Source organism: Wolffia australiana, chromosome 12, assembly GCF_029677425.1.
Source record: "Wolffia australiana isolate 7733 chromosome 12, ASM2967742v1".
Taxonomy (NCBI): domain Eukaryota; kingdom Viridiplantae; phylum Streptophyta; class Magnoliopsida; order Alismatales; family Araceae; genus Wolffia; species Wolffia australiana.
In genome coordinates, this window is record NC_135846.1 from 3,386,271 (window position 1) to 3,458,359 (window position 72,089).

Genomic DNA, 72,089 nt, shown 5'->3' on the forward strand with positions numbered 1-72,089 from the left:
ACCCTTTTAGGAAAGAGCTAATGGAAATATATGTGGCTGGCAAGCCAATCACACATTTTACAGCTGGTTAAATGTTCATTAATACAACATGTTCATTATAGTACATGTGTGATGCTTATAATGAAGTCCATGAATATATGATCGAACTTAGTGAATTATGATGAGATCGTAATATGTAGATCACTAGTCTTTCAGCCTGTGCTCTAAATATTCATATTTGAAGGATACACGAGAAGGACATTAAAGTATACGTATAGAATATCACTATCTAGCCTCACTCATATGATGAGTATGGCCGTTCCCGTAGCCATTAGTGTGGAGACACTAAGGATAGATAGTGGGTGCTCTTTGGTTGAAGGAGTTCAATGAATTGATCCGCATGAATCCCTGAATGATATTACATCGAACTGTTAATCACCTTGATTCACATCATGGTTATGTAAGTGGTCCTTAGACCTGAGACACCAAAGACGTCTTGTGAACGGGCGGTTGTACTTGGCTATGGCCAACAAGTCTCTAATCATGGGATTCTAAACAGTCTTAGTTTGGGAACATCAAGAAGTTCACGAAAATGATTCAGTGGTCAACATGGGATCATCCACCCTCGGTATAAGAGGTGACAACTCATGGAAGACGATGCGATGAAGTCCTTGGCCAAGGCACTGAAATATCGTAGAAGAGTTCTTTGATGATTCTCAAATGCATCAGTACTAACTCGGATGACCGGTTAGGGTTTGACAGTAGACCACACCCTAAGTTATCCAAGGAGCATCAACTAGATGAGGGACTATACATACACAGTAACGGATGACGAACAGGTTCCATGAGTGAGTAGATACACACTCCTTTGTATCTTCTAGAGCATGAGGTAGCTCCACCTCGCCTTTGCTCAGTTTTCTTCTACTTGTCAGCTTCTGCAAGTCATTCCAGATATGAGAAGCATATCCAGTATCCAATACCCAAGATGATGAATCTCTACAAGACAAGTATCTATCACATAGATACGTGAAACATCGCCATGCTTCTTTTAAGCTATCTCATTGAGGTACTTCTTGTAGTTCCTCTTCCAGTGGCCCTTTATTCCACAATGGAAGCCCATCCTTTCTCGTCATTGTCCTTCTTTGTCAGTGGTGCTTTCACTTGCTTCTTCCCTTTGTCTTGCCTTGAAGCAGACATTGCCTTTCTCTTATTGTTGGTCCTACCAACAAAGAGAACTTGGGGCTTGTCCTTTTGAAGGTTGCCCTCAGCAGTGGTAAGTATGTTAAGCAGCTCCGGAAGAGTCGTCAGAATTTTGTTCATGTAAAAGTTAACAATGAACTCGGAAAATGAATCAGGTAAGGATTGAAGAATAAGGTCCATGCTCATCTCAACAGGGAGTTGAACTCCTAGCATTGCCAACCTTTCTATCCACTCAATCATTTTTAGTACATGAGTTTATACTGAAGATGATTTGGTCATGCAAGCCCTGAATAGGCTCTTTGATATGTCATATCTCTGAGTCCTACTCTATTAGGCGAATAACTCCATCAAATGGAGTAGCATTGGCCTTGGCTCCATATCTTGATGCTGCTTCTACAACTCATTGCACATAGAAGCTAGCACATAGCATTGGATCGTAGTGGAGTCATCTTCCAACTTCTGATATTCCACAATCTCCCCTTAAGTTGCATCAGATGCAAGCTCTCCTGGGCCATCACTCTCAAGGACATAGGCTATGTGGTCAGACTTAAGTAGGATATTTAAGTGCTTGAGCCAATCAGTAAAGTTTGGTCCAGTCAAATGGTTGGCATCCATAATGCCATGTATCGGGTTGCTCGACGACATCTTTGCCTGCACGGGATATATCTAGTGAATTACTAGTTCAAGCAGATTCTATATTCATGGAATATAAATACCTCCCACTAAAATTCATCATTCCATACAACCATCAAGTGTACGGAAGCAGAGAAACCAACTATCTCCTAGTGGGGATCGGAATTTCAATATGTGTAATACAACCTAGAGTATACCCTCACCAATCATAATACACATTATTGAACATCCACCTCATGGAACTTGCAACCCTTTGCAATATGCAATCATTTTTTGGTCCCCAACGCTCATGCGGCCTAGAGTATACCCCCACCAACAGCTGAGTTTGGTCTGAGCAATACCATCGTTACTTGTCAAAAGTAGATTTGCATGTGGCCTGGAGTAATCCTGGAGTATACCCCCACCAAACTGCATAGTTCCTCTATCTCGACCACGTGTCACCCACTAGCTCTTAGTTCCTCATCCCAAAGAAGCAGGCCTGGAGTTTACTCCAACCTAGCTTAGAAGGGACTTAGATCCTAAGGCTATAACAACAGAGGACCACGCTTAAGTTTGTCACTTTCGCGTTGCGGCCGAGATTTTAAAGAGAGGGATTTTATATGGTCTCTTCGACGACATATGCACATGTAATATCTCATATTAACATATGCCTTAACTCGTGTGTGGTGTATGAATTTGTATTTGTGAGTGTAAGTTGACTATCTCATATTGTCAACTCCACATTCCAATCTCGTTGGTCTACTAACTTAAGGGAATCTACATTTAGTCCACCTATGTTTGATTTTCCACATTAATACATTCATCATACAACATATTCATATCACAAATGAAATCACATAATAAATGCTATGTAACTCAATTATTTAAATAGTTTCAAAATTACTAGTAAAGAAACATGACTTTCATGCTTAAAATTCAAGACATAATTATTTAAACATTTTAGATAATTTATGGAATTTTATTGATGCCTATAATAATTTAACTCTTGAATTATATTTTTCATTAACCAAAAATTACTCCATTCAAAAAACAAAAAATTATATTTTTCATGATTTTATCAACCTCAAATAATTTTAATTTTTATTTACTTTAGTAAAATTAAGAAATATTTCTTGAAATGTATTAAAGTTTTTTGCAATTTATTTTTATTTTTAATAACTTATTTCTTAATTATTTAAATAAATAAATAAATTACTTGGAAGATATTTAAAATTATAATATCAAAGAACATGGGGTGGCGCAGTTGTTGCGCCACAGTGTTCTCTCTTGGAGGTGTGGGAGTCGGGTTTGATTCCTTGCTCCTGCAAATAAAAAAGTTTAAACCTTTTTGGCGGATCGAATCCGAGATGATCTGATCAGATCGTGTCGGATTGGATGGGATCGGGTCCGATATGGTCGACCCGCCAATCCGGCTCCGACCCGGGTTCGACCGGTCCACCTGATCCATCACCGGCTTTGAAATACCATCGAAACTTGATCAGGTTTGACCTGGTCAAGGGCTACGTGGCAGCCCGCCCGTGCCCGCGCTCACATGGGCGATTGTAGGGCGCCACTGGCGGTTGCCACCGCCTGTCGCCGATCGCGCGCGGTGGTCGTAGGCGGCTGGACGTATGGGGCCGCGGGCAGCTACAACACCTGTTGGGTCCCTTGGGCTCCCATTGGGCTGGTGCGCGGCCCCTTGGGCTGCCGTGGGGCCCTTAGGTGACCGCGAGTGCCCCTTGGGCACCCATGGTCAGCCGCGGGTGCCCTTGGACACCCGCAAGCGGCTCTTGGGTGCCCGTGGGCAGCCGCAGGCACCCGGCGCCAATGCTGGCTGCCGCTAAATGATGAAAAACATCAATAATGATGATAAAATGATCATTTAACATCTTTTTGGATGGTTTTTCCATCCTAATTGAACCAAAACACTCATTAGCCTGGCTGTGATACCACTTTTGGGTTTGGTACCTTGGTTCGACCATGGAAAACACATTCCATTGATGCGGAAGCGTGTCGATAGATTCACAATCGATCTTTAAAACAAAACATTGAAAGTATCTTTTGGGGAACTCGTTCCACCCTTGACTTTGCTGCTCTGAGATAGTTCTAAAGCCATTGACACGTCCGGCCTCTAGAAGTATCCACGCGAGTTTCCGGTGCTTGGATCTCCATGTCTTCTTTTTCAACTCTTCTTCCAAATCTTGAAGATCTCCTCATCATGAAGACGCTCTTCCTTGGACGAGTGGAGAAAGGGAGGAGCCCTCAAATAAGGCTTGCACGGGTGCTTAAAATGATACCCCTTTCCCCCTTTATATGTACTTAAAGTTTTCCTCAAAAACCCTACAAAGTAAAGTATATCCATCAATGCCCTTGTGACCTTGTGCGTGTGACCCTCTAGGCCCATGTATCGTTCTAGTTAATAACTTCAATGGCCCAATAAAATTTATTGACAACCTTATTAATTAACTATATCAACACATAGACTAATTAAATAAGGATTGATCTAACCCAATCGCTAGGTTAAGTTTCCAGCCCGTGGGGTGCCAAGCTACACCTCGTGCTCTAGAGGATACCGAGCAGTCTTGAACTCTCTCATGGAACCTTTATTGTCATCGGTTACTATATATGTATAATCTATCATCTGCGCGAGACTCTCGAACGACTTAGGGTATGGTTTATCATCAAAGCCTAATCCGTCATTCGATTAGTACTAATGCGTAACGGGGATCATTGGAAAATGCCTTCTCTAATATCCTCACTACCCTGGCCATGGATTTTTCTGTATGGTCTTCCTTGAGTCAATCTCCTCTAATACCGAAGGTGGATGATCCCGTTTTGACCGCTTAATCATTTGCGTAAGCTTCTTACTACATCCGATATATAACTTATAACTTATTCATAGTCAAAACGTAGTCGTCCACTCACGAGATGTCCTTAGTGTCTCAGGTCAGTGGATCACTTATACTACCATGACTTGAATCAACCTGATTGACATTTAGGTATAATACCATTCATGGATTCATACGGATCAATTCAGTGAACTCTTTCGCCAAAGAGCACCCGCTATTTGTCCTTACTGCCGCCACACTAATAGCTACAGGATCAGCTATACTTATTATATAAGTAGGATCAGCAAGTGCTATTCTATCTGAATAACTCGATGTCCCTCTCGACTACCTTTCAAATTAGAATATTTAGAATACATGTTTAAAGACTAGTGATCACTGTATTTTGATCTCATCATAATTCACCAAGTCATTGCATGTATTCATGGACTTCATTATAATCATCACACGGAATAATAATGAACTCAAATATTTTATTCAATGAACTTAAATAAACATGGTAGTGTGATTGGCTTCACGACCACATAATATCCATCACCACTTACGTAACCATGATACAAACCAATGTAGTTAAACTTAGGTATAATACCACAAAATATTGAGCGAGGGATTCATAATGGTATACTCAGTGAGGTCCTTTCCCAAAGAACATCTACTATCTATCCTAAGTGACTCCACACTATGGCTAAGGGATTATCATACTCATCATATAAATAATACTAGATAGTGTTGTTGTTTCAGTGAGCTTATTCTGAGAAATACTTAAGAGTTATTATAATGTTTATTAAATATTAATATCGATGTTATTATAATATTGTCTTCGATTATTTGGTGATTTTATATATTCATCTACTTTAATTAAATATGGCACATGCATTCTATAAATTTATATCCTGCCTATGAATATTGGATGAGATGTAGAATTTGCATTTTAATTGCAGAATGTATATATTCTCAAACAAACATTCTTATGAATCCTGTATTGGTAAAAGCCAAATGTAGGATATAGTACGCAATTTGGTTAGGTAGCTGATGGCAAGGTTTTTGGAGAAAATATAAAGAAGCCAGATTATGCAAGCATGTCTTATAGTACTTTTAAGATACTAAATATGATCCAAAGCTTAAAAGTACTGTATGTGATTTTCTACAGGATGGTGAAATAACTAAGAGGGGGGCGAATCAGTTTATTTTGCCTTATTTATGTATTCCTTATTTTATTCTCTTAATTGCTCACGTCATTCGAACACCAGATTTTTTATCCTAGATCGGGACCCAAAGCCTCACACGAATCCCAAGAGGAGATGCTCCTTCCAGACTTATATCTCTTTTGGTTCACCCCTAGGAGCAGGTACGATATGGCTTGGTGATCAGATTACACTTTAATATTAATTGATGATCTAATCCACTCATGCTCTAGGTTAGCAACCTCACTTTGTCACCATTCTTTGGCACACCTCTGCTTGTCCTGTCTCCCACGGATCAACTCCTAGAGCTCAGCTCATCGCTCTCGGCTCCCTTTGAGCCATCTTGCCAATCTGAAGTCCTTGAGCTACGTCTCTGATCCATGAATGCTCCAAAAAGTCTGCCAGCATAGATCCAGCGTGATCCTGGATAGTTAAGAAGATTCACAACATGGATTGACTACTCTGTCAACCTCTTAGACTCCTCCTTAGTCTAGCACCAACTCACTAATAGTCCAACCCTTATCATACACGTAAGTACAACTCACCTAGAGTAAAAAAAGTATCAAATATGTATGTTTCTTACTTATGTCTACCCTCAACATGTCAGAAAATATTGATGATTATCAAACTAGAAGATGAACTTCAAATGGCACTAAATGAAAAAAAATTAAAAAATCTAATAAATTATCCGCATTTAACCAATGAGCTGACTTTGACTTTCTGGCTTATCGGTGAATTTTCTCTGACTGCTGTTCGAAATAGAACCTGAAATGTTCATTCTAAAAATAACACATTCATATGTAATAATCTTTCTCACAATCTATTTGATTTCTTTTACTTCATTGAGTTCTATCTTTTTCACACTAACTTCAATTTTGAGCCAATTGAATCTACGTAAGGAGAGTTATATTTTATAACTTAAAATTTCATAATATGCAAAAGATCAATCAATTTAACTAAAATAACAGTGCAGTCAAAAGCAACATAAAAAACTTTGCTAGTAATTTGGATGTTTATACATGTTTTTAATCCTCATTAACCGACTTGAGAATCAGAAAGTTGACGTCTGAAAATCAAATTATAGGAGTTAAAATTGATTATTAGAATTTGAAAATGAGGAGTAGAGATAAAGTCGAATCAACCTGTTCAAATAATTGATTTTAAGATCAGTTTTATAAATATCAGAAATTTAATCATAACTTGTTTTAAAGTCATGGAGCACTAGAGGCGGGAGCGGGCGACCTCTCGCCTAACTGTTGTACCCTATACAAACTGCCACAACGATATCTAATGATTGTGCGACGACCACTTATACTTCGTGCGTCACCACCTCTGCGGGACACGAGCATGCTATGGGACTCACGACCTTCTTCGAGAGCTGCACCGGTATCACCTTTGTATATTTTCCTTTTACCATCACGGCATGGGCGAGTGGGGTTCAAGTGCAATTGGGACATTTGCGATGGTTCCACACCTATAAATGCTTATAAATACTTCACTTAATATATAAAACCTCTTTGGGTGGTGTCCACAACACATTTGGATCGATCTATGGGCACAACACTTGGGCTTTGCCAATGAAAGAATAAGCTCATAAAATGGAGAATCAGGATTTTAACAGGATAATTAGAGAGTCAAAATCAAAAGTGAAGTTTAGAGTCAAAATCAAAATTAAGAATTAAAACAATAAATAAAAAATAGAGAAATTCGTCCCATTGAAAACGAAAGAAAATGAAATCAAGATTCAAAACATTTGAATCAACCTATTTCAAGAACAGGTTGTAAGATCTTGATTACATGCTCAAGAAGAAAAAGAAAAGCAATGTGAAGTGATGAATCACACACACAATAGTTGGAGGGAACAAATGTTCAGTCGTTTAAATAGCGGGTTCTCGGTCATATAGAAAATGAGAGATTTTTCACAATTTACCTTGAATGAGATGTAGAGGGAAAGAAGTGTTCTTGAAGATCTCAGAGAGCACCGATAATTCAAAATCCCCTCTTGAGATATTGTTTTTTTGATGGGTTGATAGAAGGTGTCCTTCAGCAAACAGTAAGAGAGCATCATTCGGCAACCATTTATTGAGAGTCTGAATCACCATTAGGAGAACAAGAGTGCATTGAAGCAAGAAGTCCTTGAAAGAGAGAATCAGTAGGGTATTACATTGAGTCAAATGAGAGATACCATATATTAGGAGAGAGGAGGATTTTTCTAAAAGAGAGAGGGGGAGAAAAAAATATTAATCTACGAATTTTAACTTTAATAAAAATGATCTGCTAATCATGATATTTCTTGAAAATGATCAGCTAAAAAAAGTAAAACATAATTAAAATGGATGAAAAAGTTTACCTAAAGAAAGCTTATCTGCTATGATTTTTCATCCATTTTAATTATGGGACGCGCAGGCCGGGCACCAACGCTTATGCCAAGTGCCACGCGCGGGCACCAACGCTACGCGCCAGCGCCGAGTGCTGCGCATGGGTGCGAGACGCGCAGACTGGGCGGCGTGCCGCGGTTGCAGCGCGCGGAGTTGTGCGGGGTGCCGCGCAGCGGTCGCGCTGTCAGTGTACGCATTGTGTGTGTGGGGCATGGGCCTGGGAGACATCTCGCCAGGAGACTAAGGCATGTGGCGCACTGAGAGCGCCGGGATGGCATAGCGGGCGCGTAGCGCTCCTACGGGTAGTCTTGGGCGTGCAGCGCCTAGCTTGGGGGTGTTGAATGTGGCGGAGTCGCACAGACTGTGCGCTAGAGTGTTGACACGGGTGCCGGTGGCGTGCGTGATCATCAAGGCAGGGTGGCATGTGTGATCGCCAAGCCCGCGGGCGCGTGGCGCCCGGCCTGACGCATTTGTGTAGCGGCAGAGCGGAGCGGCGACCCTGAGGCCGTGTGGCGACATTACCTCGGTGCAAAGCACCTCGTCTTGTTCGTTGTATCACCCCTCATCCCCCATGTAATTATCCCTAATGATGATGTACTCGTTATGATATAATTGCAATGACCCTATTCCCTGACGGTGCTGAGCACCACCATCTCCTCTAACCCCTTCTATGCGATCTTAAGCAATCTGCAAAGCTTCCGCTACAAGAGATCAAGGCTGCTCAGTGTTTTGCCCTACACATTGAGGCCGTCACACGTCAGATTCGAGCAAGAAACCTAGCTCGGGATTTGACCGTGTGACAACTGGTATCAGAGCTAAGTTGGATCGCCTCCCCTTGTACTTCTGACCCTGGTTGAGGAGATGGAGTCGTTTTGCGCACAATTACGCGAAGAGACCCTGGCTGAATAATCGCCTGCTGCACAAGAACGTGATGGGTTTGAAGACCGACGTAGATAAGAACTACGACGAGCTAAAGTCAGATATAAAAGACTTGCGGGTGGAGACTTGCCGGAGGTAGGAGGTCCTCGAAGACACCATCTTGGACCTGACCGGGATGGTCCTAACACTAAAGCTCAAGATGGAAAGGCTGGAAGAAGGCACCAGCTGTCATCCCAGCAATGATGACGGGGAGAAGCAGTCACTCCATGAACTGCGGTTCGATGGTTCTTGTAGGGAAGATGCAATGGCGGATTTCCTATACGACAACGACCGGTATTTTGGTAAAAGACAACTCTCAGATGAAAGAAAAGTACTATAGGATAGCTACTTCCTCACAGATGAGGCGAAGTCGTGGTGGCGATAGAGGGAAGAGTGTGGAAATTGGCCACCTTTGAGATATGAAGAGTTTGTGCGGGAGATAAAGGAAAGCTTCATGGCATAGAACACGGCGTGGATTGCGAGGGGAGAACTTGAAAACCTCAAGATGACGGTCAATCCGAGCGAATATGTGGGTCAATTTGTGTCCATAATCCGGAGGATCACCGACATGTCTGAGGCGGACAAGCTCTACCGCTTCACCAAGGGCCTTCCCCACTAGCTCCAGACAGAGCAGGAGAGGAGACAGTGTAGAGACCTAAACTCGGCCTACAAGGTCGTGGAAGGAACGGAGCTCTGCCCCTCTAGACCCACCAAAACAGAGGACAGTCCGGTGAAAGGGAACAAGACGCGCCAAGAGTGCGTTGAGGCAACAGCAGCACCAAGCAGTCAAGGCCTAAAGAGGAAGTTTAAGCCAGGCCACGGCAAGAGCCGTGACAAGGGCAAGAGTCCGAGACTGTGGAAACAGAGTCCAGGCGATGGGGGCAACAAGCTAACTTGTTTCGCTTGCGGAGGACCCCATTTCATGAGGGATTGCCAAGAGGGACGGCAGCGGCCACCAACGTTAATGCGATGGTCGTGCCGCCGGCCCAACCGGATGTTCCCGGGGGAAGCAGTACGGTGACCCTGAACCCCTTGCGATGCTTAGCGACACTACAGGGGGGTGCCCCAGCCAGTATGAGGGTCTAAACCTTTTGCATGTCTCGGTACTGATCAACCGCAGCCATGGTCGACACGGGAGCGACGCACAACGTCCTTGTCGAGGAAGAGGCCAAGAAGCTCGACTTGAAGCTGTCCCCAAGTGCGGGGAAGATCAACGCCGTCAACTCTGAGGCTCGGGACATCGTTAGTATCGCCAAGGGGTTGCTGCTGCAGGTGGGAACGTGGGAGGGCCGGACCAACTTCATGGTGTCCCCATGGATGAGTTCACGGTCGTCATGGATCTCGACCTTCTAATGGGTTCACGCGCGGTTGTGTTCCCCCAATATCGCGGCGTGTTGTTCCCGGAGGGATCTCACCCATGTTTCGTGAGGGACCAAGGGGCCTAGAAGCCGCGGAACGCCGCTCTCCTATCCGCCATGCAAATCGAGGACAGATTGAGGAAGGGGGAAGAGACCTTCCTCGTCACCATACGAGGGCCAACACCCTGGAAAAAGGGTGAAAGGCAGGGGTGTGCACCAGCCCATTTGGCGGCACTTAGTTGGGGTGACGACGATGACAACAACCCCGGTGCAGCCGCGGGTGGACTACTAGGGCCAATTGCGGACGTACTGCGGGAGTTTGCCAGGTTGATGCCTACGCAACTCCCCGCGAAGCTACCGCCTAGGTGGGCTGTGTACCATGTGATCAAATTTCTCCCCAGAACACGTCTCCCTACGCGGGCACCCTACAAGATGCCCCCTACTTATCTGGAGGAGCTAAGGAAACAACTCCAAGAATTGTTGGAGAGCAAGCTCATCCTGCCGTCCAAGGCTCCCTTCGGCACTCCAGTTCTCTTCCAGAAGAAGGTCGGGTCGCTCCGACTTTGCGTGGACTACCAAGCGTTGAACAAGGTAACAGTGAAAAATAAATATCCTGTACCGAATGCTAAAGAGCTGTTTGACAGGCTCGGCGAGGCTCGCTACTTCTCACAAATGGACTTGAAGAGCGGGTACCACCAAGTGCAGATCAAGGAGGGAGATCAACCAAAGACGACGTGCATGACTCGCTACAGATCCTTCGAATTTTGCGTGATGCCTTTTGGGCTCACGAACGCTCCTGTTACATTTTGTTGCTTGATGAACAATATTTTTTGGGATTATATCGACAATTTTGTTTTTTTGTACTTGGATGATATTCTCGTATACAGCTAGAGCTTGGATGACCATGTGAGGCACCTGAGGAAGGTGATGGCCAAGTTGAAGGAGCACGAGCTCTACCTCAACCCGAAAAAGTGTGAGTTTGCCTTGCAGGAGATTGAGTTCCTCGGACACCTTGTCGGGAAGGGAAGTGTGCGCATGGATCCATCAAAGGTGAAGGCCATCAGGAATTGGATGGAGCCGAAGGGAGTGCTACAGCTGAGATCTTTCCTCGGGTCAGCTAATTACTACTGGAAGCTCATCAAGGGCTTCTCCCGACTAGCTACCCCTCTAACGGACTTGTTGAAGAAAGAGGTGAAGTGGTAGTGGATAGACCGGTGTCAAAGAGCATTTGACAAGTTGAAGAGTGCAGTCTCTAGTGAGCCGATGCTCCGATTGCCCAAGTACAACAAGCCGTACGAGATACACTATGATGCTTCTAATTTCGCACTTGGAGGTGTCTTGATGCAGGATGGACACCCCGTGGCTTATGAGAGCCGCAAGCTTAACGACGCGGAAATAAGGTACTCGGTGCATGAGAAGGAGATGACAGCGGTGTTCCATTGCCTGAGAGTTTGGCGCCACTATCTCCTTGGAGGAAAATTCGTGGTCTACACTGACAACGTGGCCACCAGTTGCTTCGAGTCCCAGAAGAAGTTGACCCCGAAGCAAGCGAGATGGCATGACTTCTTGGCGGAGTTCAACTTCGACTTGAAGTACAAGCCGGGGCGTGCCAATCAAGTGACCGATGCCCTATGCTGCAAAGAGCCAGAAGTGTTTGTGGCCTTACTTTCAGCAGTCCAAGGAAGCATTCTCGATGAAATCAAGTTGGCGCTGAAAGATGGTCCAGAAGCTGTTCGCCTGATGAAGCGCATTGATGCAGGCGAGACAAGGAGATTCTGGATGGAGGACGACATCATATACGCTAATGGGAATAGGCCGTATGTGCCGCGTGTGGGTGGGTTGCGCAGGAAGCTCCTTTACGAAGCACACAACACTCCCCACGCCGGACACCCAGAGCAGGCCCAGACGCTTGCACTCCTGTCTAGCAGCTGTCACTGGCTGGGAATGGAACGAGATGTAGAAGCCTATGTTCGTTCATGCCTGGTGTGTCAACAAGACAAGACGGAGAAGGCCAAGGCAATTGGAACGCTGGAACCTCTCCCTAGGGCGAGTAGACCGTGGGAGTCTGTTTCGATGGATTTCATCACTTGCCTTCCGCGCGTGGGTGGGCACGACGCCATCTTGGTTGTCATGGATCATTTCTCCAAATATGCAACATTCATCCCCATCACGTCGGAAGTGCATGCTGATGGTGTGGCTCATCTATTCATCTCCTATGTGGCAAAGTACTGGGGTCTTCCACTGGCCATTATTAGCGACATGGATACAAGATTCACTGGTCGTTTCTGGGAGTTGTTGTTCAAGTACATGGGATCCAAGCTCAAATTTTCTATGAGCTTACATCCCCAGACAGATGGTCAGACGGAACGTGTCAATTCCATGCTCGAAGATTAACTCCAGCATTATGTTTCAGTCAATTAGAAGAATTAGGTGGAGCTGCTGGATGAAGCACAATTCGCACACAACATCAACTGGAGCTCGGCTACAGGTCACTCGCCGTTTGAGAATGGACATTGACTCCTCCGGAAGCTATGAAGAGGAAAGGGAATGGACATTTCCGTGAGGCCTTTCGAATTGCGCACGACTATCATGCTCGCATTGAGGAAGCCCGTGAGGCATTAGAGCGTGCTGCTCAGAGAATGAAGAAGTACGCCGACCAACACTGATGGGACATAGAGTTCCAAGTTGGCGACAAGGTTTTGTTGAAGACCAATACACAGATGTTGAAGATGAAGCAATCAAAGTAGCGTCACAAGGGTCTATTACCCCCCTATGATGGACCTTTTGAAGTAGTGGCGAAAATCGGACAGGTTGCCTACCGACTCAACATTCCTCGTCGGCTGGCAGTCCATCCAGTCTTCCATGTGTCGGTTCTGAAGAAATATATACCAGATCATGAAGACGTGGCAAGGAAGCAGCCCCAACGTGCACCACCAAATGTGCGGGCGCACTTCGACCAAGAAGCAAAAGCTGTCCTAGCGAAGCAGGAAATTGACCGGGGAGGACGTCACGGTTGCTACCACAAGATTGGGTACCTAATCAAGTGGAAGAACAGACCAGAGGAATCAGTCACCTAGGAGCGCGACTCAGATTTATGACAGTTCAAGGACCTACTGCGAGCATATGAAGCGGAGCAGCGGGCGTCGACAAGGTTGTCGACAAGTTCAGGCGGCGGGGGCATGTTAGGCCCCTAACTAGGCGGCCTAGAGGCCTGCATGCTTATTAGGAGGGCGTGTCCGTGTAATTCAGCTCATGACAGGAGAGCAATAGGAAAGATGGAAGTGAGAGAGAGATGTGACGTGGTCGAGTCTAAATTGAGTTTTGGACCGGCCGATCAATAGACTTCTGGTGTTGTTGTTCTCAGGCAAGGTGATCGATGGACTAAGTTTAAGAGAATAGACTCAATACCATGTCTAAGGTCGTATACTATTTTGAGGATTAGTTCATCTAACAACACAAAAACACTTTGGGGGAATTTGAGAAAATGATTTTAAAACAAGCATACAATTTTTACCATTCATATTTGTAAAGAACTTCACTAATTTGCAGAACCTGATATGCAGAATTTTTGCCGTGGAGATAAGTGCGATGTGCAGTGTGATTTTTCCAACGGCACACTGCAAAAATCCCCAGAAACAGGAATGCATACCTCACAGAAGGGGCTTAATGGTACCACTCTGGTCCCCAGAAATCGGGTCGGGTTCTGCTCCTATCCTGCTCTAGCCATTTGACCAGTCAATGATAAAGTCAATGAACACAATTAAAAATACATTGGGCCAGACATTCTAAAATGTATTATGCTTTATGAGTTAACCTATCAAGTCTGTCTCGGGAAAAAAAAAAATCATATTAGATTTGCTAATAAGATTAAGAAACAAAATAAGAGAAGAATAAAAGAAAAAATACATCAATTCATTGAAATATGGTATTCTACTAGCTAACATTTGAAACGCACAATGGAACCTTTTTTTTGGATGATGATGCCTCTAATCCCATTTATCTAATCTCCTTTTTTGAAAGCAAGTAGAAATATTTATGATCTACAGTATTTAGTAAGTTGGATCTCAAGGATGAATGATCGATGAACCCTTTCAAACTAAATTTACGAGAAACCTGCCATCCGTATCATAACTGACAGAGTTTTCTCAAAAAAAGGGACAAATAACAATGTCTAGGTATAAAAGACATGGGGCTAAAGAGAGAACGAATAAAGGACCTTAATGTACAATACTGCACGATCTTCAAGCTTATGAATATAGATCTTACATGTGCTTATGAGATTAAATTGTATTTTATTTAACAAGGTATAACAAGGTAAGATAAATTCAATGATAAAGACTTATATAGTTGATATTCGATCAATCGATACTTCAACTAAATCGATATTATATAAGTGAATAAAAAAAAATAGAAACATGCAAAAACATTTGGCATCATGGTGAGGGACAGCTGCCATTCTGCTGGCTTAGTGAGGAAGTTTCATGTAATTCTTCTATTTTTTTCGTCATTTGTTTTCTATTACTATTGAATTTTTATTTAGTTTTTTACTACTACATTTCTTAGCTCAACCCTTTTCACCCCTTTTTTTATTATTGCTCTCTTCCAATTAAAGTGCTCATTTTTTTGCTTAGTTGCTTTCATGTATCCTCCTGTTTTATGCCTTTTTCTTTGATGTTTTATTATTCGTTTCCCTTGTGTTCTTCTCCCCTTCTACTTTATCCTCACTTTTTATTTTTTTGTTCCACTTCATTATTAATGTTTTTCTATTTTCATTTGCAAATCTGCATTTTTTCTTCCTTTGTTGGGCTATTTTTTTTCCCTGTTTATTAATTGTTCATTTAATATGTTCCCTATTCTCTCCCTATTCACTAATTCTTCTCTCCCCTTTTTAGTCCATTGTCTTCCTATTTCACCTTTAATGGTGCTCTAATTATTTCAACCTTAATCGGTTTAATTTTATTTCTACTTCCGCTTTTATTCCTGTTTTTATTATTATTTTCCAATTATTTGGTTGCTTCCCTCCCTGATTTCATCTAAAATCCACATTTTTAATACCTCTGTTAGAACTTTTCTTTTATTTTTCTCCCATTTTATCCTTAGCTTTTGATTTTTAAATTCATATCTTCCCCTTCTACCCCTATTGTGATCTTTTTTCTCTCACTACTTTATTGTTGTTTTGTTTTTATTTTCAAGTTGAATTCAACATTCCTTTTACTTTCTTTATTCCGTTTTTCTTAGTTGTTCTTGTCCTTTTCTTTCTTCTTTTGATTTCCTATTTTCCCCCTTTTCTTCCTATCTATGTTTTATCTTTATCTCTTTCTATTTTTTATGTGCAATTATATGTGTTAAGTTTTAAAAATTTATTTAATGTAATACTTACTTTAGTTTGAAAATTGGTCCCTTACGGTAAAACTTTGTGTGGTATGCAGAGCCAATTTCTGGCTCATGTGCACATTACATTGCATGAGGGGTTTATTATAATCAACATATCAAAACATTGGTGAAAAACTTACATCGCATTGCAAATACATGTCTATACAATATACGCTCTCAGATTGATACCCATATAGCAAACAAGTTCATAAAATTATCCAGTTTGAAAGAAGAATTCTTTACCCATTATTATTTTTTACAATTAAATAAACAGAAGGCAATGGATAAATTATTTATGGATAAATTTTGATTTGATGTATTTAATGAATATGTTTGAACTAGTTGGTCTAGCTAATAACCATTTACTCTTGTTCTTAAAAAAGAAGATTAAATAAACTGGATTACAGGCTTCATAACCCGAAATACGGTTTCATTTTGTGTCTCAAATGTTCACTTGTAGAATACCCTATTTCAATGAGTTGGTGTAATTTTCCTGCCGTGTATATTGTCACAACGATTAATGTTTTCAAAAAATTAATTTAATTCTTTCATTCATTTAGCATGTTAGTCAGTAATTGAGCGTACAAGAGAATACTTTAATTTTAAAAATATAATTCAATAAATATCCTGTTGTAAAAATAAAGATATCATAAGTGATGATCTTTTGTTAATCATAAATTAAAAAAAATAAGCTAGATGATGATAATTACAAATCATATTTTAATTTGATGAAAACGAACCGTATTTCCAATTACAAAATAAATGATCCCGAAAAACATGAGAAGATAAGGAAAGTCAACTAGTGGACAAGCTTTAACTGTTGACAACTTTTGCCCCTATGAAGAAGCATCATTAAGTAGTCCATTATTAAGTAAGAAGATACGAAGAATTTAAGATAATGTGTGTTGAGGTTCAATAATAACAGTATTTTTCTAGAATGGATTGGGTGGGAAGAGGTTCGATCTTTTACAGATGTCAACTCCAGGCTTAAATATCAGATTTGCGATCGTTTAGTGCAACACGAACTCTGAATAAAGTCTTAACGTTTTGTAAATTAAAACAAAAAAGGTTCAGTCGGAGTAGAGTATTGGTATCAAAACATGATCAGCAACCCAATGAGTTAATCATTCGTATTTACTTGGATGATTGCTTCCCATTATTTTATTCTCACTGCTAACTCTTTAGTTTCAGTAGTAAGGAGAGAAAGAGAGGGGGAGAGAGAGAGAGAGAGAGAGAGAGAGAAGTTTAAGGGGGAGAGAGCGAGGGACGCCAGAGAGATTCCAGAGAGTAACAAAGGCAGGGAGAGAGAAGAGCGACAGAGAGAGGAGCCAAGGAAAGACTGTCAAGGATATAGAGTCAGGGATCGAGAAAAAGGGATTGCGACAGCGAAAGATGGATAGAGAAGGGCGAGATCGAAAGAGGGTAAAAAAGAGAGAAGGGTGAGATAGGAGGGGGGTAGGGAGAGAAGATATAGAGAGACCGAGGGAGGAAGAGGGGACAGAGAGAGGGAAAGAAAGCAAGATATGGAGAAAGTCTGTAAAAAAAATAACAATTTAAAATTTTAAAATATACCTCTATGATGGTTCGGTGACTACACGGACATACATTATTGTTGACGTTGATTAAGAAAATTAATATTGACCTCGATGATAACAAAAAAAATTGAACCTATGGTTGGTCAATATGGCGTTCATGGGGAGGTCGACGATGACAAAATATTTTAACCCATAAATTGTGGGCGTTATGTGGTCATCCACAAAGCATCAACTATTTGTCTACCTTACCATCAACGTTCAGGTTTGCCGAATCCACGCTATCACCTATTTATTATTCATTTCAACCGTTTGGTTATTTATCGTTAAATTCAGAGTTTTATCCTCTGCACCCTGATATTTACTTGGTGGATTTCTAAAAAGATAGCAAAGCACCAAAAAGATGGGTCTAACTCTCTGAAAGTCATCCAAACATTTTCATAATTGACTCCCTACGAAGTAAGAATACCTTAGCCCCCTGTAATGGCTCATGTAGTAACATGACATTAAACTGCTATTGACACTGATGCTCTTCCTCATAGGTCTCACTGAAAATTCATCTCCGATGATTTGTTTTGGATTATTGGTGCACACCCTTTACAAGGGTATTTTTACATCAGAGATGAAATGAAAGTTTATTATTTCAGTTCACTCTTTTAAATTTTTTATCAATTAAACAAATCAATGATAAAATAATCGTTGTCCACAATGGATAATAAAAAACATTATTTTAAGAACAAGTTATTTGATTTTTTAAAATAACAGATAATATCATAGATAAGGCATCGCATAGTTATATTCCTTGGTAAAAGAATTTCAGGGAAAGGAAACTAGGTAAAATTTCTGAGAATACAAGGACTACGCATCTACATAATTTGTCTAAAACGAGGTAGAAAGAAACCATGCTAACTGCTACACATCTTATTGAAAATATCATTGATTAGCGATAATCACAAGTCTTCGATTCATAAAATGAGTTTTTTCTTCTTTAAATTTATAGTTACACGAAACCAATGAGAATTGGATGTACAAGTTTTCAACATAATCCTAATCTGGGACTGAGTAAGTTTGAAAAAAAAAAGGTATTAAATAAATTTATTTGGTTATTGTTTCATAAACAATGTTGAAATGTTTATCCAAAGATGTAAAATTTTATCAAAACTCCACGTACCTTTTTGGAAACCAAAATAAGTTCATAGAATGGTAGAATGACTAAGAGCTGAGAAGCTCACAATGAATGTTGAAATATCTGGTGTTTATCATAATCCCATATGCAAATTATTCTGTCGAAAGTCTGTACCAGCTTCAATTAGGAAAAAATATATCTTTTAAGAGTTCATATTAGTAAATCTTATATGGACAAAAAATGTTGAAAAATAGTAATATGAAAAAGAGGCCCTAACCCTTCCTATGTCATTAAAACGTGTAGGTACAAAAAACGTAGTATTCTTTTAAAGGTTATTATATGTATAATATGCATAATTGGTACATCAAGTTTTAATTGCCAATTTTATGCTTTAGAGAATAAGTTGTATCTTTCCAACTTTTGAGAACAAAACTGTCTTACAAACCTGGGGGAAGCAATAAAAGGTCCAAAGTGGGGACAACACTAGACGACGAACTAGATGCATCATTGAGAAATAGACCATGGGAACTAATTACTTTAACTAAATATAAGGAAAATATAGACTGCAACTTCGTATTTAGTACTGGATTTAATAAAAACAGAGGTATTGAAAGACGTAAATCTAGAAAACTAGATAAAGGATACACAGAGGTTTTCAGTATACACTATCCTGGGACCTTTGCACCCATAGCAAAGCTGACTGCTACTTACATCATTATCTCTCAAAAATTGATGTGAAATAATGCCTTCTTAAATGGTGATATGTAGGATGAATGGGTACGGTGATCACACTTGATAGTCAAGTGAGTAGGTTTCAAATTGGCAATAGACAAGAAATCATTGGAAATAATAAAAATTAATTAATTTATAAAATGCACGAAAACAATGAAATAATATAAATATAAATAGACTATCCATAATTCTACACTATTTTATAAACACTTTAGAATGATCGAATTTATCATCATGTTAGTTTATGGAGAACAGACAGCTTTGACAGATGATGAAAAGGGAAAGAGATAACATTTAGGCAATCGAGTGTTTTAGAAGTTAATACTAGGTACCTTGGTCCCTCGGAATTATTTATGGCTATAGAAGTCTCAAATATTTTATTACATGAGAACTGTAAAACCGGTTATCAAGATTGCCAACCGATCGATACACCAAGAGATTCCAATCACTGTTTAAGGATGTAAAACGATATTGAGCTATATGAACAACTCACATTGAAGTTTTCTTTTTGTCTGATCCTAAACCGATTCTATTTTATAATGTAAGTACTGTCAAGTCAGCTTTGCATGGACCTAATATTACTCTTACGAAAGCATCTTCGCGCATTACATGATACCTACAAGGTGCAATAGGATATGGGTTTGTGTTGGACATAAATGATATTTTGAATTTACTTATCTTTTTTATGGCGAGGATGCCAACACATCACCGTCGAACGCATCGCCTCAGTCAACTAGAGTCAACACGTCTGCTATGGACCCAACGGCGAAGTCAACCGAAGTCAACCCACAACGGTCAACCAAAGTCAACACCAAAGTCAACACGCCGCAGCCGTCGACAAGCACGTCCCTATGCGTGTCATGATACGACGCCAGAGGCAGATCCACAACTGCCCTTTGGCGTGATACGGCACACGTCTTTCCTTTCTCATCTCTAATTTCTCGTCATTCTCTCTTTCCTCCAAGGCCTATATATAGGCCATTGTTTTCAAGAAACATTAGGGAGTCATAATTTCAAGAATTGAGTTTTGTTTAACTCTTCTTGGAGGACTGCCTAGCCTCCCCTATGCCTCTAAGCCCTAACCGTCACCGCAGCCGCCGTCGCCGCTGCCTCCTCTTTCTTTTCTCTCTCTTTCTTCACGCCCAGATCGCCCAACAGGGCAGTCCCTGGTTGCCCCCAGACAGCCCAGCCAAGGCCGCCCAACAGGGCAGCCCCGCCAAGGCCGCCCAGGGATGCCCCCAAACCGCCACAGGCAGCCCTGCCAAGGCCGCCCAAGGACGTCCCCAGGTCGCCCCCAGGCAGCCCCGCGAAGGCCGCTCAAGGACGCCCCCAGGCCGCCCCAACAGGGCAGCCCTTGGCCGCCCCTGGCAGCCCCGCCAGGGCCGCCCAAGAGCGCCAAGGGCCGCCCTCAGGCAGCCCCACCAAGGCCGCCTAGCAGGGCAGCCCCAGGCCGCCCCAAGCAGCCCCGCTAAGGCCGCCCAAGGATGCCCCTAGGCCGCCCCAACAGGGCAGCCCTTGGCCGCCCTTGGTAGCCCCGCCAGGGCCGCTCTAGAACGCCCAGGGCCACCCTCAGGCTGCCCCGCCAAGGCCGCCCAACAGGGCAGCCCCAGGCCGCCCCAGGGCCCCCCAGGCAGCCCCGCCAAGGCCGCCCACGGGCGCCCCCAAGACGCCCTAGGCAGCCCCGCCAAGGCGCCCCCGAAGGACGCCCCTAGGCCGCCCCTATAGGGGAGCCCTAGGCCGCTGCTCAGAGCGCCCCAGGCCGCCGGTCGTCATCGACGCCGTCCCACGCTTCGAGCCGCGCGCTACGTACGCTCTGGGTGCGCTGCGCCCCCTTCGCGCACTCCATGCGCGCGTCGGCGCTCCGCACACTCAGCGCCCTCCGTACGCTCCGCGCACCCTATGCGAGCTTCGCGCGCGCGGGTAGTCACCTACACTTGACTCTGCGACAACGACATCTACTCACCACCAGGGCCGTTCAACGCCGGGAACGCCCAGAATCTTCCTCGTCCAATGGACCACTCAACGCCCAGATTCGTCCAGCCTTGTCACGATCTGAATTCCCCGCAACCTCTTCACTCACTACGGTGCCGAGGTACGCCTGAACTCTTTGGTGTCGAAAGTGTTCTCTGTCCAGTATTTTCTTGAGAAGTTTCCACCGCCGTCAGAATTAGATTTGGTTTGGGTTTCCCACTTTCTCTCTCTCTTTCGAGTGTTTCTTCGTGACGCGAATTCGGATATTGATTTCGGTGCTTGGGCATTGTCGCGGTGGGTGAAGACAGTACTCCCGCCCTCGACGAGGGTCGGTGCTGCACCACCAGTTTTTCATCAGTTTTAAAGTCCGAATCCGACCGCGTGTATTTCTGTGGCTGTTTTATCCCTCCCTACAAGCCCGTCTATTACCCTTTACCCGTCATCATCCATCCGTCCATCCCCTCAGTCACCTTTCCTTAGACGTCCTACGTCACTTTTATGATTCAGATTTTGCAAGTTCAATAGTAGATATCAGATTAGCCACAGAAATGTGACCTATTAGGAGATAATCTAGTTACGTGGAAAATGAAGAAACAAAAACAGTGTCTTAAAAAAAAATATACAGTGAACTAAGAGATCAGGGGGCACCGGTAAGTGAAGTTAGATTGTATAAATAAAAGCTATTGAGAAATAATAAATCATTAAGCATGGTTCACAATACAGTTTTACATGAAAGGAAAAATATTTTAAAAATTAATCGAAATATTAAAGTCTGGATTCATGTATATCAATCAGGAAACAATTTTGCTGACATATTCACCGACTGATTGTTAACAGTTCAATATTTAAAGCTTCTTCACAAGCTCAGGACGAAGGGAATCGACACTTCGCTAGAGAGGGGATGTTGAGAAGGTAGACCCGATTGTGAGGTAGATTCTTATAAATAGATCAGGAAACTACTGACATCATTACGAAGGGATTGTTAACACTTTATTTTTTAAAGCTTCTCCCAAATCCCAGGATGGAGGGAATCCACACTTCGGTCGAGCGAGATGCAGAGATGGTGGGCTGGATGATGAACTGGACATGCTTTAAAGCACTTGTTCATTGATGTTTTGAATTAGTAACAGTTCGGCTGTCCTCTGATTTCGGGAATATAAAAACCGTATAAGTAACTTATCTGGGCTTACTTGGGACCCGCTGAATTAAAACCTGTTCATACTCCTTCCTTCAACGGGGATGAGCACTTACAGCACGCCGTCACTTTATCGTTCTCTTCCATCGCCTCTTGAGACTCATCTCAGAAGAGAACAATTGTATCTTATGTGTTGTGAAGGTAAGTTTTCTTCAATCTCAGTTTTTAAAGTTGAAGGAAAATGTGATGACAGGTACACCCTTCTCGTACTTTGTCAATCATCATCTTCATTTATTTTTCATAATACACATGCGCCATAAGTAGAGAACAACTTAGACGAAGTCCAGAAAATCATAGGCAGGGCAACAACAGCAGGAGGGGCAGCAGCAAATCATCATAGTGGCTCTTGTTCCTCACCAGCTGAAGCTCATCGACTCGTAGTGAAGATTGTGTCCAAGGGTAGAGGAGCAGATTATAGCTACTTGCCGGCGCATCTCTTTGGGGCCACTCACCAGTACGCCCACGGTCGCCGCCTTCTTTTCCAGCAAAATCTCTGCATCACCCAATTCAGGAAAGTTTATGAGAAAAACATCCAACTAATAAGCTAAACAAAGCCCAGTGAATGGTCAATAAGAGCTAACTTACTTTTGAGGTCAGGCCTCTCGCCATAACTCACAACAGTCGACTGAGCCAATGACTCTTGCGGCACGCTCTCCAGCTCATGCTCGCCGAGATTGGGCGACGGTGCTACAGCGATTTGCACCTTTCTTGTGTCGCTCGTGTAGCGCTGTTTGGTCAAAAGAAACGCGATAGTCGACGTCACGGCGATTGCACCACAGATAATGAGAAGGCTGAGAAGGGCCTTCGCGGAGGTCGATCCATTTTGATAGTTGCTGTTCATGAGCCCGTAGAGTCCGATGAAAGCACCGAAGGAGAAGACGATGATGGCTCCTAAAGTGGCCCATCCGTGGCGGCCCAACACAGGCACCAATGGCTCCTCAGAGGGGTGGGGCTTGAACCAGAGTGCGCGGATGCTTTGACTGTTATTGACCGGGGTCTTCTCCCTGGTGACGAAGGCGTCCACACGAAGGTTAAGGCGGGAGAGATCGGAAACGGCGCCTGAGATGGGGAGAAGGAGATCGAGCATCGACAGGTCTGCCGAGGTCTTGAAGGAGCAGATGAGGTGGATCTTCGGCGGTGTGAAATCCGGTGTTGATGAGCTTAGAAAGATGTACTCTCGGATGATAGAGATGAAGGGGACGATGCCGCTACCGCCGCTGATCAGCACAAGTGAATCATAGCTGATAAAAAATAAATCTGACGGTCAAGCTTTCCGTCTAATCAAAGCAGTATTTGTTATTTTCATTTAAGTATGCGATATTTGATTATTCTTCTGGTTTCGATATAATGTTCTAGGGTTTGGCTTATCTGACTTGGTGTATCCTTCTACCGTATAATCGTATAAAAATACAAATTATCGAATGTCTGGTGGGAGTTGTAAGACTTAGAGTACTCATTTTGCTATGAATGTCCTTGGAATTTTAAGACGGGTTAAACTAGTTGCATCTACTACATGGCCATAAAATAAATAAGTCAAATATCAATGCATTTATGATGAAACATCCAGAATTTTGATGAATATGAAAGGCAGCTATTAAACTCCGATTATCTGTGAGAAATCGAATCTTCATGCAGTGATAAAAGTAAACGGGGAACCTCGTTTGATGCGTAATGAGAGCTCTTGGTGTTTTTTTTACCTACCTTAGGTAAAATAATATCTTTAAAGTTGGTTAAAATATTTAGAGTAACGTAAGCTAAATATCATATTAGATGCTGAACCCCGCCGTCAAACCTGGAGAAGCTGTTTGAGACGGGACCGTAAGGGCCTTCTAGGGCGACCTCTAGCCGATCCAGCGACCCAGAGTCGAGAATATGGTGGAGCTTCTGAGTCCACGAACCTTCCTTCTTTATGACGACGCTCAGCGTATCCGGCTCCAGACTGCTGTTGGATGCTACGGTGAAGGGGTGCCATTGAAGCTTAGAGACGGAGGGAACGTTGACGAAAACCATGCTCAGAGGGTTGTACTGCAGACCTATCAGAAGAAACATTAGTCTTGCAAGAAATCAGTATAAAGCGTACTTGCGCATCGACGGGGAAGATGAAGTGAAGATATGAGTCTCTCTAATAAGCTGGAGAGGAGTAAGAAACTTTTTCCTCTGTTGATGACTAGCAAAGTGCAAAATAATAAAGAGTGAAATTCGAAGAAGACTTACTGGGGCTCTTCGCGAAGTTGAGCTCAACAGTGTCTCCGAGAAGAAGTCGTGCAGAGACCAGACGGACCCGGCTTCGAGATTGGAGGAATCTCAGGAAGCGGTCGATCATGAAGAGGAACAGTCCGGGGAGGATAAGGAAGAAGTATCCTATTCCCACGTGAAGAAGATAAAAGAAAAGGAAGAGCGTGTATAGATGATGCGTGTAGAAGAAGAGCTCGAACATCTTTCTTCGGACTCTCTGTAGAGTGGTCGCCCAAAGTACCAACCCAAACACCAAAGCCAACTCCCCGGCGACATTGGCTATGCCAGTCCTCGCCCATGCTAGCATCTGCACTTATAGATTTATGGAACATGGTAAGAGGGAGCTCAAAAGCGAATGCAAACGAGGAGAAGAAGAAGAACCCGACAAGAAAAAAATGTAGTAACAAGAATAAGAAGAAATAAGGTAAGAAAAAGAAGAACGAGCCAATAAGAATTCAGGTATTTAGAAGACAAAAGAGGAAAAGATCCAATGAAAGAATAGTAACAAGAAGAAGAACCCAAGAAGTTGTAGTAATGGAAAGCGATTTAGAAGCTTTTGTATACCTCAGAAATGTTGTCAGTGTATGCCCAGTATACGATGTAAAGTAAGCTGTGTATAGTGAAGGAGAGCATGCAGATGTGGCCCAGCCAAATGTGGTACTTGATGCTGCTTTCCGAGGTAAGTCCTGTGAGCGGCAGGATAGACGAGAATCTCGTAACGGGGATGAAGAGGAAGGCCACGACCAATTGCCCGACAAAGGCGAAACGGAACGCCGTCGCCTCCAGCTTGGCCTCCCACCTGCCAGAACAAGCAACAAAGGTTTAGTTAGACGGTCTTGAAACTCACTAATGCTACGCATTTACGTGATTAAAAGCTTCCGGAGAGGCACAAATGGAAGAAACAGAAAATGGAGAATAGACCCCCTGTCCAATAGGGACGGAGAGTAGCGCCTTCCGCACTTCGCTCAATTAGTTTAGGAGAAGTGACAGACGTAAAGGACAGTTAAACTAAGGAACTCTTGACAGGGTTTCAAGGATGGAGAGCGAGAGAATAAAATCTGGGCAAGAGAGTTACTCACCTTCTCTCCCCACTTTTTGCCAATGATTTGGGTGTTATCAGCGAGATACTGGTGGACATGTAGACAGAGAAGTGCCAGACGAGGAGAGCAATGAACATAGTGAAATAGGCCAACTCCGTCCAAGAGATGGTTCCAAGTGGGCCAGTCGTAAGCGCCGGTCTCTTCCAGAAGTTACCGCCCTTGACCCTTTTCCTGATTCTCGAGAATAGTGTTGAAATATTTACTCGAACCATTGAAAAAATACAGAAGTTTGTTCAATTTCTCCGACGTACCTCTGGTTCTGGCTGCTGCTCCTCTGCAGAATCGCGTAGATGCATCCGAGGATGGAGATGACGAAGACGGAGACGGTGAACAGAATGATGTTTGCCCCTGAGAAAATGCGAAACGAGGAAGGTTCCGAGGTGAGAAGTGCCAGGCCAATTTCAAACCGTGAGGTTGACAGAGAGAGAGAGAGAGAGAGAGAGAGAGGAGAGAGAGAGGAAGCAGACAGATAGGGAGAGAAAGAGAGAATGCTGTTTGATAGGCAGAGATCGAAGACATGTCGACAATGAGAGAAGGGGAGTGAAAAGAGAGAGATAATAAAGAAAAGGAGAACGAGATGGAGACGAGTAAGACGGTGAAAGAAAAAATAGAAAAAAAAATAGGGCAAAAGAGAAAGAAAGAAAAGAATGATATGGGAGAATAAGGAGGAAAGAAGAATGAGATAGACGGAGATAAAGGACCCATGAGTGGAAATAAATGGGGAAAGAATGGGAGAAGGAATGAAAGAGAATGACAGAGGAATCCAACGACCTTGAGTTTGGTAGAAGGTGGAATTGGTGTCGGCACGGAGCTTGGGCCGCCATTCTTCTCTATATCGTTTTGTAGGCACAATCATCCACACGGCAACGAGACCCAGGAATATGGCAGCCGAAAGCATACGCACCAACCCCGCAGCGCTCAGCCATGAACCCATCTTCTTTCTTTCTCCTCTTCACCTGAGAATGCAGCCTGCTATCTACTTGCATGGCTTTTATAGCCAACCCTAATTGAATTATACAGAAAGAAAGAGAAAGAAAGAGAAAGAAAGCAGCATGAGGCCATGCCCCTTGACTCAATGGTTGTACTTGTTGCATCTGACGGTCACTATATGAAGCCGCCCAATATGCTTCTGGCAGCGACATGAAACAATATAATAGGCATTGACTTTCTTTGTATTGAGTGCTTTGTCCTCTACGGGCATGCGAGACGTTATTTTGTACTCGTATAATAGCGAAAGGAGGGCCGACAGATGAACCATGCGCCCTACACGTTCCGTACTCGTGGTGGCTTGAGTGAAGTGCGTGGCTCTTTGAGAAAAAACACGAGGTATTGAGGAGTTCAACTGAGAATCTCGGCCACGTCCTCACCAATGTCCACCACTTGGACTTTAAACAACACTAGAGTTGTAATTAATTGAAACGTACCATAGATTCGTTTAAACGGACTGATGGCCAAGATTTAATGTACGATCAACTATAGAACACGATGAAAGATAGATGGCTAGAATTCAATTGCAGATAGCCAACATATGCATGGACAGGATCACATCTAAATATAAAACAATGGAAGGATACGTTCGAATCCTTTCAATTACAACTTACATTATCTATTATGAACACTAACGTACACGAAACGTAATCACTTGGTGGAAATACAACAATCCCAACTTCGACTCGTCTCTTTTTCTCTTTCTTCCTGTCTGTCTTTCTCCTCCCCTCCTATCTCTCTGTTTATCTCCAATAGTGTCTTCACTGTTTAGTCTTCTTCTTGAATTCTGCTGGATCTTTTGAAGGAAAACGGCAATAGGACTAGTATCCAAATCCAATTGAACTAAACATTATATTATGTGGTAAGGAGGGTAAAAGTTGAACAAAATAGGAAAGTAGAAATAAAGAGAGGCCATAGAAATGCTCCAGTTAAGGTAGAAAAATTATGCTACATCCGTATGTAAAAATAGCAGCAGAATACAGTTCTTTTATCTCTAGACGTAGATCGCGTTTTCTCAACTTTTTTCCGTTAAGACGGTTGAATCTTATTTTTTAGTTCCTATTAAGTGTGTGTTGATTATTGATCCATATTCCTCTTATCTGAGTCTTGTCGCCTCCGTACGTCACTTAATATGTTTCATGACATAAGATAAATCCTACTGCTCCTTGCTACATAACAACTGTTGTGTGTGTCATATTAAGAGAGGGTATCTTTTTAGTTCTGGCTGATTAGTTGCGACCTGATGGATGGCCCAGGTCTAGCTAAGAAACTGTTGTAAGCCTATGTGTCACACGGTCAAATCCCAAACTAAGTCTCTTGCTTGAATTTGGCGTGTGCCGGCCTCAATGTTCAGGGCAAAACACTGAGCAGCCTTGATCTCTTGCAATGGAAGCTTTGCAAAATGCATAAGATTGCATAGAAGGGATTAGAGGAGATGGTGGGGACGCAGCCCCGTCAGGGAATAGGGTCATTTCATTAATATCATGAAACAATACATCATCGTTGCGATCATTACATGGGGGAAGATGAGGGGTGATAAAAGGAATGAGACAAGGTGCTTTGCGCCGAGGTAGTGTCGATACATCGCCTCAAGTCCGCCGCTTCGCGCACGCTCACCCGCTCTGCCGCTACACAAGTGCACCGGACTAGGCGCCGCGCGCCCGCAGGCGTGGCGATCACACACGCCACCCCTGCCTTGACGATCAGACACGCCACCAGCACCCATGTCTACACCCTCGCGCGCAGTCTGCGCGACGCCGTCGCATCTGAAGCCCCCGAGCTGGGCGCTGCGCACCCTGCACTAACCGCAGGAGCGCTACGCGCCCTTTGTGCCATCTCGGCACTCTCAGTGCGCCACATGCCTTAGTCTCTTGGCGGGATATCTCCCGGCCCCACACCCCACACACACAATGTGCGCCCTGCCCGCGTGGGCGCTGCGGCGCCCCGTAGAACTCCGTGTGTTGCATCTGCAGCATGCCGCCCATCTTGTGCATCCCGCACCCGCGCGCAGCACTTCCTGCTCCCGCGCCGCGCTTGGCGCCTGCGCGTAGCATTGGTGCCTGTGCGTGGCGCTTGGCGTTGGCGCTTGGCGTTGGCGCTTGGCGTTGACGTGTGGCGCTTGATGCGCGCGCACACACCGATCAGCCCACGCGCCCAGCACACGCGGCCGTACCTGATGCGTCCCGCCTTGGGCGTGGACGGGCACGTGCACCGTCTGCAGTGCATCACCACGTACAGGGGCAATGGCCTGAAAGATCAGGTATTTGGGCATCACTACCCATAATGACTTAGTCCTTTAATGTCGTGAGCCAAAAACACGCACACGCCCTCCCAATAAGCACGTAGGCCTCTGGGCAGGGAATGCTGCCTAGTTAGGGGCCTAACACTATGTCCTACTTCTCTATTTAGGGCCAGTCAGACTACTGGAATTCTACACTAGTAAAGAGCACAGATTGACAGTCAATATTACATCACTAAGTAAATAAATCATAACTATACAATACCAAGATTAAGGGCATATCTGACAGTCAATATTACATCACTGAGTACATAAATCATAACTGTACAATTATTTTATATGAATTTTATGTAAGCAACACATAGTAAACCTGTTGATTTAAATTGTATATGGAGCACTGTAGAAGCTAGAAAGGCTGTGGCGTAAATCAAAAGCTTCCCGAAGCATAAGTAACAGCATTGTTTCTTTATATTTAATATGAAATTTTAAATGACTGTGCCCTAAAAAGCCATGTAGAAACCATGATTGATTTTGACCTATTAAATTTTTCAGAATCCAATGAAGAAAGGATGATGATATTTTTTCATGATAAAATTAGATTTCATGTATTAATCACAATTCCATGCAAGATTTTTAACATCATAATGATCCTTGTTTTCTTGGGCCTCACAATACCTTGAAACACCCATGTAATATCATAACTAAAATAAATAAATCCGTATTCCAACCATGTTATTTCTATGTACATTAATAATTCTTCTAAACAATAATTAATAAATAAGCTTGTATGGACTGATCCCTTCAATAACATCTCAAAATAAAATACAAATTATAGCTTTTAACCAAATCAAGCAATCTATTTTTTTTCCAAATGCCAAAATTATCATAAAGCACCACAATCAATAGTTTTAGTATAATCAACTAAACGTGCATATTGTAGTATTTTGTTCATTTATAAATATTAACTTTAAGCCGTTTCATTTTTCGGCTATCACTAATATTATCTGATGTTACTATTCTGTAGGTTCCCTAGTTCTACTCAATAATTTTGAGCACCATGTAGTTACAACAGTTCAATTATCTTATATTGTCTTAAGATGAGCTACCAATACATCATCTCTCAAAAAAATGTTACATTTTTACTAAAACATCTTCAAAAAATATATTCTATTGCATATTCAACCATCTGACTACTCTAGTTACAGAATGACAGGTCCTACGTCCAAAAAAATATGTTTTCCATTGAAAGATTTAAAGAAAATCACTTATCCTACGCATCTGTGTGTTTCAGGAATATTTTCTAAGGAAACTTTACTACCATTGTCGGACAATCTAATTATGACATGGTTTCAACAAGGCATGCACACATTTTTAAAATATTTTAGCAGAATATGGAATGCATGGTGTTCCTACCATTAAAGGAATTTTATGTTAATCGTAGAAAAGTTTGTAAAAAATATTAAAAATGATCCAGGTATTTATTAATGACTTGGGAAAAATCATTATCATATGTACTTATGTGTTTCTGTAACAATATGGAACAAGTGGACTACATGGTGTTTCTACAATAACATCTTGCTTAAAAAAATCTTAAGTACGTTCATTGTCTGCAATTCATTTATTTTCAGATTCTTTAGAGTATTAGGAGTTGGAAACAAATAAAGGCAAACATTTGTTCTTCAGCATCTCTCCAAAATCCATATATTGCATCTCAATTTAATGCTTATATAGGTAGGAGGATATTTAATAATTTTTTCATCTTGACAAATAAATTTATCTCATTTGGGTGGGAGTTTTCTAATTTTTGCATGTTCTCAGAATAGAGATTATGTTTTGTTTATCTATTTGTGCATAGATTGATTTATTTTTCCATCTCGTTGTTTTTCCCACGCATCTAAAAAGTACACTGTATTTAGTATTTGGTGATTTATAGCATTTTAAATTATGATGCTACAATGGTGCGTCTTGCAAAAGATTCAGGAAGCCAACTTGTGGATAATGGTTATTAATTAACCATACCCATTTTTTTTACAATTCAAATCGATCATACTAGAGACAGGATGAAAAGTTAAAAAAACAAAAATAGTAAAAAAGCTTAAAATATTGTGAAATAAAATTTCTGCTAGATAACTTCCCTCTATGCTGGATGTAAGAAAAAGGCAAACATAGACCAAATTTTAAGTATAGTAATATGAAATCATGGATTTAATGATTGATTTGAAAATTCGTTTTAGTTATAGCCACAAGTATGAAACTTCACAGCCCATTAAATTTTCATAGCAATCAGGGTCATAGGCCTCGTCAGCTTTGCACCCCGCGGATTTGAATCTAAACCATCTGTTTGTTTAAGTGGGCCCTTCAAAAGTAAAATCTTTATGGACACATTGTGATTAATTATATCTGACAAAACTTATTGGACCACTAAACTGGTTTATTAAACTGATACACCTTCATGGAAATTGGAGGCTCTACTCCCAGTTTTGGGATTTTTATGAGTATTTCCAGGCAAAGGGACCTTAATGAAAACATTTAAATAACTTTTATGAATAGTTCGTAGAGAGTATAAATAGGGTGAAAATATATTTTTAATACAGATTTGAGTTATTTTTAGTGTCCTCCGGTTGCGTTTCTGGTAAGACTAGAAACTCCACTTTAATTTTATGGTGGCAGACTACAAAGGAGAGAAGAGTGGATCCAATGATATGAAAATCATGTGGCAGAAGACCTCTGGATTTGATCTGGTTAAAGGCAATGTGATTATCTATGGTTCATTTTAAGATCCACCTTTGGTTTGAAGTCTATTGATGTCCTAGATAATCTTGAGGCTTATCTTTAGCATACATAGAATATTAAGGCGTGCCACTCACGCTTATCTTTTTTATATGCTCTTTACACATATATTATAGTAAAGGAATATTCACAGTATTTGTGAATGTTTTACATCAAGTAGTGAATTTTGTGATATTTCTTGTACAGGCTAGATATTATTTAGTTTAAGTGCGGAGAATGATGATCTAAGAAAGGAAGAACCATAGTGTGACACTCTCAAACAAGTTCCATTACCTGTTAATCTTTTCTAGTCAAGTGGCATCCAATATAAAGTTCCAGTATATGGATAAGAAAATCTCCAAAGGAGTGCTTAAATTAGCAAACTATGCCTTATGATTTTGGGTGAATTTTTCTAACTATGATTTTGGTTCTTTATTTTCTAAACTTGTAAATTTTCATCAAAGCACTATCTACAGCTGTGAACTATGAGACTTTGTAACCATATGGCTGACATCATTAATCAAACTATGTATCACTCCCTCATCTTATGTTGTACCTTGCTCTTCCCTTTCATTGATCAGATTCTCTATCCAGATTTGGTTCAAGTATTTTCAGTTTTGTATGTTAATAAAACGTGGGTTGTATTGTGCTAAACACAATTGTGCCAACCCACAATGCTTGATCAAAGAAATAAACTGTGCTTTTTGGTCACTGAAGTTGTCATGCTTTAATTTTCCCATAAATTATGTAATTACTTTATAACTTTTAAGATTATACTTAGGATAACTATTGTAATATTCAAATAGCTAATGTTGAGATATCTTATTTATAGAGGCTGGAGCAAAAATGATGCGATAAAGTAATATTAGTTTAGTCCATTAGTGTGGTCTTTGCACTTTGTGAAAACCCGGCTATGACAAGTATTACGGTCTGGTTGAATGCTGATTAAAAAACTTATTTAATACTAACAGTTACTCATTATGGGAAATTCCAAAAAACTGAAAACCATGCTTGTGACATATTGACCACACGTTACATACTCTCTGAGTAAAGAATAATCTTCCAGAAAATTTTTCACAACTCTTTTTTTAGTTTTCAAAAATGGTGACTCACATATCACTACTTTCACTCTACCTATTATTCACATCATCACAAAAGATAGGTAATTTTTCTACTTATATAACCATTTAAATGATTGACCAGTTATATTCTTTGAATATTTCAGATGACATATACTCTATGATATCATTTGTGCGGAAATTCGATGACTCCATCTTCTGGATCTACTTATGTACAAGATTGTTATGCCGATCATTTTATTGCATCATCATATCAAAGAGAACCCTATGAGCGAGAAGTTAGAACACATTAAAAGTATTTTTCAGAATAAGTACAATATGCAATTGAGACTTTTTGAAGTATACTCCAGCTTTTTTGAAAATAAGTTAAAATTTTAACAGATGCATGTAACTAAGAGAGGGTTAATAAGTTTTACCATTATTAGTTATATGTATTCACTTCTAATAAGGTTTTCATTTATCACTCACCCCTTAATCTCATAGTGGACATGTTTTATCCCTGTTTGGGGCACCTATATCTCCTCAAAACTGACAGAGGAATCCTAATTTGTATACCCGATAATAGGTTGGAAGTGTGCCTTGATACAGAACATAGAGAATGCTACACGGCTAATCCCTTCACCTCACGATTGTTCCATATCCCTACCCACTATGGTCTTTATCTATTCTCCTCAGCCTAAGTCCAATAGGGTGACCTCCTTACTAAGATTCCATATTGGCCCATACTTCACAACTCAGGTACAATCTCTTGTTCTCAGTTGACTTTGCTTCGCATGGATTCTCCCACCCTTAGTGTCTCAAGAAATGATAAAGAGTGTGTATCTAACTTCTAGATTGAATTTAACATATGACTTAACTAGCGAGAAGTAAACATGTGAATCACATTGTCAACTTACTTAGATAGGATTGATTTTACTGTACCTTTGATTTTGACATACACCTATCTTTTGATTAGGTTGACCTTTTTGATTTATTCTTAAACCTTTATTGGTTGACTTTTGACTAATTTAACCTTTGACTGAATTTCCTGTTGACAATATCCATTTACTTCAGTTGACTTCAATTATATTGACTAATACGACTTTGGAATAAAATGGGGTTGACCTAGACTGGTTTGACTAGGCCAAGTGAACTTAGACCTAGTTAATTAAGTTTCACTGAAATATTCAACATGTTATAGTTAAAATAAACAGGTTAATCAACAATGAGCATTGAGGAGAAAAAAAATCTGAGCGCAAATATGAAAATACCATTCAAATATAGATTTGCAAAACGATAAACAAGTAGTTCGAGTATATTGAAAATGCTCTATCAATGATGGCAGAATCATAAGTGCAATATTATCAACAAAGTGTGTAGGCAATATGGCATTTCATGATAAAGGTTAGATAATGAAATGCTATAATTTCCAGAAATAATTTAATATATTTCATCGGAGATTAAGGCGGGCAAACATTGATGGGAATTTCATTATTATGGATATTGATTAAAATATTTTCTGGTGGATACAATATATTAAAAAAATTGGGTCAAGATGACATATATGAATATTGATGATGATATTTTTAACTATGACATAGAAATTTAAGTAAATGTAACTTATCAAAATGTAGATGCATTGAGATTTATGATGATGAGTTGGAATCTTTAGCAATTAAAATAACAAGAGACATATAAATGGATGATCAGAGAAGCTGTATTGTAATACTTTTTATGAAGATTGATATATTATAAGTTTACCCAAAATTAATGATAGCAATAGGTACATTGATAAGAAATTGAAACAGCGTTTCAACCCAGACTGACCAACAAACATTGTTCATCACATGACATAATAAAAAAAATGTTGATACAAATGAATGAATCACCAGAAATGGTTCAAACCTTCATGCAATAAAAAATATCATATAATAGAGACATCACTGAAACTATGAGGCTCATACGACTTGCTATAAAGTAAGGGCAGTAAAAAAATCATATTTACGAAAATCATAATAGATAAAACAAATATTATTATGCTTAGATGCTTCAAAAAACTGGTGAATAGATCCTTTAAGTCACTAGATTCTTCAATAACCAGTTGAAAGTGAAGCACATTTGGAAGTATAGCTTGTTGTTAGTTTGAAGGTCACACATATTTCAGGTCTAGCTTTTATGACTGATATAGTGTATCTTTATTATTCAAAATTTTGAAATATTTTTTCAATAAATGATTGTCCTTCAATTACTCTCTTTCCATTATAATAAAACTTACTATTTTTTTTTCAAGTGAAATTTTTTTGGAGCACTCAATAAGGGACTAAGAACCAGTTTTCAAAATCCATGTGAAGTGATTCACAACTTAATTAAGTAATCCATAAAATCAACCTCTATTAGTACCTTCAAATAATTGTGGAATATTATTATTTAATTCTCTCCATAATATTTAAATCGTTCGACATTAATGAAATATTTGTAACTAATGTCTTGGAGGCAGGTAAAAAGTACACATTTTTCGGATACGAATACTCTACACCCAACAATAACTCAGACCTTCTGTGGATGTAATTTCAATGACTTTAATAATATGGTACTCAAAAGCTGAAACTCAGATTTAGAATTCACAATAACACACCTATACATATGACAATAAATAAAACTTTTTAACAGAGAATATCCAATAAAGAGGCATGTATATGACTGATTATTCTGTTTTCAGTCATAAACCAGAGGTAGTAAGGAACATTTTCCATGCATACAGTGTTTTACTTTATTGAAAACCTTTTATACTTAAATCTTCCACTAATGCTCCCCTACATGGTAAATAAATATTATTATATATATGAATTAAAACCTCAATGAATAAGTCAATTATTCATTCATATTGTTTTAGTGGTTGACCAGTATGGGATTCGGAGTGGATCAAAATTATATGTACTACACTTTAGAATTACTGAACATATTATGATTATCTAATAATATCTACTATGTAGAATATTCTTTATCACGAGCAGTTTGCTTTTACAAGTACCTACCTACATAAAATAGCTTAATTTTTAGGACCTTGGAAATAAAATAAAGTACCTAGTAATAATCTAGTTCAATATAAAATGTGACAAGGAATTCTGCTACCTTGGCACAGTTAGAGTTACCGTGAAGTTTACCAGGGCTTCCATTTTAAGCTTATCACACTTCTCCTTCCGACCTTCTAGTACCATGTAAAATATTAACAATTTGATGGAACAAAATAGACACCATCTTAAGTAGCAAAGATAATTAGATATTTTAAATCAATCAAAAAATAATACATTTAAGGTTGATTAATTATTTTTGTATAAATGATAAAACTAATAATTATAAAATAGATGAAATCCAGAGGAACAAATGGTAAAATATACTTCACTTTTCTTTAATCCCCGAACGTATGACATGGCTATGACTGAATAGTCCAATTCATAGACCTATTCGGTTCATGCACTTGATGTTACCCTAGGGGGATTTTATTCGTGTAAAGGTTTAATTATCCATGAGTTTTGAGTAAAAAATTAAGCATACGCTTCCTTGTTATTAACAAACCCCAATAGTTCACGCCCATGAGAAACAATGACATACAGTAGAGGTATGTTGTCCTGTTGCAAAGTTATCCTCAGATGACAGCAGGCGGTTGTTCTCCCTGAAGGCATTCAAGCTTATTGAACAAGGTTTCATGGTCACTTGTGTCATTTGCCATTGCAGATATTCTGACCAGTAGATTGTGCCGATGTGGTTCTCATACACCCCTGGCCCATTATTGCTTCATCCTATGTGCTGATCAAGTGGTCAATCGGGGGTGAGGGCACACCATGTGTGTACAATTACGATGTCATTGATCTCAATGCAATGGCTTTTGTGTGCTCGTTGCGGTATGTCCTTCAAGGTGCAGAATAGAGAGTTACTACAATAGCATAAGTCATGGTTGGTGAGCGCATTTTCTGCTTGTTTCCCCATGAGAAAATGGTGGCAAATACTAGTAACTCTCTCTCAGCATCAAATTACTTCCAAATACCCATCAATAACCAATCTGTGTATGAATATTCCTGAAGCATATCAGATAGCATTTATGTTTTATATTCTAGGAAGGCATCAATGTTTATGTTTCATAATATAATGGGGTTTGGCATTTAAATCAAATCTGCGTAAAGCGATCAAGGTAATACATTCAGTTGTAATTTGTAGATTCAACATGTCTGATAGCTGTTTCTATGCTAAGGGAAGACTGACGCAAAAGCCATATCAAATATGAAAGACTGGGACACAAAATGTTACACGCGAACACTGAGGCTCAAAAACATAAATCAGGGCCTTTCATTGTATAAATAACTTTAAACTTTTGGGAAAAACATACAATATTATTAACATACAATATTATAAAGGTTATTTGGTGACCTTTTTTTAAATTCCGCTACCTACATTTATCCTATAAAGATAACCTAGATTGATAATAGTATGTCACTCAGTGTTTTGACAATAAATCAAGTCTATGCTGGTTTTCATAGCACTTTCTTACATTAGAAGACCTTTTTTGCTATTGATCTAGTGATTTCATGAAGTTTTTTCAAAACTTGTTGATAGAGCATCCAGTAAAATAACTTTAAAAATATAATCATTTTTAAACATATAATTTAACTCCTATGGTGTTTGAAATTAAACTCAAATTCAAGATAAGGTCACCAAAAAACCTTGTATGTTAATAATATTGTATGTTTTTTTCCAAACTTTTAAAGTTATTTATACAATGAAATGCCTGATTTATTTTTTTGAGCATCGGTATTTGCATGTAACATTTTGTGCCCTAGTCTTTCATATTTGATAATCATTTTGTGTCCCAGTCTTTCCTATTTAATAATCATTTATTAATTTTTTAAGGAATGTATGGTAACTTGAAAATATAATAGGGTATTACATGTCCACTGTTGTCCATGTTGTACGCTAGAATGTTTCTTTGTTGTGAATTCATAGTGCACCCGATACTCATTATCTTAAAAGACATTAGTGGTAAGATTCCATTCTTATTTGCTCACCCAATCCATTTTATGAAGACCCATGTAGTCTATTTTGGTCAAGAATTGCCCCCACCCATAAACCCATACCAAGGGATGGTAAAAAATGGAACTTAGAGAATAAAATGGTGATATATACAAATATATACAAATACCCCTTCTTTATTTGATTAGATCACATATATGCCTCTGCACACACTCTCCAGTTCCCCATGCTTTCATATTCATCTGGGTAATCCAACCTAATTTAGCCGAAATATTGGTATTAGGTCCCAATATTTCTGAGTCTGTGTTCTAAACTCACTCTCCTACATGGTAGATCAAACCAGGTAAGAAATGTATTTCCTATCATTTCATTTTCAAATCTTCAGATTCTTGACTATTAAATTAATACACAATACAAATCGACAATAACTGAAGTCTACCAAGATTAATCGTGGAAATTAAATTTATAAATATAATTGAATAATTATGAAATTTAATGCATGAATTAAGTGTATGTACATGAATGACTTTGTTGATATTCTCTGATTTATTCTTGCAATCAAAGTGACAAATGAATGCCATGAATCCATCTCTTTTCGTGTATACTTTTCATGTGAAGAAATGGTATGTGATTCCCCTCAAATACTATGTCTCAATTCAACGCATTATATTTATAAATTCAACTATTTACACTATTATCAAACAATAAAACCAAGAATCCATCTATAGTAATTTAGTAAACTTCGTGTTTATATATTCATATAAACTTGATCACATGATGTCTGAATAAGCTTTCACAAAACAGATTTGACAGTATGTAAAATTATCAATATAGTGGGATAATATGTTCTGAATCACAATTTTACTTATGTTAAACAGATTATATATGCAGGTTATTAAGCTCAAAATGTTAGGAATTTGGATATAGGGAGGTTTAAATTAGAAAATGGTGAAAACACATGAAATGAGTCATTTGTTTATAATCTTAAAATTAAATAATTATTTTGCTTAGAGGATGCCTTCAGGCATAATAATGTGGTCGGAAAAAACTGCAATGAAATGATGACTTGGTGCATGAAAATTTGTTTCCACATAGTGGATCATTTAGTTACTTGTCCTGTATTTTTTACAGACAGGTGGGAGTGTGTAATGCAATCAAATTAAGGGATGCCCTTGCACGACAATGTAAAAAAATTCCCCATCCCATGTTTACTATTATTAGTATTATGATTATTTAACGATCTTCATTATGTGTTATATTTATATGGACATGTAAGAAAGTGGAGCCAATGATAAGATATATAAGGAGAATCATAAAAAATCATATGTAGAGTTTTGGAATGGCTAAGGGAAAAAGCCCTAGTTTCGAGTTAACTGAGGTGACAAATATGAGCAAAAAATAAAATCTGTGTCGATTAAATGGGTACTATTGACCCAAAGTCAAGCCTTGATAGTTGAGGATCAACCGAACTGATGAAGATAACTTTTTAAGGAGTACATCATCTTTGTTTTATCTATTTCTGCATATGGTTCGGTATATAGGAACAACCATCGATCGTTGCAGGAAAAAGTTATTCAAATTCCATCCTACCGTGGTAGGATGATTAAAAGTGACCTAGGGTAAGCTCTCCATTTTACATTGTATATGGGCCTATGACACCAGATGGGGTGGATGCTCTAACGTGGAAGCCTTTCAGCGGCCGAGATGAGCTATGGGATCCCTTCATATAACCTACATGTCACATGGTGGCCAGTAGGTTGCCAAGAAAAGGTATTTCTTACCAATATGAACTCTTAACCTTATCTACACTTCCACAACTTTAATAGTTCTGTTTTCAATTAGTATTTTGACATTGTCTTCACATACATGCTGAATTCATGTTTCATTGGTCATCAATCAATGTATTTGCATCATTGTTTTGGGTCTATCATCTTTGCATAAACCTCTCATTAATCTGTAAAAGGAAAAGGAATATTTGTTGCCAACGTGACATAACAGTCAAAAGGTGAATCAGGTGATGTAAGGCCTATTTTCTAGGGCCTGAATTAAAGCCCTACTTTTTTAGGGGCTGTGGATCGAAAATATATAATTTATTTCCATTGTTTTAGAATGAGAAACATTCACATTTATATTATGAAAGATATAATATTTCAATTGAATCTTAGCTTCTTTTTTCTCTTATGTCCATGCAAATATTTTGTTACTTCCAGGAGAGATGTTTCCTTTCTTTTGCAACCAAATATTGAGGTCTTGGTCTAAATGGACCCTTCTTTTAATTCTCTTTCTCTTGATATAATAATATCAATTATGCTGATATTTGACTGCTCAAACCTTTGATTCACGATTACATTTTTGTTTGACCTTCAAAATTTGGGCGTTGAACTACGACTTCATATCTCTACAGTTGAGTTGATGGTTTCCTTAGTTTGTTGAATTCGAAATATATTATAAATTTATTCATTTTTATAACCTTTATTTTTCAAACTTGATATTAATTATATAGTGTCTCCAAATGTGTCATAATAGAATAAGTAGTAACCTTTATCTCTCTAGTTTATGAATGTAAATTTTCTGTAAATTTATGTTTGCAACTTAATCCTCAATTAAGTTTAATTCATTGGTTTGGTGAATGTTACAAAGTAAAATTCTGAGTTGAAATTCAATGAAGTGACTTAATCTTTCATTTTCAATCATCTGTGTGATGCAAACTTTATCAATTTTTTTTTATTGGATTAAACAATTTCATAGATTGAATCACATGAATATTTTTCTAGTTTTTATTAAAACTTCATCCAATTAAAACCATTTTTAACTATTCAGGTGCTTTAAAAATTTTGATCCCACTCAACAAGAGCCAAAAGTAGAATGTAGCAGTGGTTTAATGTGATTCACTTTTGCTTTGACATTTCATTTCCTTATGTGATTTATAATTTTCATTTTCTGCTTGTGTGACGTGAGATGGATTGAAGATTTAATGTAGGATCCATGGAGTATGAATGAATAATAAATAAGATTTTGGATGGTGCGAAAAACTAATGTAGGATCCATGGACTATGAATGATTAAAAATATATAGCTACAAGCTTCCACCAGACATGAGACTTATGCAATATAGATATCCCTTAAATGAAAACAAATGTAATATGTGATGCTCTTATTGAAATTATAGTCCAAAATTAAAACCATTAAGTTAGAATCCAAGGCATATGGAAAGAATGAAAAGTTCAAGCCTGCAACTATATATTTATGTTTGGTTTGTGACAAAATGACAGGTAGGTAACCAAGTAGTTTCGAGTGTACTCTAGGGTTGCCTGAAAATATGTTCCTATGCAGTAAGGAAGGTACTGCTTAAGTCAAACTCAATGGTTGGTGGGGCATACTCAAGGCCACGTGATCATTGGGACCCAAAAACTTGCAAGTCTCGTGAGATGGGTGTTTATCCATGTAGTATTTTTAGTTAGAGATATTCTAGGTTTTAATATAAACTATTTGAAATCTTATCACCACTTTTAAAATGACAATTTCCAATAATTATACGCAACAGAAAAGTATGCAATGAGACATTTTGCTGAGACCCAAGTGATGAACATAACATCTTCAAATACTTTCCCAGTCTTCATTGATATAATTATATATAACTAATTCTTGTAAATTAACCTGATACATTACATATTTGATGCAAATCCATTTGATAATTCAATACTTCCCAACGTTATTGCAAACTCAATAATAGTCTCCAAGGAAGTTAACATTGTTTGTATGAATGATTTTCATGTGCAACTGACATTACATGTCACTAATAGGACTCACGTAATAATGAAGACCATCTAGCTCCAAAGATCGGTCTCAACTAGCTTGAGGCGATAGGGCCGAGGTAGAAGACGCGGCCATTGAATATTTGGCATAGGCAATAGGCCCCCAGAGTTTGAACTTATCTTTGTTCGTGTTTTTATGACCTCTTTTCATTTATTTGGGCCAATGTGTTAGGGCTCATCTTGTTTGGGCTCATGTGTGGACCTCTTTCTTCTAGGGAGGTCTTAAAGTTTTTTATTTTTTAAGGGTTTTGTTTGAATGCCTGAGTTGTAATTTTGTGACATCTAGGAGGACTGACCGCCATCCAGACTCCCAATGAGGTAGGTCAGGCCACACCGTCTCCCTGCCAGCTAGAATCCCACCGTCTATGAGGCATAGTTTGCGTTGGAGATTACTGTCTTCCAGAGATTCCCCACATCTTCGGTCATGTAGTCCTCAACCCAACTGTCCCTCAAGGAGCCTACCACCGATGCCTAGGTTGAGAGCCTTTCATCATCGATGCTCGAGTCCTTGTGAGGTCCACTACACCACCCGAGGGGTGTCGACATCAACCTATCACGGAATCACTCACACTACCATTTGCACCATCGCCGCTGTTCATGCGATCACCAATATTCACGCAACCACTAGTGCCCATGCCATAATCGTGACCGTCCACATTACCACCATCGTATCATTGTCGAGCCACCTTCATCGTGCATTGACACAACCAGTGATTTGACAGTGAGCATTACAAACCTGATCCGTACCCCAAGCTCCCCAAACACAGTTTGTGTCCTCGACTGTTGGGACTCGTTGAGCCCAGTCCCCAGATCGCCGACATTGCACAACCGTCCTTTAATGATGTCAATATCAATGGAGTGTATGCCCCACTCCCATTACTATTGTTACAAGTGATTGGGTTTTGGTTCCACAAGTGCCCTCACAACTGCCTCTTTAAACGTTGTTTTATTTTCATCAAAACCTATCGAGTGTGCCTTTACCGACGGGCTTAGGATAGAGGTAGATACGGTTGTTCCTTTGAGTGGTACGATCGAGGGTGAACACTCTAGTAAAAATATCCGTGCTCGCAATGTTGGTCTTCAACCCAGATGCCAGGTCATACAGAGCCTACTGGCATTTCTAGCTCCCTACCAGAGTGACTTAGTGGTCATCAGTATGCGACGAGGACGAACTACACTTCTCAGCAAATAGTATCATCACATTTGCATTTGCATTTCAACCTCATTTCATGCACTTAATTGACATCAGAATGGTCGTTCAATTATGATCTGTAGTTCTGCATCTCCTAGGGAGTTAAAGTTAAAGAGATGATCTGATTCATTGTTATGTACCCTCAATGAACTATTTGCAATTGAGATCGCATATATACATCAAATTTAAGGGCATGAAACACTATATAGTTTTTTTACGAGTACAATAGGACTTATGGATGAAAAATCTAAGCAGTCTATTCAGGGCTCACAAAGTTGAGGGATCTTCTGCCTTTAACTATGTGTTAGGGATGATTGAGTTGGCAAGGAGCTTTTATCTAATCAGAGAATGGTTCTCGCTTCAGCCTATCAGTCGCATCATCATTAATGTCCGTTAGCATAAATACTTAGTCAATATACATATTCGATATTTCCTTCCATTATCTGAATTTTACATTTCTTCCATCAAAAGCAAAAACTGTGAGACTTAGACTCGTCTTTCTGAGCTTGTAGAACATTCACTAAAGTAAATATGGTAAGATACACGTGACGGATCTTTAGTTGATTGGATTTTCAATCATATACTAGCTACCAGTCATATGTTATGGGTAAAGTGACTGGGTCTTTGATGCAGGACAGGCAGCAGACAGCAAAGGTGGTGACCAGAGGACGAGGAAGCAGAATGCAGATGGCAGAATGACGGTGATGATGGCAACAGCTCGTCACAGATGAGAGAAGGAGAGCTTGGCACAAACGAGGTGGCGGCAGGCGACACGGACGACAGTGCGGGTGGTGACAGGGGCAGCGCGGGCGCGTGGCCGTCCACACGACGACGAAGCCCACAGGGTGAAGATGAAGACTTACTCTATTCAAAATTCACCAACAGTTCACGTCAAGGGAGGGGGCTTTTAAAACCTTCTCCCTTGAGACGTTTGGGATTACAATAAAAAAACTGAAAACTATTAAAAGAAAGAAATGAAAAATAAAAATAAAAATAATATAAAGGAAGTTTTATCTCATTAAGGGAAGGGGGGGTCCCCTTTCGCTCCCCACCAGTCTCCAATCTGGAAAATGGAGAACATGTCGATGACCATTTAGAGCCAATTCATGATGATTATATATCTTCCTACCAGAATCAAAATAAAAAGGTTTGGATGAGATCAAATAGAAGAATGCTTGAGTATGTAACTCACATATTCTATGAAGTATAATATTATAATGACTCAAATAATTCATCCACATACATCTCAGATGAAGGGCTCATCATAGAGGTGCAATTGAATTTGGGAAAGAAAAGGAATGTGGATGAATTATTTGTAGTTGCCTTACATGCCATCTCAACTTGTAAAGTACTAGATCTATACATTCTACTTCATAAAATTTTGGGAAAGAAAAGGAAGCCCAACTTTTAGAATGGATAGGTTAGCCCACCAGATGAGGCCTTACTCATATACATTAGAGTAAAGTACAGATGTATGAACTTTACAAATATCCAAATTAGTTACTACTTTTACACTCCCATGGAACAAAAGGTATTTCGTAGAAAAAGGTTATCTTCATGGAATACATGTATTGAAAGAAAATACATGTCCAAAAATATCACAATCTCAATGGACGAGGACTCAAAACTGAACTTGTTCAGCTATAAACAAAATAATTGGTCTACGTCTAGTAGATTGGACTAGACAACTTGGTCATAATGCTGCACATCTTAATTTGAGAAAATGTCTGGGAACTCTGTCTCATAGATGGTAATCCCTAACCTATGAATAAACTATTCTAGCTTTGAGAATGAGTGAGAACATATATATTTTGAAATTTAGTCGCTAAGTGTCAACCAAGCCTCGAACTGAGTAGTTCTTGAAAGGGTGTGATATCCATCATGGTTGAGTGTATCTTTAAATAAAGATTGGTTCTGAATGACAAGTGGAAAGATTTCAAAGGCAACTTCCATCAAGAATGATGAAGGACCATCCAGTCAAGCACGTTCAGACTCGTCATCAGCCATGTCGTGAAGCCCGAGGCGACATGAAGAACCCAAGTCTTTGCTATCAGGTCCGAGGAAACTGTCTTTGCATTGTTTTATGTGTGTTTGTATTTTCTTTTGGATTTAATGAGGCCTTCCCCCGTGTACGGGCCCCTCTTCACATCATTTTGATCTTCTCTCGCTCATTCCCGTTGACTGTAGGGACGCCCCTTCCTGCGTGTGTAGGGGCCTCCCCCCCCCTTTCCCTGTTTTGCTTTGTCTTTTGCTTTTTTGTACCTTTTAGGGGGGAAGCCCACGTTTGGCCTCTCCCTAAAAGAGCCCACGTTTGGCCTCTCCCCCTTTTTTTACTATAAAAGGAGGAGAGGGTTATCGACTTAGAGACTTGTTGTTTTGAGAAGAAAAAAATGTCTTGTTTTTCCTATCCTAGGGTCTCTACCGTTCATCACCCTCCTAGGCCATCTTGTTCTCTCGTTTAGGTAAGAATAACTGGAAAAATCGCAAGCCATCCACGTCCGCGGTCACCTGTGGCCGCCACATCCGTCGGAGAATCCCAACGCGCTGCCAAGCTAGTTGCAGCATTAGCTTAATCTTGACTCAGTTATTTGAGGAGTCTGTAAGTTTTTTTTTTAATAAGTCAAGAATGACTAAGTCAACATGGCATGAGGATATGTGGAGGCAGTAGCTTATTTTGAGGAGCTAAAGACTGGGTTTCTTGGAAGACCAAGTGCATGGACAGGTGTGTGGCCATGGTGATTTTAGATCCAAAGGCAGTTATGGGGGAGTGTCTATAAATATGTTGGTGTTTCATTGTTGTTGCATGGTGTGTGCATCAAGGTTCCTCTCTCTCTCAAAGTGTTCTTGCATCTTGTTTCTCTGTGTGAGATCAAGAGAGTGAGTGCTTCTTCTTCCCTACTCTGTGTGAGTTGCTGAAGTGAGAGAGCCAGGTTCCAACATTAGCTGTTGCAACCCATAGAGTTGCACGTCCGGTGATGCCTTTGACTTGCACATACAGTGGTGAGCGTTTCTCCCACCGATCGCCCTGCTGAGTTCTTCCCCCCCATGTGAGCGACGTGACACTACAGTCGTGGACATTGAGAACATCATCAAGCCCTGCTCGGTAGAACGCCCTGGGGTTGATGTCGAGTTGGGTTCTCCAATGTATACTGACAATAACACTAACGAGAACACTAGCGAGAAGGTGGCCAACGAGGGCTCACCGCCTGAACGCCTGAACACTGCCTACTGGATTCTTCATCTAACGAGATCGACAAGAACGTTGATCATTGCCTGCTATTTGCATCAACGGAGTCCATGCCACGTCCATTCAAAATCTTATGGCAGCCATCATCGCAATTCTCTCAAGACTTGGGTCGCTCTGTCATCTCTGGACTCGTCGTCCTTTCTGCATCTTACAGTCGCAGATGTTTTCGAGACTTCAGCAGGACCATCAGCGGTGGACTGGTGTGAATCCTTCCTTACAGCCACCACCGCCCCTAGGTCGCGGCTCAACGACCATGACTTGGCTGTGGCATCAATGTTGACACCCTCAGGGGTTGTCCCATTCAGGTGAACTACTCTTCCAACCTCCTCTTCAGCGAACGCACGAACTTGATGTCGTTGTCGGCTTCAACGGCTCCATACCCGGCCATTGTCATCCAGCACTGCACGCACTCGGACTCCCCAGTTGTGTTTGTTCGTGACACCGAGTGCCACGACTACCACCTTTAGGGCTTGCACCTGTTGTATCCACCACACCCTCGCCACCGAGCCGATCACTCTGTTGCTGCACCGGCCCTTCGATTCTAATGTTTGCACTTGTCGCCTACTACGATGCCTTTAAGGGCCTGGCTGACCCCTTGTTTGGCCTTCGGTTTTACGTCACGTATAGGACCCTTGTGGCCCACCCCAGACCTCTTGTCATCAGGACGACGCCTGCCACTTGTCCCGCCATGACACCTGGGGCCGAGCCCACAGGTCACATCCTCTCCTCTCTCCTTATAGTATTGTTACATCTTTCAGTAGCATCCTCGCTTACTCCATTTGCTTGAGAGATTTAGATACGTGCTATAGGACTAACCACCGTATTCATATTAAGGACCTCCTGTCTTTGGTGTCAGATTAGTGTCACTCTCGGCAACGGACGTGGACGCATACAGACGCTGAACGTCCCCTGTTCTGTCCGTCTTCGGGCTAACCATTCGGATCATTGGGAACTCATTTGTGACACGACCCTTCATGTTGGTTCTCTGTCTTGTGCCCTGGATCCGTTAGTTTATGCTGTACTTCTTGTTGGACTTATAACTTTTGCATCTTTTATTCCGTTGCATCCTGCATTCTTGCCCCGTCCCTTGTGGTGTATCATGATCCACTCAATCCCGACACATCGTGTTACATCAATGAATATCAAAATTCAAAAAAAATTTGCATCTCATCCATTTCTCATTCTTATAATCTATTAATTATAATGTATGTGTGTTGCATAATACACAATTTTACTAAGCCCTCTAATACAAGATCTCAGTATGTGAGCTATGATAAATTCATAATACAGATATCAATAGACTTTAAGCATGTGTTGAGAATATTCGTTTTCAAACGGCGTGTGAAAAGGACATTGAAGTATTGGGTGTAATAAAACTTTTATTATTTCTAATATAAGTATGCTCAGTCCACTAGCCATTAGTGACGAGACACTATAGATAGTGGGTGCATTTTAGCAAAACTAACTGATCGAATTGATCCATGCCAATCATTGAATGGTACTATATCAAACTACCAACATGATACATTCATGCTGCACTAGTTTAAATGATTCATAGACCTAATAAACCAAAGACATATTGCGAACAAACATTTGTACTTGACTTTGACCTATGACCTCATATTCATGCTATTCCAAACCATCTTAATATGGGAGGACAACAGTCATCAAGATGGCATGATTGACCCTTGGTATAATAGAAAACTCCATGAACGCAATACATTATCAAACAGATTATTGGCCAAGTCAATGGAATGCGAGAGAATAGTTCTCTAGTGATTTCTGAATGCATTAGTACTAACTTAGATGACGGATTAGGGTTTGAAAATTTAACGTACCATAAGTCATCGTATGAATGTTAAGCAGATGAGAGACTACACATACACAATAAAAAATGACATAAAGGTTCTATGAGTTGTCAATACACACTCCTTTGTTTCTTATAGAGAACGAGGTATAGCTTGACACCACATATGCTGGAGGTTCGATACGACGATATAGTAAATTTACTTGGAAGGTGAATATAGATTATTATATCAGTGGAGTCATTAAGTAGACTGATACATGGGTCTAAAGAATCAGATTATATGGTCTTTTGAACATAAAAAGACATGCTAAATGTTTATGGGTTTTATGAAAAAAAATCTAGCTTAATATAAAAATTGGAACATCCTGAATCAAATCCAACTAGGCCATCAATGTTTCAGGCCCTTTTCTTCCTTCTACCTTCTCCCTGTGGCTCCTCTCCATTCCCAGAGAAATAAAGACAACATATTAACAATGGTGGAGCCTAAATAGACTCAATAGGATAAAGGATGATCCAAGAAATAACTAACCCAATCCATGCCCAAGTTATCATTAGATTTTGAATGATATTTTGGCTCCATTGCAGGAATGGCTTTCAATCCTTCCAAGGAAGGATATAAAAACCAAGAGATCAAAGGTCATTTTCCTTCCTCACCTTTACTTTTCTTCAACACATCCATTTAAAAAGACTCATATTTTCCCCCCTTTCCATATAACTATATCATGATCTTTGAAAAATATCCTGGTATTTTCATTCTAAAATCCATCTCACCTCATTAAACCATAGTCTAAGTTACCCACCTGGCCTTCTTTACTTTATTCTTACTCCATATTATTATCACATCCTCACCTATCTTCATACATTCACTATCTTTTCTTTCATTTGATCTATATATGGATCCCATCTTATTCCTCTTCATCTCATCGTTATTACCTAGTCATTATCATGTTCTCATTTTACCATTTTGTTACACATCATTAGTATCTGTCCTTTACATATCCATTATAATCATTTTTAAAGAACTATACAGATAATTTCAAATCCATGCGATATGTTCCCTATCAACAAAACCATACTCATCCACTATCTATAAGTACTACGGAAGTGTCAAATTACAAATTGAACAAATTATTCTCAAAAGCAACAAAAAAGTAATTTACTTAAATATCTAGTTTATCACACTCCAGCATCATTAATGAGAAGGGGAATCTTGATTTTTACATAATCTAACTAGTGGTGAATTTCATCACAAGGAGTAAATCTTCATCAACATAGAAGGGTCACATATGTTGAGATGAAATACAGTCAAATACTACTTATCACGCAATACCCTTGAATATCCGTACCGAATAAGTTATATGCATGTTTGTGAGTTTGGATTAATTCAATAATCATTGTTTAAGTGAGCCCTAGAAGGTGTGTCAGGTCCATTAGATGAAGACTTTTCTGGCTTAAAATTCTAAAGCATGGGGGGGCAAATAAAAGGAAGTGAAGTCTTGTTGTTTCATGAGAGACATCAGGTCAATCCTGAGAATCATTACGAATTTGTTTATTTCATATTTTTGTTACACCTTATTTCAACTTGTTTTCCCTGGGACTCATCATCACTTAGGATAGATACCCCCAAAAAGCACCATGGTCTAGCCTAGAATAATCTTAAATAACAACATAATGTAACGTATCATTTATCTCATTCCATAGATGCCTAGGCAATATCTTACTAACTTAACTATATTATGGCAAAATAATTTAAAAAACCTAATTGATTATCTCTATTCAGTCTTAGCTCAGACACCTAAATTCTTATTTTTTCAATACATATATTAAATCACATTCATTTTCTCACTTTTTGAAAAACAACCTTCTTCCCTTGACTTTCGGCACAAATAATTTAACAGCATTTTAACATAGATATTGTGATAATGAACAAAAATATGTGGAGACTGATTAATTTTGGTTAACAATAATAAGGATAATCATTATGCCTGTTTAGTTTTCTTATAATCCACATAGCATAAAATTGTTCAGAGAATGTTTTTTTGTAACAAATTGGGCTAATAAGCATGACTCTATTTATAAATATATATAAATAACTGAACCGACGGATATAAAATTTTAAAGCATGTACATGTTTATTGCTAATGTTTCATAATCCATCCGAGTCTTTGCGGCAGTGGTAGAGTATAAATTAACATCTTACTTATTGGCTGGTTTCTCCATCTACACATTTAGGAATTTATTTGCATCAATAATCTCATGGGTTACTCTGAATGTTTAATTATATGGCGCATCTGAATCAACAATACTCATTCAGGTTGATAAGGCTCAGAATATGTCAGTCAAATTATTTCATTTGTATCCTGAGTTCTAAATGGGTAACTCTTGTAAAAACAATATATATGTAAAATTTCTCATGTGCCAACGAGTGGTGAGGGGAGGATGGGTCACTAAATTAGGGCTTCTTGGTAATGTTCATTTTTTTATATATTAATTTTTTAATTTTAAATGTTTTTGCCATGTCTTTGCTTCAAAAGCTGAATTTGTAAAGCATCTACTACCTTAGATATTCAGGTGAGATTAAAACTTGAGCAGTCACATCTGACCATTATATAGTATTGAGATAATTTTAAAATAAATCCTATATTAAAAACTTTGATCTGAATTTCATTAAAAATAGAAAGCTGGTGTAAAATTTATAATATAGTTTCAACAGTGACTATGAATGTCAACTTAGGTAAGTTGCTTCCCTGTAATACAAGATATCTATAATAAACTTTGAAGTTGAGCTCTGCAAATATGTTTCAAAATTATTTGTGATTTTCCTGAAGAATGTAGCACTTTAAACTAATGTACTTTAAACTAACTTAACATTACTTTAATTAATATCTTCGTAGAAAAAGAATTAGAAAACCTTTGTCAACCTAAAATATTAAATATTATATTTTTATTTTATTATCAACTTAATAATAATCATAATTACCTAAAATTCTCTTACACCCATAAAACATAATAAAAAAGTAAAAAACCATGTAAATTGAGCATCTAAAATCCATGATTTGTCTAATGGAAGGTTTAGTTAGATTATTTTCCAATTTCACTAATTCTATTTTTCTAGCACGTAAGTACTTATTTACATAAAAATATATTTCCCATATTTCACTTATTAGATTCTTAATATTTATAAAACCTCGTTTTATTTTAACTCTTTGTTGTTAAAAGTTACAACTGTCCACTAGTTGATCAAATTCTCAATATTACCATATACTAATTTTAATAGAATGGGCAGTATAAGAACTTGTATGACATTACATCTAAATCAATATAAAATGATAAAATAGAAATTTTAGATAAAGAATGCAGATGTGTAATTTATAGAGTATCCCGTGTTTTTAAGTTTTTGAAGATGCATTATTTATTATTGTTAATTATATTCATAAAAATACCAACATATATATCCATATTATTAGGGGTATATTCAAGTTGTAGATCATAATATATGCATATTTTACAATAGTATTTGAAGCATACCTCTTAGATATTGAACAAAAATTATTAAGCACTACCCCATCCAAAGTAAAAACATAATTTCGTGTGTTTACACTCATTTATTTGAGTCACCGATCAATATGTCTTCCAAACATAACTTCTCAGGTCATAATTTATCATTCATGTATGTATTTATTTGTTTCATCTCAATAAACCTAATCAAATCAAAAGACTCTTAGATATTTGAATAGAAGATGTAGATAATTAATGAAAATCATGTGATAATTATAACTAAGATTCATGACATAGAGATAATCATATATCAGATTTTTGTGAAGCTATCCCTGTAATTTCAATAATTGGTTCATTTAGACATTCATTTTTAACATAAAAATAACCTACTAGTGGGAAATTCAATATAAACTGTATCTGGTTGTTGGCAAAATATTCGGATAGGGGAGTGTAAATTTGAAATTGAAAATTAGTATTAATAGTGAAATCCATATATCTATAACTGTTACTTGATGCCAGACGTCGTCGAGGACATTGTCCGGTCGGCACCCAGGAGGAATGGTTTGGTGCCTAGATAGGGGTGTTGGACGTCGACGGCGTCGTCGTCTGACGGATATATAAACCCTTACGGGTAATATGTAACTACGATATAATGAGTGATGAATGCGTCCTACATGTGTAATGTACAGGCTTCGACTCGAGGGATGCGCCGAGCTCCAAGTTAGATGGGGAGGCCGGGTGATGGCAAAGGTGGTGGTGGTGACAACGTCAACACACCATCTTCAGACGCGCCGCCACCGTCATCCGAGATGCCTCGCATCCAGACTCGTCATCAACATCAAATAAAGAGCCGCCATGATGACGACGACGTCAACGCACCGACGACGAACGTGGCCCCACTTACGCACGACATATCACGCGTCATGACATGTTGCCAACGACAACTGCCAAACCATCAGTGACATGATGAGTCGACACGTCGCCTCGTCCCTAACGGTTATTTTATTTCATATTTTCTCTTTCCTCCAAGGCCTATATTTAGGCCAATGTTGCAAAAGAACACTTAGCGAGTTTATTTCAAGAATTGAAGTTTTTTTTCTTCTTGGAAGACTCGCCCATCCTCCCCTCCCGTTCTGGTCGCCACCGCGCTGATCCCCGGCACGCACTGCGCCCTAGGCCACCGTCCTGCGCCCCGGCTGCCTGCACGCAGCGCTGAGGCCCCGGCGCCCTTGGCCGCTGCCCATGCCCAGGCGGCCTCGTGCACTAGGCCGCTGCCCACGCAAGGCCAGCCCGCACAAGCCTTCGTCCCACGTAGGCGTTCGTCCACAAAAGCGCCCGCCGCGCATCCAATCACCCGCGCACGCCGCGCGCCCGGTCGCCCATGCCCGCCCTGTGCAGGCCACCCGCGCCGCCGCCGCCCGCCGCACGCCCACCGCACACCCGCCGCACGCCCGCCGCACGACCACTGCACGCCCGCCACACGCTCCGCCGCCCGCGCCAACCGCGCCCCATTCGCTTGTGCCCACAGAGTCCCCGGTTGCCAGCGCGTGCCCACCGTGTCGCCGAACGCCCTCACCGCCACAGGTCGTCGTGCATACCATTTTGGTGTCAGGGTGCTGCCCCGCACCCCGCAAGGGGGCGACTTCCCCCTTGAGCCCCCACCAACTGACCGCGTAGTTGGATACCTTGTCGAAGCGCATGTCAATTGTCCCGCCAATGACCCGTCAAGAATTCCCGCAACCTCTTCACGCACTATTAAGTGCCGAGGTACTCCTACACTCTTTGGTGCCGTGTTCTTCATCCAGTATTCTTCGAATGTTTATCTGCCGCCATCGGATTAGATTTGGATTTTGAGTCTTCTAAGCGAATCACCCGTTTGGAGTTATTGATTTTGGTGCTTTGCATCACCACGGTGGTTGTAAGATAGTACTCCCGCCTTTGACGAGGAAAGGGGCTGCACCATCAGTATTTTCACCGGACTCAATTTTCAAACTCGATCGTGTGATTTGTGGTCTGTTTTATCCTACCATTTCCTGAGTCGCCCAACATCCTATATCCATCATATCCCATCCCGTTCCCTCTAGTCACCATGCACCATTCATCATATCCCATCCCGTTACCTCTAGTCATCCTGCATCAGGTGGTCTTTTGATCCTCGTCGGAGGGATGAAGATGTCTATGGCCGAACGGAATCAATACGTAGGGCTCGCACATAACGAACGGACTCATTTTCTATAGGTAAGCCACTCACTTGCGTTCGTAGTTTTCTCTTAATTCTTTCCTCTCTCACCTACCTAGCCCAAGCGCGATGGAGTCAAGACGGAGGTACATTGCAAAAGGTAAAATAACAAGGGGCAGGGAGAGGGCATAGCTCATCGTCGGGCGGCTCATCGTGCTGGCTGTTCGTCGATATGGTGGCTGGAGCAGGTACGGTGGAGACGAGCCGGAGAGTGTCGGCGCTCGACTGGCGATGCATCGCAGGAGCAATTGCGGAGATCGGAGGAGAAGGCCAAGGACAAGGGGATGACATTGTCGGACTCGTCAACCAGAGACGTGACGACCAACGGTTGTCGATGACTCATCTAGCGGCGGCTCACAGATAGGCGGTCGTCGGTTCCACAGAGAGAGAGTGTCCGGGGTAGTGTCAAGGTTGATCCAGATCGGTGGGATGGGAGAGCAGTCGGCCCGGCTCAGCACTTGCGGCGATCCGGGTGGTCGACCCTCGGTTGAATGGGCGTCCCTGATGATGGGTACTTTCGTCCCTGATGGCGGTTGAATGGGCGTCCGTGGTGTGGGAATTTCCCGAGCTATCCTATCCGCGACGTCGATGTTTCTCCGCTACACATGCGATAGAAGACTCGACAAAAGTCAAGAATCCAGAGCGGGCATGCTTCCCACCCAACGGTGAACGTACGGAGGAACTACCAAGAGATGGTAGTAATCGGCGGCGTATCATCCCTGCAGGATGGATGGGAGTCGATAGTCGACTTTAACGGTGGATCCCTCCTCCAAGTCTCTCGACCTCCCTCTGCTTCTCCTTCTCTTTCTCCCCTCTTCCTTCTTCCTTCTCCTCTTGCATCCTTTCTTTCTGATCGAGGGGTGAGACCAAAAAAAACAGCACAAATTTTACTTCGATGCATCCTGGTTTGTTCTTCTCCTAGGGCGCCCCTCTTCCCGTATAAAAGGGGTAGCTAATTGGGCCCTGGAGGACACAAGGGGAGATAATTGTCCATTAGGGGGCCCTTATATGATGAGCCCCCATTGCAAAATAAAAAGGGGGAAAGAAGCAAGACATAAAAAAAAAGGAGAGATGAGGAAGAAGGGAGGGAAAGTGTAAATTACTAAGGACCCCCTCCCACATGATGACGAAGAAACATGGACAGACGGGATGCGTCGTGATGTGACAAAAACAACTTGACGAGTGTGAAAAAAACACAAAATGCGACTAACGAAGATGAGGAAAACCACAATACGATAAAATGAGCATGCTTCACCCAGGCTGTCGACGACGGAGACGGCGGCTCGGATGACGTCTTCGGCTGTTCCAGATGGCGTGTGCCATCATTACTTCCCTTTTGGCATTCCCTGATAACCTATTTCAGAGTCTGTTTGAATCTCATATTGTTATGCTAGGTGTTTGTATATTTTTAATTTGGCACGACCTAGAACTGATGGGTACCATCCTATCCTCTTTCTTCCTAATACTTGTGTCTTACCATCCTTAGAAAATATCTAGAACATGCGTAGACTTCAGCAGCCCACCAATTTGTTAGTAAAGATGACATATGTGAATTTGTGATGCCCCACACTCATTAAGCAATATATATGAAGACACATTCATATAAGTATACATAATGAAGATGAACAATATTGGATCCCATTCAATGTATAGTACCTCTCAAAGAAATTGAATGCATCTATTTCATTCTATATTAGTTGAAAAATATGTATAGTATCTAGATCATTGCAACTAAAATAACCATTATTAGACATCATTTTTATAATTTTGAAAAAATATATTATTTTAAAAAAAAATTCTTCGTGAGTTCAGCTTCTGGCCTCAACGGGAGCAGTTTATGAAGAAAAGTATATACTTTAGTTAAATTTTTAGCTAATTAAAAAGAGTGTGAGCCATAGCCCAAATCAGTGTATTCCTGATCCCTTATTTTGACATATCTTTACATCTGATATGTTTTTGGTTCATGTTTACTGGTAGAATCACTGTATCTTCTCTTGTGATAGTTCCATATTGCATTAGTAGTAAAAATTAAAGACCAAACATGGACTTGCGGCTGCCCACAGATTGGGTGGTAAAACTGAGAGATATGCCCTCATGAAAATTAATATATGTGTTCATATATATATTATTTGATCAATTCTAATAAATAGTGAGCATGGACATTATTTGATCCTTGAAAAGCATCTCTTTTTGTAATTATATTTATATGCTTGCGGCATCACTATGTCACATATCTTAGGTTTATAACTCAATCTGTGGGCTGCAATATATATATATATATATATAGAGAGAGAGAGAGAGAGAGGTGGAGCCAGGATATAGTAAGCATGAAAAGTATTTGATCTATTCCAAATGCGTCAATGTCTAATATTTTTTGAAGTAATTCGACACATTTATCTGATTGTATTTCTAGTTACTTTCTAGCTATCTGATCTCTATTATCTTTATTATGTACACTTGGCATTGATTAAATGCTTTCCTCCATCCACGTATAGATGCATTTTTATATACATATATACATGTTGAAAGAGAGATAGATAGAAAGAGAGGCGGAACCAGGAAATAGTCCAAATCAGTGTATTCCTGAACCCTTATTTTGACATCTCATTATATCTGATGCGATTGTGGTTGATGTTTACTGGTAGAATCACTGTATCTTCTCTTGTGCTAGGTGCATATTGCATAAGTAGTAAAAATTAAAGACCAAACATGGACTTGCGGCTGCCAGCAGATTGGGTGGTAAAACTGAGAGATATGCCCTCATGAAAATTAATATCTGTGTTCATATATATATTATTTGATTAATTCTAATAAATAGTGAGCATGGAAATTATTTGATCCCTGAAAAGCATCTCTCTCTGTGTAATTATATATATATATGCTTGCGGCATCGCTATGTCACATATCTTAGCTTTACAACTCAATCTGTGGGCTGCCCACTTATAGATGCAAATAGATATGTATATATATAGAGAGAGAGCAAGAGAGGTGGAGCCACGATATAGTAAGCATGAAAAGTATTTGATCTATTCCAAATGCGTCAATGTCTAATATTTTTTGAAGTAATTCGACACATTTATCTGATTGTATTTCTAGTTACTTTCTAGATATCTGATCTCTATTATCTTTATTATGTACACTTGGCATTGATTAAATGCTTTCCTCCATCCACGTATAGATGCATATTTATATACATATATATATGTTGAAAGAGTGATAGATAGAGAGAGAGAGAGAGAAAAAGGCGGAACCAGGAAATAGTAATCATGAAAAAGTATTTGAGAAAATCCAAGTGGACATTAAATATAGTGTTTTTTAAGTGATTTAATGGATGTATCTGATTTCTATATCTTATAGTTTCTTCATATTTGATATCTACTACCCCCTTGACTGTTTCATCGGCCTATTTTATTGCTGTTAGCTGAATCACTCCGGTCCAAGTTGTTTTTTCTGATGTTATGCTCAAAATTAAATAGTCCGAGTTGCACTTCCCAGACCAGGTGTTACGTAGCCTAACATCAATTAGGTTAGATATGAGGCAAACAATCCGTCTTCCGTCCTGTCCTGATTCTTCCTCTGCAAACTATATGAACTATTCTTTAATCCGTTGTCCGTCCCAAACCTCTTCGTCTAGCTTCCGCGTGTAGTCCACGGACTTCCACGCTCTTGCCTTAGGCTAAAGCGAGTAGTGCGCGTGTACGGCAAATGGGTTATCTGTCGCCTTCATCCTCATTATTGTTCGTCTACCAAAAGACTTCTGCCGAGCCCAGAAACGATAATTCTATTAACATAATGAAAGTTAACCCCTTTCATCTGGCTCCAATTTGTCTGAAAGAATTGAGACGTTGAAGGTCATATTCTGGTGGTTTGGCCTGTTGTTGCCGTCACTGTCTTCTTAAGTCTATAGAATCGATGAACAGAGGAGGGTTATAAAAGCAGAGGGAATTACATGGTTAGCGGCATTCTCAAGGAGGAAGAAAGAAGGAAGATGGGTTCATGGCTGAGCGCTGCTGGCTTGGTGCGGATGGTTTCGGGTCTTATTTTTCTGGGGTATGTTGTCGTGTGGATGATTGCGCCAACAAAACGGTATAGGCTACAGTGGCAGCCGACGCTCCGCGCCGCTACCAACTCCGCCGTCTATGGAACTCAAGGTATTCTAGGTCATCTTCGTGTTTCTCTTTTTTCCTCTCATTGTCTCTGTGTTCTCTCTCTTTGTTCCGATCTCTCTCTCTCTCTCTCTCTCTCTCTCTCTCTCTCTCTCTCACACACACATTCTCTCCCTCCCTCTCTTGTCTCTCTTTGTCTCTTTCTCTCTCTCTGTCTCGCTTTGCCTCTCTCTCTCTCTCACGTTCTTCTTTCTCACACACATTCTCTCCCTCTCTGTGTGTCTATCTCTCTCTCTCTCTCTCTCTCTCTCTCTCGCTCACATTCTCTCCCTCTTTCTCTCTGTCTCTCTTTGTCTCTTTGTCTCTTTCTCTCTCTCTTTCTCTCTCTTCTCTCTCTCTCTCTCTCTCTCTCTCTCTCTCTCTCGGTTACTTTCTCTCCCCTTCACTCTGTCGCATATTTTTACTGCTTTCTATATCTTGCTCCCCCCTGTCTTTCCCACTCGATTATTCTCTCTCTTACTCCGCCCATTGTTACTCTGTCGCATAATCGCTCCCTCTATCTCTCTCTCTCCCACCCCTCTTTTCGTCTCTCACATATTCTCTCCATCTTTTCCTTTCTCGCGTATTCTCTCCATGCATCAGTAAACTCCGCCTCTCACTTCTCACATCTCATATTTGCTGGTTTCGCATTTTTAAAGGGGCCAATATCATTATTTACACGTCTTCCGTCATCCTCATCTCCATACTCGGATGCATCTACGCCCATCTGAGGAAGGGCAGTCGACAGGAACAAAGGTATGAAGACGAAGAACAGCAAACCCGTGAATTTCTCTGAAGTTAAAACAAATATTTAAACTTCTACTTGTGTGGATCAGGAAGAGAGTTAACAAGGGGGGTAACTTCTGGAAGAGACCGGCGCTTACGAGCGGCCCACTCGGGATTGTCTCCTGGACGGAGTTGGCCTATTTGACTATGTTCATCGCTCTCATCGCATGGTACTTGTCCGTGTTCATTGACAACAGCTTCTCCAGGATCACCCCACAGTCAGTGGCAAAAAGTAAGGAGAAAATGTAAGTAGCTCTCTCTCTCTCTCTCTCTCTCTCTCTCTCTCTCTCTCTCTCTCTCTCTCTCTCTCTCTCTCGCGATCGCGCGCTCTCTTTTTTTCGTCGCTTCTCTCGTTCTCTTCTCTCTCTCGGGCGCGCGCTCTCTTTTTTCTGTCGCCTCTCTCTTTCTCTCTTTCTCTCTTTCTCTTTTCTCTTTCTCTCCCTCCCTCTCTCTCTTTTCTGTCGCTTCTCTCTTTCTCTCTAAATCTCTTTTCTGTCGCTTCTCCCTTTCTCCCTCTCTCTCTCACTCTCTCTCCCTCTTCCTCTCTCTCTCTCTCTCTCTCTGGCTCTCTTTTCTATCGCTCCTCCCTTCTCTTCTCTCTCTCGTGCTCTCTCCCTCTTTGTTTTTCTGATCTACTCTCTTTCTCTCGCTCTCTCTCTTTCTCTTCTCTCTCTTCTTTTCTCTATTCTCTCTGTTTTTTCTTCCTATTCTCTCTCAATTTTCTCTCTCTTTTCTCTTTTTCTTTTCTGTTTATATACTCTCTCTTTGTCTCTTCTTTCTTTCTCTTTTCTCTCCTTTTTCTCTCTCTCTCCCTCTCCGTCTCTGTCTCACTCTCTCTTTTCTCTTTGTATTTTCTCTCTCTCTGTTCTCTCTCTCTCCTCTCTCCCTCTCTCTCTCATTCTCCCTTTTCTCTTTGTATTTTCTCTCTCTCTGTTCTCTCCCTATTTGTCTCTTTCTATTTCTCTTCTCTTTCTATTCAATCTTTCTTTCTCTCTTTTCTTTTTTATTCGATCTGTCTCTCTCACGTTTCTTATTATATTCTCTTTCTCTCTCTCTTTACTTTTTTATTCGATCTGTCTCTCTCACGTTTCTTATTATATTCTCTTTCTCTCTCTCTTTACTTTTTTATTCGATCTGTCTCTCTCACGTTTCTTAGTCTATACTCTCGCTCTCTTTTCTTTTTATATTTCCACTCTCATTTTTCTTTTTCTATTCTCTTGCCCTCTCTCTCTCCGATTACTATTCTCTCTCTTTTCTCTGTCCCTCATTCGCTCTCTCTCTCTCTTTCGTTTCTCTTTCTCCTCTACGTCTCTCGCTCTCATCCATCTGCTCTTCTCCATAATCTTCAATCAACGTGTCTTTTGCGCTGCCAGGTGGGAGGCGAAGTTGGAGGCAGTGGCGTTCCGCTTAGGCTTTGCCGGGAACTTGGTCGTAGCCTTCCTCTTCATTCCCGTCACGAGATCGTCGTCTATCCTTCCCCTCACAGGGCTTACCTCGGAAAGTAGCGTCAAGTATCACATCTGGCTGGGCAATATCTGCATGGTCTTCTTCACTCTACACGGCTTTCTTTACGTCGTTTACTGGGCATGTACTGGCCACATCTCAGAGGTAACAACAGGCTTCGAATACGCTTTCTCTGTTATCGACACCATCATCATTATTTTGTTATTATTATTATTATTATTATTATTATTATTATTATTATTATTATTATTATTATTATTATTATATTATTATTATTATTATTATTGCGCTCTTATCAATATAAAGATTTTCATCGTTGTTGTGTTCTTCGTCCTGTTCTTGTTCCTGGGTTCTTCTTCTTCTTCTTCGTTCTCTCGTTCTTCTAAGTTTTCTTCCTCTTCTTCGTGGGTTCTTCACTTTCTTCTTCTTCTCGGTTGAATCTTTTCCATTTGCTTCCTCTTCTTCGTCTGTTCTTCGTCTTCTTACTCTCATTCATCTTGTTCTCTTCTTCTTCTTCTCATTCATCTTATCTTCTTCTTCTTCTCGTTCATCTTGTCTTCTTCTGCTTCTTCTGCTTCTTCTGCTTCTTCTGCTTCTTCTTCTTCTTCTTCTTTTTATTATTATTATTATTATTATTATTATTATTATTATTATTATTATTATTATTATTATTATTATTATTATTATTATTATTATTATTATTATTATTCTTCTTCTTCTTCTTCTTCTTCTTCTTCTTCTTCTTCTTCTTCTTCTTATTATTATTCTTATTCTTCTGCGTCTGCGTCTGCTTCTTCTTCTTAACTTCTCCCTCTCCTGAGTCAATTTTGTCCTAATTATTCTTATCCTGATGCATATTATCTTATCTCGCTGTTTTTCATATCCTGCCGCATATCATCTTATCTCGCTCTTTTTTGTTTCTCTTTTTAGATGCTTGCATGGTCGAGGGATGACGTAGCCAACGTCGCGGGGGAGTTGGCGTTGGTGTTTGGGTTGGTACTCTGGGCGACCAGTCTTCAGAGAATCCGAAGAAAGATGTTCGAGCTCTTCTTCTACACGCATCAGCTATACGCGCTCTTCCTTTTCTTTTACCTTCTTCACGTTGGAATCGGTTTCTTCTTCCTCGTCCTCCCCGGAATCTACCTCTTCATGATCGACCGATTCCTGAGATTCCTCCAATCTCGAGGCCGGGTGCGTCTGGTTTCTGCACGTCTTCTTCCTGGAGACACTGTTGAGCTGAACTTCGCCAAGAGTCCTAGTGAGTTTTCTTAAACGTTCATTTTTCGTATTTCATCTCTTAATGTGATTATTGTATGTTGACGCTTGACTATCAGCGGATTGCAGGACTTCCTCAGTATTTATCATTACAAGACATCTCATTCTTCCGCCTTATTTTGGTTTCTTTAAGTACACTCATGTTTCTCCGCATGAACAATCATTATGCTGACTTATTGCTTCTCTTAGTGAAACAATTATTACTGTTCTATTGTTCATCTTATTTTTACCATCGGCAAACTGCCAGGCTTCACCTTCATTTTGTCGCTCTAAAACGTTAATCCAACACCTAAACTCTGAAAATCTGAACCCGAAAAGCCTATACCCTAAACTCTTAAACTCTCGGTTCGAAAATCTTAAATGCTACTCTATTTTGTTACTACGGCTGCTTCATCTTGGGCTTCCTTTTCTTTTTCTTCCTTCTATTTCCGTCTTGTCGATCATTAACAGATTACAATGTTTCTTTACCATTTCCATCTTATTTAAGACACTTATTTTCTCCTTCATGTTCCGGTCACGACCTCAAGAATGCATTAAAAATGGCTCCAACAATGAAAAAACTTTCTGTTTGCATGACAGGTCTAGAGTACAACCCTTTGAGTATGGTTTTCGTCAACGTTCCTGCCGTCTCCAAGCTTCAATGGCACCCCTTCACCGTAGCATCCAACAGCAGTCTGGAGCCGGATACGCTGAGCGTGATCATGAAGAAGGAAGGTTCCTGGACGCAGAAGCTGCACCATATTCTCGACTCTGGGTCTGTGAATCGGCTAGAAGTCGCCCTAGAAGGCCCTTACGGTCCCGTCTCAAACAACTTCTCCAGGTTTGACAGCTCGCTTTCAGCATCTATCACGATCTTCAGCTTACGTTACTGCGAAAATTTAAAGGAAATTGAAAGATATCATTTCAACTAAGGTAAGTCAATAAAAGTGCAAGAGTTCTTATTACGCATCAAACGAGATCCCCGAATTTCCTTCGTCAATGCAAAAAGATTCGATTTAAGAGCTGCCTTAAATATGTAACAAAATTCTGGGTTCCCGTCATAAATGCACAGAAATTTGACTTTTCTATTTTTACCGCAATACAGTAGATTCATCGTTTAACCCGTCTTAAAATCCCCAGGATATTCCTAGAAAAATCGATAATCCAAGTCGTACAACTCCCATTAGACATTCCATAATTTCCGGAGTCTTCTCCCGTCATAAATGCCAAAATATTTGGTTTTTCTACTTCATATGATTGTACGGTAGAAGGATACACCGCGTCATTTAGCTGAAACCCAGGATATTTTCGGCAGTAGAAGAATAATGAAATATAGCAAATTTGAAAGTCGAAATAATAAATATCCCGTCGATAAGACGGAAAGCTTGACCGTCAGATTATTTTTTTATCAGCTATGATTCACTGGTGCTGATCAGCGGCGGCAGCGGCATCGTGCCCTTCATCTCCATCATCCGAGAGTACATCTTTCTAAGCTCATCAACACCGGACTTCAAACCGCCGAAGATCCACCTCGTCTGCTCGTTCAAGACCACGGCAGACCTGTCGATGCTCGATCTCCTTCTCCCCATCTCAGGCCCCGTTTCCGGTCTCTCCCGCCTTAACCTTCGCGTGGACGCCTTCGTTACAAGGGAGAAGGCCCCGGCCAATAAGAGCCAAGGCATCCGCGCGCTCTGGTTCAAGCCCTGGCCTACTGACGAGCCACTGGCGCCAGTGTTGGGCCGCCATTGCTGGCTCAATTTGGGAGTCATTATCGTCTTCTCCTTTGGTAGTTTCATCGGACTCTACGGGCTCATGAACAGCAACTATCAACATGGGTCGAACTCGGCGAAGGCCCTTCTCGGCCTTCTCATCATCTGCGGTGCAATCGCCGGGACGTCGACTATCGCGTTTCTCTTGAACAAACAACGCCACTCGAACGATGCAAAGAAGGCGCAAATCACCGTAGCTCCGTCGCCAAATTTTGCCGAGCGAGAGATGGAGAGCGAGCCACAGGAATCGTTGGCTCAGTCCACCATTGTGAGTTATGGCGAGAGACCTGATCTCAAAAGTAAGTTAGCTCTTGCCGACCCTTCAGGAGGCTTTCTTTAGTTTATTATTTTATGATTATTTTTCTCATAAACTTTTCTGGATTGGGTGATGCAGAGATTTTGATGGAGCAGAAGTCGGAGAGTGTTGGCGTGCTGGTGAGTGGCCCCAAAGAGATGCGCCGCCATGTTGCTGTAATCTGCAGTTCTACCCTTTCGCGCAATCTTCACTACGGGTCGATGAGTTTCAGCTGGTGAGAAGAAAATGAAAGGAATGCCCGAATAAATGAGATCGATGTAAGGGGCTAAGTTGATTAGCAAAAGGCATCTTATTGAAAAACAGTAGAAAGAAGTATTAGCAGCAGCTCGACACGAGCTCCTCATTCAAGTCCACTGGACGGTGAGAAACAGGGAATACGTAACATCAGAGACTGGTCAGTAGAGTGAAGAAACACGGAATTATAGGGTACTTCTAAGATTTTGCGGTCATATAATTTAGCATTAGACAAGACAAAAAAATGTGCCTACCTTGGGCGCTTTCCATGTCCACATCTTATCTTTGTTTTTTTGAGAAAGAAGTTGCGCCAAATGGGGGAATACATGACCATCCTTAACAGAGAGCATCTGAACGAAATCCAGCACTAGCGTTGGACAAGAGCAGACCGTACCATTCTTTTTATACTTTCAATATTCCCCTACACTTGACATGAATCTACCTTATTAACAATTCAAATGACCTCTTTTCCAAAGAGCTCTCACTTTCTATCCTTTATGTATTTACATCAGTTAACATGAGAATGCCCATACTCATCATATGACTCAGATCAGATAGTCATATTCTTTCTTGATCTTTTGATGCCCCACTCGAATTTCCTACAAATAGGAATATTTACAACTTATGTTTAAAGACTAGCTAGTATTAGATTCTATCTCATTTGTACTTTATTAAGCCCTTGCATATGTGATGAGAGCAAACTACGTTAGCAATTTTTGTGTCCTTGTATTTTTAATTTTCCTAATTCAAATAAATTTATTAAAAAATGAAAACTTGCTCAAATGTATAGTTAGAGCAAGGTGGTCTCCACAGGAACTGGCCACTAGATGTGAATTTCATAATTGACTTATAGTTATGGAGTAGTAGTAATAGTACTGAGCATAGTGAATATAAGAATGGATGAGTAGTACGTAAGTGGATGGACTATTAGATTGATGAGAAACTAAATATGAAACAAAAAATACTGGATATTATTTATATCATTTTGTAGGCTAGAAATAATAAAGGACTCCGATATTTGAAATGGAGTAAATATTATATGGTGTTAGAATAGGTAGTTGAGGAAGCTAAGAAAATTAATAAGATAGACAGAGTGGTAACATACTATTAGCATGAGCTAAGAGATTACTTAATTAATTATAAGTAAGGTATATGGAAAATATAAATAAGTTCTAAGGAAAATGACGTTAAGATTTTTCTTAGACAAGGAAAAAGAGATTATATAATAGGATGTATGAAGTTATTTTATAACGCTAAGTTTAGTAAGTAGTATAGTAAGAGGTAGGAAGAAGAATAAAAGAGAAAAATGTATTATTAAGTTATGAGAAATAAGGAATTATATTTATTAAGACGCACATTAGAGGGATAGAGAAATGCTTTTATATATGTAATAGTTTAAGCTCAAGTGAGTTTGGTAAGAGGCTAGGGCCTATCTGATTTATAATATAATTAACTTGATAGATCGAGGGAGGATAAAGAGATGATAAAGATTAACATGTAATTATGATTATATTATTTCCACCGTCCTAGGTAGATATTATTAAAGTTTAGATAGGAAATATATTTCAGAAATATGTTTTAGGATTTTTAATGGAAGAAGTCACAATAAATGTTGCTATTTCTATCAACACCTTACAGGTGTTCCCCGGACTGCCTCAACGATGGCGCAAGGCAGAAGTAAATTTAGTGTACATTTTTTGAAACTTTTTGCAAGGTAAAATCATTATGAACTTAGATAAATAGATAACTACTTTACAATGCATTCTAGATGCTCAATGAAATGCCTAAATGAAATCACGATGCTGAATTTTGAACAAATCAAACATGATGAGTGACTGAAATAACTTGAATCAAACTTATGATGTTCTCCTATTGACTATGAACCAGATCAAGAAAAGCAAAATTCAGCACCGGATCTGCCGTGATGTGGGCGAGCAAGACTAGGGGTGCTGATCGCTGCCCTCGAACTTCATCGTGTGTTCTTGCTCATCCTTCTCATGTTGGTTCAGATCTGAGCCTCCCTAGATCTTCTTTGAAGCCTTCCTGAGTGGTTGGCGCTTAGACGGAGCAGCCAAAACTCCTCTGAGCTTTTCTATCTCCGAACGAGACCTCTGCCATCATTGTATCTTCTTACTACCAGAGATAGGATTTCAACCCTCTGATTCCCCTTTAAGGAGGCTGAGAGGGATTCTCTTGACCTTCCAAGGTGTCAGATCTGATCGAAGGTCTCGATTGGGGCAATTGGATTGATCTATGATGCCTTCATCAGCAACCTCTATGGGCCAGCTGATGAGAACTGCAGTCGGGGGTTGGAGAAGCTTGATATTACCCCCTGGCCATCCGAACTCCCTTTGAATGAGTTCAAGGGTTGTGATTAAATTGAAGCTGTGGACTTACACTTACTGTGTACCCTTGTTTGCTGCCCTGCCAGCCGTTTGAGTGGTCCTACTGCTCCACGGCCACGGCTGCTAATTAGAGGCCAGGATATAGAAATAAAAAATGGTTAAATAGTAGGGACAGATCTCATCGTCCAATCTTCCATCAGATGATCAGACGGTTGAGATCATGTCTGTTTACCTCAAATGGCTTGAAATGATTCGTTCTTCGGGCCAGGTCAGCTCAAAGCCCAATCTGGCTGGGTCAGCTTGAAGCCCGATCACAAATTCTTCTTTTACTTCGTAAGATTGCGGGCTGACGGGCTGCAATTGCTTGGTTGCTTATTATCTTGACCCAATATGGAAATACAAATTGAATCCCATATATGAAATTATAATAAAAGTAATGCTAAGAAATTTGTGTATCGATATTATAGATTAATTTAAATAATAGACTTTCCTGTAACACGCGTGAATGGATCTCCCTATGGGCCTCTATGCATGCTCTCTAGGTGGGTCTTTTGTGTGCCTTTGTGTGTTAGTGGCTGGCTCCTTGTGTCGTAGTGCTCACTGGCTATTAGCTAGCTTGCGTGTTGTGTGCTTGCTAGCTGGCAGCTGGCTTGAGTGCCACCAGCTCCGCCTTGAATTGCCCACTTAAAAACCACTTTATATATATTTCTTCTATTTTTATTTGTTTAATTGGCCACTTACAACCTCCACAATAATTTCAAAACATTTTATAAATGAGATAAAGAAATGGCCATCAAGTACTAGATAAAATTTTACCAGAAATGGTCATGTTGAAAATTTTAGAGAATTAATGCACGAAAGAGGAATTCATAGTAAAATAAATATAAAATGATTTAGGCAAATTTCATATATGTTTCTGATGTCCTTCTAATTTAATTTTCCCAAGTCAAATAAAATGTTTAATCATGTCAACTTATTCAAATATATGTATAGTGAGAGTGAGGTTGTCTCCACAAGGACTGGCCTTTATAGTCTAATCTAATGGATGAGTTAGGAATAATAAAGAATAAAACGAGTGCAAGCAGAATAATGTATATATTGAGATAATATATGATATGAGGAATAATAATAAAGAGAGTAAGATGGTACAAGATTACCAATCAGTATGTGGGAGAAAACTTCAAGATAAATTGTAAGAATATGTTATATTATTTGATGTTAGGGAGACTAAGAATATGATGTTTTGTTTTAATGATATGTAAGAAAAGGAAAAAAAGAGGAAGGTAAGAATTATGGTATATATTAGTCAACTATCTATATATATGAGGTAGATAGAGTATTTTAGGACAGGAGGGGTTGAGAGGAATTAAGGGTTAAAATGTATAAACATATATGATTATGAGTAGATTGAAATAATTGAAAGTGGGTTTGGAGGTATAATAGATAATAGGTATTTAGTTCTTTTATGGAAGAAAATCGAATAAAAACCAGATTAATCTGTTGACACCCAGTATGCTTGGTATTTGGGCACTCATACCTAATAGTCTTCATAAGATGACTGCTAGCAACCTGATTTGGGAAGCTGATGACGAGGGTGACATTCTCCATCCATTGACTTCAGTGTGCGTCTCAGCTGTCTTCCTTCATGCTGCCACACTTTTGGTGTATACTAGACCTCCCGAGTGCCTTCCAAAGCCAAACCTGCTGCCCTAGAGCTATCATTAACTCAAATGCACTTGTAGAAGCTGTCGTTAGGGTCTCCCCACACCATTTGAGTCTCAATTGCAAGATGCCAATTAGGGGGCCATTGAGCCCCTTGAAGGCTAAAGAGAATCCTCAATGGATGTAGGGGTTCTTCAATAGTTGTTGGATGGCCTCTGGCAATCAAACTAGCCTGGAAACTGCAATCCAGCCAATGTTGTTGCTGGCCAGTGGTAGGGAATGGCACGTCAGGGATGTGACACCCTAGACGTGATAGGACGGATGACGATCAGTGACGAACGACATGACGAGCGGTTTATCATGTCATCGCCTCGTCATATGTCTGAGGATGCTGAGAAAAACCGTCATATACCAGTCACGCATCCCTCCATCATCGTCCTATCATATCACCATCACCGTGATGGCGTCACCGTCACTGCTGACAGAAATAGTTACTAGATTCTTAGTTTCTAACTTCTACGCTTGCTGACGGCTTGCATTAGAAGCCTAACGGTTGACTTTCCTTTTTGGTTTCATCGTTTTCCTTTCCATCTTGTTCGGGCTTCCTTTCCCTCTTCTCAGTGTTCTGTCTATGTCGCATTGCGAAAGCCCTAACTTTTCGCTTCATTTGTGATGTTTTAATCGCCATTCCTCAATGTAGTGATTCCAAATCGAACGATTGATCTTTGGGGAAAGTTATTTTCTTCCTCCCTATCTTTTTCCCCTGATTCTTGCCTCCTTTTGTGCGAATCTAGTGTTGGTTTTCCAAATCTTTTACCTTTTGCTGCTCAACTCAATTATTCATTCTTTTGTCTGGAATCTGTGTGTGATTAAATAAATGTCACGGTCGCCATCCCTGACAGCCATTTCATCACATCACACATCCAGGGCACCCTATCACCGTTACGTCACTGCCACGTAAGACTCGTCACGTGTAATCGTCACCGTCACTACCCCTGAATTCTTTCACTGTCACTATCACGACATTTGTCATGTTCACGTCATGGTGACGTGTGACGTGACGGCTGACGATTGTCGTTCCCTGGCCTGGGCTAGAGATAGATGGATCTACCCCTAGTCGTCCAATCTCTTTCATAAGGAGTCTAATGGCTGTGATTAAAATGCAACCGTAGACCCCTTTAAGTTTGGTGCACCCCTCTTGCCATGTAAGGCATCCTCATCATCAAGTTTTATCAACAGCCCTTGCTTGAGTCATTGTCCAAGGGTTCTTCTATCCTTGTCAGCCATCGCATCCAATTAGAGTCCTGGAATAGAACAAAGAGAAAGAACTAAAAATAATAATAAATTCGTCCAGTCCTTATCTTCCTTAATAAGACTAGACTATAAGACTATGTCGAGGTACATAAGGTAACTTGTTATGACAGGATCTTCACGCCAGTTTGGGTATAAGCCCCATTATTTTTCTTTCATACATTCCTAAGATCATGACCCCTTTCCTTGTTCATTAGGCGGGTGGGCTTATGATTTCCAAAGGAGACCACGGCTAATGCCATTTGGCACATTGTATTGTGTAGATCGAATGGTGTTTTGCCTGGTGTTCGTGCGTGCCAGCTGCTTGCATGCTTGAGTCTCTTTTGCTTGAACACTGCCGCCCTTGTCTGTTGACAAAACCCATTTTTTCATTTTGTTTAGGTATTTAAACTTTGCACTAGAAAATATAGAATGAGAACTAAGGATATTTATCCATTAAAATTAATAACTTAAAAGACTCATTTTGCATGAAAATAATTGGACTTCTAAACTACGGAAAAATTAAATTGAAAAAATTATTTTAACCAAATGTTGCATTGAATGCAGGAGCTGAATATTCATTTAAAGATAAATATGGCATCAATAGAATGATAACAAAATGGCCTTAAAATATGTATAATTCCATACCTCTTTTTAGTTTCCTTATTATACTCATAGACTTTAAGGCCAAGAGCACAAAATAATAACAATACAAGAAACTTGTTTTAACTTCACTATACATACAAACAAAACATTAAATTCTGATTGGCATGAGGGCATCACAATATTTATCATTAGACTCATAACCAAGAGGCAACAAAAAGATGACCCAATTTCCTTACCTCAGATTTAAAATGTATCATACTTTGACAATATGTTTCATAGCTTGAAATTCGAGAGCATTTGAATCTTCATCAACTATTACTTGACATAAAGTTAAACGTAAATATAAAGTGGGTTAAAAAGGATCTAATTTTTCAAGAAGAATTACTCGTGCATCTAAGAATAAGAAAAAAACAGGAAGAACGACCCTGTGTATTTGATCTTTGGCCCTAAACAGTTGTGAAGAATATCACAAAATTGGCGGTTTATGGAGCATGTGCATGGCAATCATGCCATGTTTCCCATATAAATGCAAGAGAAAAACCTTGAAGATGTTACAATCTTTCAAGTTGTTGGATCGCAAAGTTTTTATACAATGGATAGCCAAGAGTGGTCTGCATATTCAATCATGCTACACGAGGAAGATCAAATGTTATAAGCAGTGTGTATCATCTGATTGATAACCTGATGGTAGACCTGACAATAATTCATCAGATGTCAGCCTGTTGAACAGAAATCAGTGCTATGCAAAGTGCCCATTTGGTCTTGAGTACTTGTGTTTATAAGTACTCCAAAATCCTTTGGCTCTTTTAATAACTTTGAAAGAAATGGCATTAAAATTCAGAATATTATTGTATTGATTAATGAACAAAAAATAATATTACATGATCATATCTTGGAGCATATGAGCTTTATAAAGTTTAGGGATTCCTAAAAAGACTTCAGGGATCTTTAGGAATATATTTTGAAGGAAATGTTGGCACACAACTAGCGAGCCATTGCAATAATGGCGCCCTCAACTGTAGTTTTCTCTCTGGAGTCATTGAGCCACGTCTCCAATATACTCATAAATTCAAGCAAGTCCATCAACAAAAATCCCACATGATCCTAAAAGTTTTAGGACAAAACACCATCATTCACTATCAGGTATACTCCCTACATTCAACCTCTGCCAAGCACTGACTCACCAAGAGTCTACCCCTTATGCTCACGGGTGATCACAACTCATTAATCCAAACTCGAGTGACACAACTAGTAAGTGATGAAGACAAAACATGATGATTATTTGAGTGTTGTTGTAAATTAATGTGCTTAAATCAAATAAACTGTGTAATTATAGAAACTCAATGAACTGAGTATAATGGGAGTGTAGTCTTCTCCAAATGGATTGACCTTTAAAGATACATATAACTGTTCAGTTAAGATTGTAGAAAATAGGTTGATTATATGAATAATAAAGCAAATTATTTGTATAGTTTAGTAAGAGAAACGATGAATTAATAAGAAGAAGATGATGAAGATTTAGATCAAAAGTATTATACTGAAAGAGGTAGTAAGAGCTAGAAAGAAATAGGGTAAGGTAGAGGTAAGATATTTATTATATAATATTTTAATTATAGTATTCTTAGAAATAGGATAAGGGGAGACGTAAGATCAAGTCAAACTTATGATATGTTGAGTACATTTTGGGGAATTTTTTACGTCCGTGACTTGCTTCCTGGGAGCGCTTCTTGAGGTCGTTCAATTCCTAGCCTCTAAGAGTATTCATATTACTAGAAGGTTTCTGGATCTCCTCTTCTTCTTTACAAATTCTTTTTGAATATGTTATGAATGTTTTCACTATGAATGAGGACTTGAGCAATGAGTGGACAAATCAAAGAAAGAACAAATGGGAGGCAAATCTCGCTATACTAGGCACCTAAAATGTGATAGATATTTTATGGCCTTTAAGTCCATTAAATGAATTTTTTCTTAATTATTATTAAGTGTGATGTTTATAACGAAGTATAGGAATATGTGCAATGGCCTAGTCAATAATCATGAGATCAAAATGCAGTGACCATGAAGCATTAAATATGTATTTGAAATGGTCATATTCAATGGATAGTCGAGATGGACATCATGTTATCTTAAGAGAGTAGCAATATCTGATCCTCATAAAATAATTATGGCTGATCCTATGTTCATTCATGTGCAGGCACTAAGCACAATTGGTGGGTACTCTTTGGAGAAATAGTTCACTGAATTGATCTACATGAATCCTTTGATGGTAATTAAACCAACATGTCAATTCAGTTGATTCATTCACGGTTATATCATTAACTCGGTTACCTGAGACACCAAGGACATCTCATGGATGGAGGACTCTCAGTTGACTCTGGCTTACAAGTCCCTAACCTGGCAATTCAAATAAGTCTTAACCAGCATATAGTAAGAAGTACATGGAGGTGGTTAAAAGGTCAAGAGGAATCATCTGCCCTCGGTATAAGATGTGATTGAATCAAGGAAGACGATGCAGATAAATCATGGTCATGGTCGCGAACGATATTGGAGAAGGCATTCTCCAATATTCCCCTCCATGCATTAGTACTAACCAAATAAGGCATT

At 40.0% G+C, this 72,089-nt stretch overlaps 2 protein-coding genes across 2 annotated transcripts; one reads left to right on the forward strand and one right to left on the reverse strand.

Moving 5' to 3' along the window:
* Positions 1 to 22,611: 22,611 nt before the first annotated feature.
* On the reverse strand, positions 22,612 to 26,783 carry LOC144710311 (ferric reduction oxidase 2-like). The gene is made up of 8 exons (XM_078584048.1): positions 26,511 to 26,783; positions 25,991 to 26,087; positions 25,719 to 25,910; positions 25,204 to 25,438; positions 24,619 to 24,946; positions 24,197 to 24,437; positions 22,990 to 23,645; positions 22,612 to 22,897 (listed from the first exon to the last, which is right to left on the reverse strand). The coding sequence occupies exons 1-8, from the start codon at positions 26,671 to 26,673 to the stop codon at positions 22,758 to 22,760; spliced, it is 2,052 nt and encodes a 683-aa protein (XP_078440174.1). The 5' UTR covers positions 26,674 to 26,783; the 3' UTR covers positions 22,612 to 22,757.
* Positions 26,784 to 57,545: 30,762 nt separating this feature from the next.
* LOC144710681 (ferric reduction oxidase 2-like) lies at positions 57,546 to 63,716 on the forward strand. The gene is made up of 8 exons (XM_078584509.1): positions 57,546 to 57,765; positions 58,419 to 58,515; positions 58,596 to 58,790; positions 59,919 to 60,153; positions 60,940 to 61,267; positions 61,864 to 62,104; positions 62,676 to 63,331; positions 63,427 to 63,716. Exons 1-8 carry the CDS (start codon positions 57,564 to 57,566, stop codon positions 63,564 to 63,566), a joined length of 2,094 nt encoding a protein of 697 aa, XP_078440635.1. The 5' UTR covers positions 57,546 to 57,563; the 3' UTR covers positions 63,567 to 63,716.
* The last annotated feature ends 8,373 nt before the right edge of the window (positions 63,717 to 72,089 follow it).

Bases quoted from the DNA above. Each gene is read 5' to 3' on its own strand.
- LOC144710311 (XM_078584048.1), bottom strand. From the start codon at position 26,673: ATGGGTTCATGGCTGAGCGCTGCGGGGTTGGTGCGTATGCTTTCGGCT. The intron at 24,947-25,203 runs GTATACAAAAGC...CTATAAGTGCAG, and splicing joins ACACTGACAACATTTCTGAG to ATGCTAGCATGGGCGAGGAC. The intron at 24,438-24,618 runs GTAAGTCTTCTT...TTCTTCTGATAG, and splicing joins CAACTTCGCGAAGAGCCCCA to GTCTGCAGTACAACCCTCTG.
- LOC144710681 (XM_078584509.1), top strand. From the start codon at position 57,564: ATGGTTAGCGGCATTCTCAAGGAGGAAGAAAGAAGGAAGATGGGTTCA. The intron at 58,791-59,918 runs GTAAGTAGCTCT...TTGCGCTGCCAG, and splicing joins GCAAAAAGTAAGGAGAAAAT to GTGGGAGGCGAAGTTGGAGG. The intron at 60,154-60,939 runs GTAACAACAGGC...TTCTCTTTTTAG, and splicing joins GTACTGGCCACATCTCAGAG to ATGCTTGCATGGTCGAGGGA.